The sequence below is a fragment of the Emydura macquarii genome, unplaced genomic scaffold (assembly GCF_026122565.2).
Source record: "Emydura macquarii macquarii isolate MOO-44397 ecotype Brisbane River unplaced genomic scaffold, CSIRO-AGI_Emac_v2 contig_2531, whole genome shotgun sequence".
In the NCBI taxonomy this organism is placed as follows: Eukaryota; Metazoa; Chordata; order Testudines; family Chelidae; genus Emydura; species Emydura macquarii.
In genome coordinates, this window is record NW_027132668.1 from 1880575 (window position 1) to 1937182 (window position 56608).

The 56608-nt window shown below is 45.0% G+C and overlaps 1 protein-coding gene across 2 annotated transcripts; it reads left to right on the forward strand.

Moving 5' to 3' along the window:
- The first annotated feature begins 613 nt into the window (after positions 1-613).
- On the forward strand, positions 614-18922 carry IL1R2 (interleukin 1 receptor type 2). 2 transcript variants are annotated; one of them, XM_067563521.1, is made up of 9 exons: positions 614-725; positions 7315-7445; positions 7570-7828; positions 10860-11034; positions 11673-11847; positions 13251-13316; positions 14615-14750; positions 16655-16800; positions 17924-18922. In XM_067563521.1, the coding sequence occupies exons 2-9, from the start codon at positions 7367-7369 to the stop codon at positions 18049-18051; spliced, it is 1164 nt and encodes a 387-aa protein (XP_067419622.1). In that variant the 5' UTR covers positions 614-725; positions 7315-7366; the 3' UTR covers positions 18052-18922. The 2 variants fall into 2 exon arrangements, with proteins under 2 accessions (XP_067419622.1, XP_067419621.1); XM_067563520.1 differs by lacking the exon at positions 614-725 and adding an exon at positions 2902-3677.
- The last annotated feature ends 37686 nt before the right edge of the window (positions 18923-56608 follow it).

Below are 56608 nucleotides of genomic sequence, written 5' to 3' on the forward strand. Positions count from 1 at the left end.
CATTACATGCACACTTTATAATTCACACAGAAAAGGCAAAGATTTAAAGTAGTGAGGGAGAGCAATGCCTGCCATTATTAAGCCATCACAACTTTAACAAAATAGGCTACACGTCTTAACAGAGAGTGTCTCATATTATTCATCTCTCTATTCATGATCACATGGAACAATGCTTCTCCTCAGTCATGATCACACACGGTCTGTGGCAATTACAGCAACTGCTGATGTTGCAAGGCCATGCTAGGCAAGGATTTCTGTATTTTTAGCCATCTTTGGTTCAGTACATCTAATCACATTGTCTACTTTTGCTTTTTATTTAATTTCTCCCTCCCATCTGTTCAGTTTCTCTTAGAGCTGGCTCTCCTCTTTTTTTTCCAGCCCTCTGTGGACCACTAGTGATGTAGTACTCTGCATTAATACACTATAAATAATTAAAATTAAACTAGGGTTGCCAAAATCAATAAACAAAGAACATTTTGTGATGCAAGAACCTTGATTTACTTTGTGGATATTTACTTAGTATCTTGCAAAATTCAGTAATTCACAATGGCTCTCCCAGTCAAGGAAATTCTGCTCTGTATTTGATCACGATGCTATCTCAGCCAAATGGATTGTATTTGACAATTGAATGGCATAATAAATAGAAATGTTTATCTGAATGGAGTTCCTTGTTGATTCATTCAGCACTAACCTCAGAGCCAGTAAGGAAGTCATGGGATTGCAAGGTAGGAGAAATGGATTCTGTCTCTGACTGCCACTTATTCAATAATTGCATAACCGCTTTGGTGCCTGTCCTTTAATTTCTCCATCTGTAAACTGGGGACAGTGCTACTTTTCCTACTTTATAAGCACTTTGAGAGCCTCAAACATAAAGAACTGCACAAATGCTATCTAGTATACAATGCTTCTGTTGCTGCTTGTTTGACTGTGATGTTCTAGTGAAGAAATAAACCTTCTTAATGTATCAGAATGATTGAAAGAGGCATAACACTGTACACTGACCAGAGAGGGGAAAATAGAAATCTTTGCTGAGAAGTGGAGTGAGACATATGGGGAATAAATTAACCCATATACTGTATGTGTAGCGGAACCAGGAATTGCACTGCTGTGTTCTGGCACATTGCTTTCTGTAAAACAAATTTCATGTATAACCAAACCACAAAATGACACTGGCTTCCTTAATGTGATCTATGAGTGTGAATCAGGATTGCATAAATTGCTGTTTTTAGATGGCGGTATTGGTAACAGTTCATCACAAAATGGCATAGCTTTCGGAGCACAAGGCTGCCAAGAAGACTTGGTTTATCTTTCATTTCCTCCTGAGCTATATTAAACAGGACTTTTAGCCTTATATACATCATATTTGAACTTAGTGGCTCATAATGAAAGCATGAGTTCAGCTAGTCATTTTCTACTGACCTTTAGGAAAAAAAGAATTATGAAAAGTGGAAAATAGTATTAACTCATAGTCCCAGTGCTTAATTTGCGCCAGGGCTTGCACCTGTAGGCTTGGCAGTGCATAGCCCTGGCACCTCTGGCTTGCTGCATAAGCGATGACTGTAAAAAAATGGCTCGAACCCCGGCACCTCTTTCATTACAAATTAAGCTCTGAGTCCATCCTTTGCACATAGGTCCTCTAACAAGGTGCGAAGAGAAAAAAATGATATGACTATTTTAGATTAGGTCAAAGTTTGAGTTTACAGTGGACTGTTTGTGAGGGAAGGCTGTCATATAAGTAGGAATTTCTTCTTGGAATCTTATAGAAGGATTTCATCCAGTTCAGAATGGGCCTGACTGAACCTGACGATCATCTTGAAAATGTGTGAAAGTAGCATATAGTTTTTGGGGCGCCCGAACTCCTCGGGGTGTGTGTGTGTGTGTGTGTGTGTGTGTGTGATTCACAAATTGAATGTCTTCACCATTTGGCAGTCTCACACTCTTACGTTCAAATCAAATACCTTTTTCTATTGATCTTGTTCTTGCTACTCTTGGTGAAAACTGAGTAAAATCCTCCTATAGGATTTCAAGAAGAGATTCCTACCTGTATTGTTTGTGAGGGAAGACCATCATATAATATAAACCCAAAATGTTGTATCATTTTTTCTAGCTAGAAGTACTATGTGCTACACTGGCAAAGACTGGATGATGATCTAACGCTCTTTTCCGCCTTTCATAATTCTATGATTTATGGGGTCGGATTCTCTGCTTTAAACAGTGGTGCAAAGGGTCCATAAAGCCAGTGGATATGCCTCCAGAATGAGGGATTCCTGCATCATGCAGGGTGGTTGTAGCACCACTAGGCTGTGGCTATTTTCATATGGCTACCTGGCCATTTGGTGATACAGCCAGCTTGGTATACTTTAGAGCAGTGGCTATATTAGCGCTGGAACTGGTGTGGAATCAGCCTCAAAGATCAGACAGCCTTACCTGACTGCTTTGCCATGTTCATTTGCTTCATAAATAATTAATAAATCTAGCCAATCTACATTTTGTAAAGTGCCCTTTTCTTTATAATTGTGTGCGGGGTTGGTTTGTTGGGTTTTTTTGGATCATTTCTTTTATTGTAAGTTGAATTAATGCTGGTAAGAGGTGCCTAGTTGTTAGCCCTGCAGATGTAAGTTCTCTCTCTATCCACAGAAGCAGTTTTCCCCAGTGATTAAAGTCAGCCAGTGGAGGAAAGCTTTCACTATGTATGTTTTTCCTACCCTGCTTACAAAATATCAGGGTGACCATAATATCAGTCAAATGCCTAGTTCTTAAGTGATACTTTAAGGTCCTGCATGTAAAAGTGTACAATACACAGATAAATAAAATAATCACACTTTATATTAAGGTTCAGTTTATAACTGGTTTATAAAGAGTTAATAAATGACTGCTGTTAATCAATTATTATACAATTTTTATTTATTATTTGTATTGTGGCATCATTGCCACCCCAATTTTGGAACAGAACTATATTGTTCTAGGCACTCCACACAGGTTAGATCAATAGTAACATAGCTTATAACCATTGATAACATCTGCTGATGTGCTTATTACATGTCTGTAATATGTATATCAGTTCATCATTTGTTAACCCTCTATATACCATTTATAAATAGAACTAGCAGAAAATGTGACAAATAAAATCCACTCGGAATGTTGTGGAATAAATAAACGAAGAAAAAATTATCCATTTTTTGGTTCACAAATAATTTCAAGCAGCACGAAAGGCAGAAAAACTCAGCGCTTACAGTAATGTCCATCTGGGTTCCGTAAGAAAACTTACTGAAGACAAAGAAGCAAAGATCATCAACTCTTTGGTTGTTAAGTATATTGTGTATTTTTGTGGTGAATTAGGAAGTAAAACTGTTGTTTGAACTCACCATCAACAGGACATAAGTAAATGTTAGGTCGTCACAAAAAGGGAAACGCAGTAACATATTGAGCCGCAGTCATTTCCCCTGTTTGGGAAATCTCCCTTATTTTCCCCACCCCTCTTTCTCTCTCAGTCTATGGAATGAAAAAGATGTGTCCAAAAAGTTTTTGTTTCTGACACAAAGCTGATTGGGCAATGTGAAAGCATATCCGCTGTGTGTAGAGTTGCATATAAAGCCATCTACTATGACTCTTCCAATGCAAGTCTTGCCTACTGCATCACAGGAGACGCTACTAGACCAAAGGATGCAGAGACAGAGGTAAGTAAATGGGAGGGAAATGTCATCTGGAAAAAACAAGTTTTCTAGTAGTTTGTGGAGACTGCTGGACAGCAAAATAGTGGGACTTTAAATCAGTGAACAAAACAACAAAGTATTGTCATCATGCAAATCATCAAAAAAAGAGAGAGAGAATTTTGCTGTAGGATGGCATGTGTATCTTGGGAACTGTTAATTCAATAACTCCCCTGCCCCCAAAAAAGCAGGGGATATATTAAGAGAGGGTTGCAATAAGACAGTATTTCTTAATGGAATTTTGTTTTTGTCAACCCTGTGGAGAAGGCAAATAGCCCTAGCTTCAAAACTCATTGTTATACTCAAACCAGCAGATGGAGCTAAACTGAGGTAGTAGAAAGTAGACAGTCTGAATAAACCCACTGGCAACATAAGTAGATGAAGCCTATTTATGTCTATGTTTGAATATGATGTGTGTACCAGGAAAAGTGTCTTTTTTTCCTTCTTCCCCTTTTGGAGAGAATTTAGTGTGATTCCCCTTGTTATCCAGAACGGTAATACTGTTAGATGACCTTAAGAGAGAGTGTGTGTGTGTGTGTGTGTAACAGCTACTTTGTATATAGCATGTATATATATGTGTATAGCACATTTCTATTTAAACACAGAATGGCTGTGAATTGTATACTGTATGTATCTATTCTATATCATGTGAACATAGAGTTAATCAGGAATCACCCTACTGAAATCAATGGAATTTACACCAGTTTAAAACTGTTTAAAAAGTTTCAAACTTGTGTGACATAAGAAACAGGCCCATAGCATATATGTACAGAGAGAATACACCAGGCCCTTGCTAAGTCAGCAGATATGGTGGTTAATGAATGATTGGCAGTGGAGCAGGTCCATTCTATTGTAAATTCCTTTTTCTTTGACTCTGGATTGGATTTTTAAAATAGTTTCTATTTGTGGGAGTGGAACTTTGTACATGGGCTTTGCTCACTATTATTTGGATGCACAAATACCGTAATGATTTTCATGCTGAAAACCCATTGGCACACAGATTGAACACCCAGCAGTTTGGGTATGCATGTGATTTGATGGCAAAGTTGTGTGTCCCAAATGAAGACTAGGATGAAGCCCTCTAAAATGTTGACTCATCATTTTAATGTTCGCTGTTATGCGGGGTAGTTCCACCACAGCTTTAGGGGCTGCAGCGTTCTGTAGCGTATTGTATGGATCTTATGAAATGAAAAGAATATGACAAAGCTGCTGCACCTATGTGCTATTTCAGCCAGACTTTATTGTGCCACAAGTCAGCAGAAGGGAGCAGTGAGGGGAAAAAAAACCTAACTTGTTTTAAGATTGAGCTTGGTAAACTTATGGAGGGATGATATGATGAGGTTGCCTGCAATGGTATAAGGCTCATCTGTGACTGCTATTAGTAAATATCACCAACAGCCGGAAATGGGACACTAGTTGGAGTGGGCTCTGAGTTACTACAGAGAATTTGTTCCCAGGTGTCTGTCTAGTGGGTCATGCCCAGGGTCTAACTGATCATTATATTTGGGGTTGGGAAGGAGTTTTCCCCCAGGTTGCACTGGCAGAGACCCTGAGGGTTTTTCGTCTTCCTCTGCAGTGTGAGGAGTGGGTCATTTGCTGATTTGAACTAGAGTAAATGGTGGATTTCTCTGCAACTTGAAGTCTTTAAATCAAGATTTGACTACTTCAGTAACGGAGCCAGTGGTTATAGGCCTACTATAGGAATAGGTGCATGGGTTTCTGTGGCCTGCAATATGATGATCCCTTTTGGCCTTAGTCACCTGCTGTAAGGTCATTGGATTATAGCTTGGTGGACTCTCTAGTTCACCCTTTCCAGAGTATCAAAGTGCGACCTGATTGAAGGGTCAAATTGCAGGAAGAGAGACCACAAGGAGGTGCACCTGCAGGGAGTGAGCTTTCATAGGCTGTGACCGAGATAATAGTAGGTTGTATGGGACAATAACAAGTCAAGGAAGCCTGTATTTGCATGGATGTGGGGCATAGATTGCCGCACTTTGTTCGAGTTGTAATAAAACTCATTCACCATATGGTATTTTTCTAGCAGTAACAAAAGCTCGTGCACAATTTTGACACAAGTATACGGGCCAGCCAGTTGGATTTATATTCTGAGTATTTGTCTCCTCAGACTTCCGTGTAACTGAGTTTTGTTTGCCTACTGTTGTTGCAGTTGTTTTCCACATTCTTACAGTATACACAGCATGTGACCTTTCCTCTTTCATATTGAAGGGACAATTTACCTTTTTTTTTTTAGTTGAACCAGTGTAGGTTAGAGGTCTCTGTTTACTTAGGGTGGACTGGATCAAAGCTAACCAAGTCCCAGATGTACCAAAATTTTAAGCACTCAGATGCTTTTTCTAATCTCTCAAGACAGTCTGTTGTTCATACTACACTTTCCCCTAGGAGACTTTTTTTTGCCTGTTCAGCTAATATCAAACTTTTTCTAAATGTGTTTTTGACCATTACTCCCCCCTGCCATCTGTCTGGCGCCAGTGATTGCCTCACTAATTCATGAGCTGTGTGTACTCACACAAATTATGTATAATTTACATACTTGCCTTTTGCCCACGTAGTTGCATGCCCAGCAGCAGGCCTGCAGCGGCCGTGCTGCGGGTCTTTTATCGCAGTGTCTAACTGTTCTCCTGAGATGCCACTTTTATTGCTACAGTGTGTTGAGATCCTCTAGCACTTTTCTATACCGAGGGTCCTCCCAAACAGTTAGGTCTAACGGATTAATGAGATGTTTTCCCATTCAAAAGATTATGAATGTCCACTCCCCATAATCTCAATGTACACAAAGTGGTTTGGTTTTTAGTATTTCCACTTTCTTCTCTGCAGCAGTATTACTTTTAATCAGGGTTTTTGTTTTGGAAATATTGTCTTTCTATTAATAGTATCTTATGGGAGATTAAAGTGATGGGAGCTATACAAGATTCTAAAAAGATAAACACAGCCATCATCCACCTGTACAGCATGGCACACAGTCCTGTCAACTCTCCCATTGGTGTTAGTCAGCTAGGAAGCCATATATCATCGTCCCAGTGCAGGCATGACAGAGGATCACAAAGCATCAGTTCCTGCCAGTTTTTGCTCAAAAGTCTCTTTCTTTCACTGTTTTGTCCCATGGGAGCCAATGAACAATATGTCACTTGAGTCTGCTGAAGTCCATGGCTTAAAACAATCTTATTTTGAGGCTTTTGCATTTTCAGATGCTACTCAGGATAGTTTGTGTGTTACTGTGGTGGGGCATTTATATCTGTTTGACAAGCGATTATAACTAGAGATATTTGAGAACCAGTCTGAATCCATCCTGGAGGCCAGGATTCAAAGCCAACTGGAATGTCTTTGCAGCATACCCTGCTACTGGTCTTGATTCCAAAAGAAATTAATGCAGAGAAAAGCTGCTGAGTTGTTGCTCTCATTAGTGCAGACTGGACTGTGCAGACTATCTCCAGAACCTACTGGCACAGATTTTATATAGGCGGTGCACTGCACGGGGGGCCAAGAGTGATAGGACAAGAGCAGTTCACCATTAAAATATATTATACAATGTGAGGTGATGCAGAGCACCTGTGTATTGTTATAAACGTGAGCTTCTCACCTACAGGTTTCAAGATGCTAGTCCCCATTTCCCACTTTCCTTTTTCCACTGGAAGAAGATGGCTGGGTTCCTGTTTGTTATCTGTATATACATAGTGGGTGCCTCTGCCTTCAGAATCCAGCGCGTGGAAAGCACGGGTAACGGCAAAACTTATATCAAAATTTTGAGCTACTGTATTTTTGTTTTCCTATTTATTTAAAGTGATTTTTAAAGTGAGACATTGGTGAATAATTGTGAAACAATTTTCTCTGGTTTATCTAGAAAACTGCCAGGATCACACCATGTATTTTAAGCACTACTTTGCACTGAAAGGGGAACCTGTGATCCTGAAATGCCCTTCCTTCAGATACAAACACTTGGACTTTTCCAGCCATGCTTGTAATCTGACTTGGTCTAAAAATGATTCAAAAGCGATGACCGCAGGAGGAGATGAGGAACCAAGAATTTGGGCACAAGGTGATGCTCTTTGGTTTTTACCATCATCATTAGAGGATTCAGGACAATATATCTGCACTCGAAGGTAGGTATTTAAATAAAAATCTGGTCCACTAAACTACTTAGCTGTGTTTAAAAGACATTATTGGCTTGATCCAAAGCTCAGCGAAATCAATGAAAGACTCCCACCATCTTCAGTGGGCTTCGGATCAAGCCATATCTTCACCAACCTGTAATAAAGTTTGTGAAGTAAGTAAGTAAATATATATTGTTTGTGTTCTTGATTGCACCATAGAGAGGGCTTCGAAATTATTTCCCCAATTTTTTTTTCTGCTCTGCTTTACATTAAAAATATTAAGTCTTGATCTCCTTGACTTTTTGCAGGACTGGACTGCTAGAGTAGAATAATTACATCTAACTAGGCTGAAACTTGAGCACAATTAATTCTGGAAGTGCTCTCCGGCCGACGCAGTAAATCCATCCCCCTAAAAAGAGTAACGCTGCGTCGACCGGAGGCCGTTTCCTGTTGACGCAGCGCAATGAAGATGCTGCGGTAAGTGAAAGTTAGTAAGTTGGCGGGAGATACACAAGTTTCAGTACGTAGCTTGCGTATCTCCTGTTGACGCTGCCAGCAGTGTAGACCAGGCCCAAGGCACAAAGGGACTTTGGACAGCTAACAGCTTCCTCCTCGCCCCAGGTCTTCTTGCAAGAGGCACACTATCTCCAAGAAATGGATCACACATGAGAATCCCAAGCAGAGATCAGTGCCTAAATCCGGGCTGGAGGAAGGCACCTAACTCCCTGAGGGGGGTGGGGCTTAGGACACACCCACCTCTCCTTGGCATCTCCCATTGGCTATTTTAGGCAGGGAGCTGCCTAGCATGCTGGTAGGTGCCCAAGAATGGGATTCATCTCCCTCCCTCCAGTTGAACTCAGGCTTTTGAATCCCAATGATTTTTCTAGGCACCTAAAATGTAGGTGTGGTGATGCTGAACGTCCCAATGCCTAAATCCCTTTGTGACTCTAGCCCCTTGTCCATAGTCACACCTGGAAGGTTTACAAATTTGAAATAAGTTTTCAGGTTCAAGGACAGATCCAGAATCTGGTGGTTTGCTTGAATGACTGGAGCAGAGAAGAGGGGATAATGACATCACAATAGTCTGAACTTTGATTCATCCTTACTGTTAAAGGCTACACCTGCCACTATCCTCACTCAGTTCTCCTATCCTCCATTCAGCCTTCCACTACAAAGCTAACATCAGATATTTCTGAGATTTATAATGTAAGAAACAGACAGAATTTTAAAATGTAAATATTTGAAGCTGTCTTTATAAAGGAACAGTAGAGCACAAACAAACAAACATAATTTTCCTCTTGCAAATCGTCTTTAAGGAATTTCCCATGTTTTTCAGTACACTGTGAAATGAGGGTATTTGCAGACTATTACAGATGTCCCCCCACCACCTGATTAACAATTATTTTGCTACTGATACTGATTGGCAATTTGATACTGATTAGTAATTATGAATTAGAGCTATATATGCAACACTATAATGACATTATAACAATATTAGCAGTTGTGCATGCAGCAGCAGACAGCAGTGGGTGAATGTACGAGCCTGAACATTGCAAAAGAATCATCCTAGGCTTCTGTTTTGTAATCTCACACACGCAGAATTTTTTTAAATCAATGGCACCAATCCCCATAAAGTTAAGCATGTGCCTTTAAGTGTTTGCAAGATCAGGGTCTCAGAGGTAAACTTTCTAGGGTTGTGGATTTACAGCACTTCTTGTCAGAGATATTATGCTTTAAAGCAATAATAGGCAAATTGCTCATTTGTTTAATGTTCTGGGTTGGAAGCAAAGTGCCGCTATGCAATTGTTACAAAGGATATAAGGCAGGAAACTACAGTGAACAAGTCCATCAGTGGATGGGCAGAGAGAACCCCAGTCTATCTTTCCAGTAGGTGTAGTCTGTCTGGAAAGTCCTGATTTGAAGCTTACATCAACTTACAAGAAACTTACAAGAGCCTCACTGGGTCCAATGGGATACTAAATACCGTAAACATTTCAAAGTAGAGAATGGGTCTTTTTCTATATTTTGCAAAGTACTGTGTACACCTGACTCTGTATAAATGCCTGTTGTTAACAATAAAACAGCAGCAGCCATGTGTTTAATAAGTGCTCTGACGCAGACTTCGTCTTAGTTTCTTGGATTGCTACTGATAGGCCCCACCACTTACACTGTACAATTCAGATCTTGTTGAAATGAATGGGTGCAGGAGTGCACAGTTCGCATTATAGCTGCTACTGCTGCTGTTCAGCAGGATACTTGCTTTGTTTTTCCTGCAAGGCAGGGTTAACACGGAAATATTAGCTCAGTGAATGCAACAAACTCAGTGTTCAAAAGGAAAAGTTTGAAACTTTAAAATAAACAACCCACCAGCAAAACTCTTTCATTCTGCCAAAAACAACACTGGCAACTTCCCAGAATACCTGCTTGTGACCTACTATTGACTCAGGTTGACTTGCTACAGAGAGAAAGCAAGGTACAAAAAGGTTAACTGACATGTCCAAGGTCACCGAGTAGAGATTAGAACCTACTAATCCGCTACTTTAAGCACTGACAATGCTGCCTTTGTACTGATTGAGGTATTCCCGGATGTAATCTTAATCTGTTGATGGCAAGAACGACATAACATTACATGCAGTCACTGTGCCACCAAAATTTAACACAATCTGTCTGGCCCAGTGGAAAGGAATAACAGGTAACGTCTGACCTAGGAGTTCTGGTTGAATTACTTCTGTTCGTTGTGAAGAGAAATGAGACTCTTTCCTGCATTTTGACAGGATTATTCATAACATTAGAATAGAATGGGTATGGAAGCTAGAGTGGCTCAAGTCCCTTAAGGTCCGAATTGAGTCACATCAGCAGGAAAGTATGAGGATGCTTGAATTGCTCATGCTGAGTTGGTTCTGTTGCTAAGCAGAGGATTTCAGTGACTAGGGTTGTCAATCAAGCACCTTGCATGCACATAGTGCTTGTGTTGTGAAATTCCCCCCCCCCTTCTGTGTGGGTACACACCTGTTAACACCTGTCCATCATATGCTTGCAGGAATTCCTCATACTGTGCTGATGTGTCCATTCATCTAACAATTATTGAGAAAACTGCTGTGCACGAGGCTTCCTATAATCAAATTCTCTTCACGTTTACTTCTGGAAAACTTGTTTGCCCTGATCTGGAGGATTTCATACAAAAGGAAACAGACCTGGAGCTAAAATGGTACAAGGTAGAACTTTCACTTCTTCTAAAGAGTTAGAGTCATAGAGTCTAAGGCCAGAAGAGACCACCAGATCATCTAGTCTGATCTGTGTAACACAGACCACCCACCCCTCTCAGCACCTGCCAAACAAACCCAACAATCGAAATCCCCCCCAAAGTATTATGGTCCACAGGAGACTAGATGATGATGTGCCACAGGCAAAGAATAGGAGGGAATGAGATGCACCAGTGCCCAAGACTCCTGCAGTGGCAAAGAATTGATCAAGTGTGAGAGACCCAGATAATCCTGGCAAGTGACCTGCCCCTCTCCCCATGCTGCGGAGGAGAGCAAAGAAGCCAAGGTCACTGCCAAATCTGACCTGGGGGAAAATTCCTTCCTGACTCTGATCAGTGAGAACCTGAGCATGTGAGCTCGAACCAGCCAGCTGAGCACCTGAGAGAGAGAGAGAATGCTTGATATGGCCTTAGAGCACCAACCCACCCTGTCCAGTGTCCCATCTCTAGCTGTGTCCATCTCTTCCTATGACACAATGTTATTTTCCGCTGCCAAGTCTCCCAAGATGTGACATGTTTCCAAATCCAGGTCTCCTCTCACACTGGCCTATTTTAACCACATGACCATTTTGTTGTTTGTTATTTCTCTAGGATTCTTTGCCTTTGGATGAAGACGATAAAAAATTCAAAAGCTGGAAAGGCACAAAATTTCTCTACATCAGCTCTGTTTCATCAAGAGATTCTGGCTATTACACCTGTGAAATGTCTTTTACGTATGGAGGCACACAGTATAACATCACCAGGACTATTGAGCTGCAGACTTTGGGTAAATATTCACCACTTGAGATGGCATAGTACTTAGACCATTCTGGGAAGATGTTTTGTTTTGTCAATGAAATGTACAAAAGGGAACTCTTGTTAAGTCTCTCAGTGTGACTGCTGGTTAGCTGCCAGGGAAACTGGGATCTCAGAGCAGCATGCCTGTGCTTACTTTTAATTATGGTCCAAAACAGTTTCACAGAGCACCACAGGCACTGTTGAGCTCAGCTCTTTGTTTGGCTAACAGATGAGCCATCACTGGGATTAAGCAGCAAATTTCTGGGAGGTAGAACCATATGTTGAAAGTGCCTGTGGTTATTAAACTGAATAATTTATGTCACAAGAGTCAATGCAAATATCTTCACAGGGCTTAGGAAATCTAATATTTAGTTTAACTAATAGGGAATGGTGGGAAAAGACATTCATCTCACTTTGCATTTTGTAAAATGGTACAAATTGCCTTGCCTGCTGCACCAATAACAAACATAAGGACAGTCTTTAATTTAGTGCTGTGTCAGTACATAGCACAAACAACAGAGGGCAGGAGTGGTACATCTACTTTGTTCAGAATTTTGCAAAGGCCAAGAAACATGGCTCTGTGTTTATTCTATTGACACTGCAAATGGCTCATATCCTTCAGCCTTTCCTTGCTTGAATAGCCCCTGTCAGACTGCAGTCTTTGAGTCAATGTCTCACTGATTGCAGAACGGACTGGGTAATCTGCAGAGAAGCAGTTCTTCAGTAAGTGCCTTCTTATTGCAGTGTTCAGCTAGTCTGTGATCAGGAGCTGATGCAGAGTGTGGTGCATATAAGCACAACCTTAAAAGGGACGAGCAGAACAAGTTGTGCAGAGGAAACAGTGCATTAATGAAAATGGTGCTTTGTGGCGACCAGATTACTGCTACCTAATAGCAGGGGCAAAGTTTAAAGAGGGAGTACCCTTATCCTGCTAAGGGTTTCATTTGAATGCTGTTGTTCTCTCCTTGACCTCATGTCTCCTCAACCGCTTACATCCTGTGCTCACAACTCATACATTTTTCACTCTGTGCTCTTGTGAGTCTGGGAGCAGATGTGCTGGGAGCTTGGGACATATTGCTCAGTAGAAAGGACTATATGCCTGGTGCCTAATCTTCCAGGTATCTCCCACTTGCTCACATCTACCTTAAGCTCCCCACAGTGCTCTGTTACTTTTGAGCTCAAGATCTGAGTCTAAGCACATCTGTAACCACGTTCCCTAACCTGTGTCCCTTTCCTTGAAACCATAATTCTGCTTTGTGAATGGTATCACAAAATACTTTATGGTGGAACAAAAGAAGCAATACAAAAGGGCAAATTTCTGTCTGTGATTCTTGTAAGTCTATTAAATTGTCTATTGCACTCCCATGACTTCTGTCCTCTCAATCCTGGCAGACCAAGAGAAGAGATACAGTCCAGTAATTGTATATCCAGATCAGAGGACTACGTTAGCGGCTGTTGGTAAGGCCAAAATGATTCATGTTTCCAAAAGCAAGAGAATACAGGGCAGATCCTCAGTGATGCAAATTGTTAAGGCTTCACTGACTTGGATTTACGTCAGCTGAGGATCTGCCCTATGGAGACTTTATTTTTGTTCTCTTGAAATTATCACAAGTTATTTTCCAGTAGAAGTTACTAAAGCAAAATTACAATGTGTTTTTTAATAATTAGTAAAGCCATTTCAGGATATTTAGAGTGTCGGATGAGTTTCTCCTTTCCTTCGGTTACCTTCCCTGCTCTGCATTCTGTAACAAGGATCTAGGGTATGTGGTAGCTTTTAGGGGCCTATATGGCATTTTGGTGGGAAGAAACTATTTCCTTGCCCATAAGGTTTGAACTGTAACTTCTCAGACACTCTGGTCATTAATTATGAATAGTCTATTATGAATAGAAATATTAATTATGTATGGTCTCAGTGTCATTTCTTTATGGAATATTTTATGACATGAACTTTAAACCCCCTTCCTTCTCCGTCCCCCACCAAATCCAGAATATATTTTAAGAGGCTATTTTACTCTATGTTGTACACGAAGTAGTGCTCTATGAGTTTGATTATTCATTGCCTTGCACATTTTGTTGCGCAGAACTAATACCAAATTGGAATTTTTCCCTTGTCTATCTCAGGGTTAGCATTTTACACCCACTTTGCACTCACTTTGCACAAGTATAAATGATTAAAGTAGGTGTTTTATTGGGCCCTATAGTTTCAACATAAAGTAGGTGCAACCTGGTGAAGGGACATTGTCATAAATCCATATTTCAATTATTCTTGCAAAGGTGCTAATTTCTGCACTGTGTGTTTGCCTATCTCTGGAGGCCCCTCTTTGTATTTGATGTCCATTTTTTAGCAGGCTTGCCTCGAGCAGACAGGTCAACTCTGAATGACGTTACACTGCTGGCTAGTCAGGTTCTTGAGCTGTAAATCATTCCCTTGACTCACAATAATGGCCATGTCTCAAATATTTGTGCCACTGGAATGCGGACCCGTCTTCTGAGTGGTAAATTTGCTCTAACCACATTAATGTGTGAAAACCCCCCAGAAAGTTAGTGTCTAAATAAGGGGGATAGCTGCCAAGAAGCAGAGGTGGACAAAAATTCTCTACTTTTAACCTTGTATGTAGCCTTGAAAAGATGAACCAGTGCTCAGTGTATGTAAGGAGTTATCCAATGCTTTCAGTAGAAGCTTTCAGTGTGGGGAAACAGTACGTGTTAATATGTCTGAGAGAGTTTTTTTTTTTTCATATTTCTTTTTAAAACAGGCTCCAAACTGATCCTTCCATGTAAAGTATTTATTGGATTGAGTAACCATTTTCACACGGATGTGGTGTGGCTAGCAAATGACACTTACATTGACATAGCTTACAAACAGGGCAGAGTTATGGAGGGAGAGCGTCTGTAAGTATTAAGGAAATGTCATGCTGTTTGTTTTTCTGTTCAGAAATATTTCAAGGACATTCCATGCTATTAAATATCACTGAGTGAAGTGGTAAATGTTCTACTGAAAATGGTAGAGCTGAAAAAAAATGGAAACAAGCAAATTAAACCAAACCAAAAACACCACAACCATTTGGTTCTGAATAAAATCCATGACTTTATTTAACTTCATCATTTAAGCTCTGATCTTACAAACACACAAGCAAGTGAGCAATGACATAAATAGTCCAATTGACTCCAATGAAATTATTTGCATGTATAAAGTTATTCACAGGCACAAATGGTCGGGCCTTATAACAATGGCTGTGTGACAGAAAATGTGCTGAGGGACAGGTACAATTTCTGTTGGCTTTAAAATAAAATTGTAGCTACAGTATCTTGTTAATATTGCATGGGTTTGAGATAGATTGACACCTTTTCCTGTCTAATTAACTGGGGGTGAAGTTCATTGCTGTGGAAAGGGCCAGCACAAGGCCCATGCACCACTAAAATCCTTCCTAATAAGCTCTCAAAATAGATTTAAGTGGGATTTTTAGTGGCACATAGACCTCTGCACAGGGGTAAATTTCTGTCAGGGACGGGTGTAGGCAGTCTTCTCTAGAAGTCATGGCCGGGCTGGTGTCCACAAGTTGATAACAAGCAGGGATCAGAGTAATTGCTGGGATCAATAGGCAAGAGTCGGGGTCAGAGACCAGGAGATCAGTGATGGTTACCAGGCTGGAATCAGATGGCGCAGCAGTCACAGCAGGCCAGAAGTCCGTGTGATCGCCCAAACAACTGCCCAGGGGACCCTCCAGAGTTAAATGGCCAGTATGGGTCAATCAGAAGGCTGCAGGAGGCTGTTGCTCTGGACCCTTGGGGTGGTATGTCCTGCAGTGCCTCATCTCCAGAGTGGTCCTTGGAGGCAGCTCTGCATAGCCACCCAGTGATGATGGGGGAATGTCAGCTGTCCCACACTCTACACACATGGGTTCTAGTCCTACCAATCCTTACAGTTTCACTGAAAAGTCAAAACTCAAACCAGAAGCCTCCAGCACAGCAGAATGACTGTAGCTCTCCTGCACAGAGGGAAGGCACCAGTGGAGTAGATGCACAGGGGGACTCTAGCCATTGAATCATTATTGAACTGATGGCAAACGATGTCACAATCCTAAAAAGAACTTTGAAGAAAATGTTTAATTTGAGATATTTATTTACCCCTTTTCCTCCTCCATTTAAGCCACTATTAAAGCAGGCTGGACATTTTTTGACAGTCTTTTCCAGTCAGCTCTCAATGTGGATACAAGCCTAATCCCCTAGTCCTAGTCCTCACTCAGGTGAGTGGCTTCAATGGCATGCTCATCTGAGTAAGCAAGAACAGGACTGGGCTCTCTTCAGTCATGATCCCAGCTGACATCAAGAACTAGTCTTAGAAAATTGGTCTGTCGTGTCAAATGGGAAGGTGACCTGCGGAAGAAAAACAGTTTGGCCTGTTTCTGTTTTGCTGCTTTATGATGCACAAAGAAGATCTGAAAGGCTTTTTAAAAATTCTGCTTGGTTTTTTTTTTGTTTTGGTTTTTTTAAATAAGAAATTCGGATCCTGTTTATCCTGTTTTTCCTCGAAGACTCTATGACTGAAAAAATGGACACAGAGTGCTGAAAAATCAGGCCATTTAAACAACCAGGCTAACCAAAATGGAGGCATGAATGCACTATAATGTGAGCAGTGTGGTTTAGAATGGATCCCGTGATGAGTTTGGAAATCAATATTCAGTAGATTTTCCAGTCATGCAGTGTTAGAAACTGAATGTATCAAAATCACAGAAATTATTATATTCTGGAAAAGTCAGGTATAAAAAAAGATAAATGCATTATTTTTGTTCCAGGGATATTGTAGAAAACAATGAGAACTACATTGAGGTGCCACTGATTTTTGATCCAGTCAGAGAAATGGATTTTTATACAGATTTTAAGTGTGAAGCCCAGAATAGTCAAGGACGTCATGTGCTGCCAACGTGGGTCAAACAAGGAGGTATTTATCTTGACTGCACACTGGGGGGAAAAAAGCACACCGTATTTGTTACTAGCTGTGAAATCCAACTAAGCCAAGTTCGAAAAGCTAGGGCTGGGTTTTAGCTATTGCTTGGCACATAATGGCTTCCTCATTTACCTGAATACTTATTGTTATGTATAGTGCTTTGGTGCATTTCAGGCAGGAAATGCATTGTCCACTGTCTATATAGAAACTGTCTGTAGATGACTGTAGTGACATTTGGCCCAGGTGTAAGGGTCTGCAGGAGAAGTATCCTGTTGCTGGATGGAGCCAAAGTTTAAAGATAATGGGTGAAATTCTGGCCCCAATGAAGTCAATGACAAACTCCCAGTGCCTCAGGTGACACGAACAAAAAAGTTTCCTGGTTTGTTACACACAGACTGGCCCCAAAATAACAAAAGGTGAGAATTACAACTGGCTTAATTATTTTGGTTCAAGTTTGTGTGGAGACAAGCCCATAGTCTAGTGCAACTGTGTTGTGGGGTAAAAGACCATGGGACACATGAACTGAGAAACAGCTATGAAAACAGTATAAAATAATACTGTTTTTTTTTTCATAGCATGATGTTGGTGAATGACTAAAGTTTGCTCACTTGGCACTGGAAAGGCACAGTAATATTTTACTGCCTTAATCATAGTCACAATTCACTCATGTATACTGTGATTTAGGTTTTTGGTGGTTTTGTTATATTGCTCAGCGCTTCTATGAATTGTTTAGGTACCTAGGTCTTATTAGGATGAAAGAAATGCCCTGGATGGAGACAGGTCTTTCTGCTAGTTTTAGTTCCTATGTGAAAGATAAATGGCATAATCCAAAATGAGCTGCATTATAGTTTTTCACTGGAAAATATTTACTCTTGGAAATCAGCTCGACTTATGTTTGTAAAAATTTCAGCTTCAGTCAGTTTTGTTCATCGTAATTTAAGGTTCTGATCCTGCAGTCCTCCTTCTACACTATTTTTCTTGCCCATGGGATTAAAACCAATGGGATTATTCGTGTGAGAAAGGGCTGTAGGATCAAATGCTGATTTTTGGGGGGAGGTCTTTCTGAATTTAGATTTAAAAAACCAAAATAACCACATTTTTCTCTGGATTTTTACAGCACCCAGTTTCCCCTGGTATCTAGCAGCAATTCCAGTAGCACTCACATGCCTGATTTTGGGGGGATTATTCATGCACAAATACTGGAAGCGGAGAGTTGGTAATGGCTATACTATAGCCAAGTCATAACTGGGAAATCCTGCTTTCGTCTTCAGCCATCAACTGAAAAGTTTTCATCCAGCCTATAGCTTAAATGGAACAAGAAGAAAATCTCAGCGCAGCCAGCTTATTTTCTAGGAGGGTGGCTGTTAGTTATTTTCTCTTATCTGAAGTTTTGTGACTTGGTTAAACTGTAAATACAGTGTTTTTTGTAGAAACGACTATGTACAGAAAAAAAGGCCATTATTCTGCAATGGGAGAGCAATATATGGGCTTTTTGTAGTGTCATGAATGTGTGCCCGTGGATCTCTGGTCTGTCTCCTGGTTATGCGAGGAGGCGGAAGAAAGGAGTTGTCCCTGGTCCTTGTAACTACTGTAATCTTATCATTAGGAAAATAATAAAAAAAGTGACCTAAGTGTGCTAGTTTCCCGAAGAACAATTCCACTGGGGTCAAAGGTATTGTTTGTTTGCATTGCCTATCCTTATCTTTTCTCAGACTTAAAAAGAACCATGCTCCTTTCCACTCCCAAATACAGTCATCATGGCAAAAGGTATTATTTTCATCCCTACTTACAGTGTGCTTTTTCACAGAAATCTCAACTTTTGTTTTATCATGTGCTACTTGGAACATAATTCACTTACATGTGCTTTCCAAAAGAGACAAACAACTCTACATCAGTAAAATAGATACATTAAAGATAATGGAGAATTATTTTAATTAGTCAGCAGAAGCCTGTTAGCTAGAAATTCATAGAAAATGTAACATGTTTTTATCTTTGCTATGAAAACAATTTGGAGAGACATTACTGTAGTCTTGGAACTGGAAATGCATTTTCCATAAATCATTTGGCTAATCCTTGCTTTGGATCCTGGAAGTGATTTGACAATCCACCAGTAAAAATACCCTAACCTTGTCTCAGAGTATCTACTTATTTTATGTAAGTCACAGTCACATCTGGTGGGTCTGATTCATCAGTACAAGTCAAGAATTACTTCACTAAAATCAATGAAATTATACAAGTGTAAAACTGCTGAGAGATCAGAATCAAGTTCAATGTGTTGTATTTTTAAATTGAAATACACAAAGGGTCTAATCAAATACACAAGGAACAAATCACAGCCCATTTGGACCAATTAGATTAATCTAATGATACTCCATGACACAGAGCAAAGAAAGACAAACATTCAATAAATATGCTATGTCCTGGCCTGATATAATCTCAGTGATTAAAATAGTGTCTTGATTATTCTTTCTCTTGCAAGCAATAATGTATGTGAGAGCAGAGGAACAATTACATGATATGCAGTGAGTATTATCTCCCTGTGCCTTGGAATGGAAGAGATCTAAAATTAAGGTTTCAGATTTGTATAGGTTCCCCAAATTAGCAGGTCTCCCAATCCCCCATATAACATTATATGTTCAGGTATTTCAGCTGAGAGGAATTCTAAACTGTCTGGGACAGAATCAAGATAAGGATGGGGGGAAAATTGTTCTCTTTAACCTCTGGGGATAGGACAAGAAAAAATGGGCTTAAATTGCAACAAGGATGGTTTAGGTTGGACATTAGGAAAAACTTCCTAACTGTGAGGGTAGTTAAGCACTGGAATGAATTGCCTAGGGAGGTTGTGGAATCTCTGTCACTGGAGATTTTTAAGAGCAGATTAGACAAACGCCTGTCAGGGATGGTCTAGATCAGTGGTTCCCAACCTGTGGCCTAAAAGACCGATGCAGCCAAGGGGATGGGAGATCAGTGCTTCCCTCCCCCGGGCTGTAGCGGAGAGCACGACAAAGCACTCTGCCTAAGTTCATAGGCGCTGGGGTCCCTGCTGGAGCTGCAGGAGGGGAGACTGATCTCCCCTCCCTCTGGCTGCAGAAGGGAACCACTGCCTAGGGACCCAGTTGGAACACACAGGACTACAGGATGTGTTCGGTTTCCCTGCTGTAGCCAGGGAGATGGGTGATCAGCGAGGAGGGAGGTAGCCTCCTTGCTGAACTCCTTCTGTCTGGCTGTGTTGGGAGGGGAATGGGGGGAGGGTCCTGCTGGTGGAGACTGGTGGCCCTTCAGGGTTGTAAAAATGATATCTGTGGCCCTTGAGCTAAAAAAGTTGGGAAGCACTGGTCTAGATAATACTTAGTGCTGCCATAAGTGCAGGGGACTGGACTAGATGACCTCTTGAGGTCCCTTCCTATCCCTTCCATGATTCTATCTAACTTCAAACAAACGACTTAATTTTTACCACCAATTGTAGGTAGCTCAGATTTCAACCCAAACAATGTTGGGAGGGTGAGGGGGGGAGGAGAATTTGACAGGGCAACATGCAGCTCCTGCTTTCTCTACACTAACAATAGAAAGTGTCTGAATAGTCTAACACCTGTAGTTTATTTACATTGCTCTTTCCACCACCAGACACCACATCATTTACACTATCAGTTCTTTCCCAGCCCTCTGCCAAGGAGGGACAAGATCTCTCCACCTAACAATCATCCTGGTTCTGCTAACCTGCAACCCCACCTCAGCACTTCCTTTCTATGGGTATGTCTACACTGCAGAGTGAAGTTGACTTACTTAAAATCGACTTTCACCTGCTGATTTTTAGAAGTCGCAGGAGCATGTCCACACCACTCTCCTTGTGCCGGGCTCGTGCATCCACACTCGCCACGCCTGTGTCAACATTTAACGCCATGCATTGTGGGTAGCTATCCCACAGTGCAACTAGCCACGGGGGCTGTTGGGAAGAATTTCATCGTCCCATGATGCAACACTCCTTCCCCTTCCCTTCTTGCCCCAAACAAACAGGAAACTAGTTTTTGCGCCGTTTGTTTATGCTATGCGCTCGCCATTGCTGCGGAGACATAGAGCCAGCTCAACTCTGCACTATTATTGTGAGCATGACAAATACATCATGCCTTATCTTGGATTATTTTCAAAGACAAGGAAGAACCTGAAGCACAGACAACAGTGATGTCACTGAGGCTGCCCTGCTACAAGCCATCGAATGGAACAATTCCCGAGTGCTGCAGGCCGTTACGCATCATCTGCAGTCGGTGGAGCACCAGTTCTGGTCCTGGGAAACAAGCACAGACTGGTGGGACCGCATCGTTATGCAACTGTGGGCTGCAAAACTTTCATATGTGAAAGGCCATCTTCCTCGAACTTTGCGCGGAGCTGTCCCCATCCCTGAAGCGTGTGAATACTCACTTGAGACAAGCTCTGATGGTGAAGAAACGAGTGGCCATTGCTCTGTGGAAGCTGGCAACCCCCAACTGTTACTGCTCGATTGGGAATCAGTTCGGAGTCGGGAAATCTACAGTGGGAGCTGCTGTGATTCAAGTGTGCAGGGCCATCAATAGACTTCTGCTATGAAGGGTAGTGACTTTGGGAAATGTGCAGGACATAGTGGATGGGTTTGCTGCAATGGGGTTCCCAAACTGTGGGGGGGTTATTGATGGTATGCACATCCCTATCTTAGCGCCTGACCTCCTTGAAACAGAGTACATAAACTGCAAGAGGTACTTTTCCCCGGTGTTGCAGGCCCTTGTGGATCACAGGGGTTGTTTCTCCAACATCTATGTGGGGTGGTCTGGAAAGGTGCATGATGTGCGCATATTTCGGAACTCAGGGCTGTTCTCAAACATGCAGGCGGGCACTTTCTTCCCAGATCGAAAAATTAACATTGGGGTGTGGAAATACCAATAGTGATCCTGGGGGATCCTGCTTACCCCTTGCTTCCTTAGCTCATGAAGCCATACACCGGGCACTCAACAGTGACAAGGAGCATTTTAATAACAGGCTCAGCACTTGCAGAATGGTGGTGGAATGTGTGTTTGGGCGTTTAAAGGCCAGATGGAGATGTCTCCTTATTAGGCTGGACATGAGTGAAAAAAAATCCCATCAGTTATATCTACGTGCTGTGTTCATCATAATGCGTGTGAAGCGAAGGGGGAAAGGTTCCCCCAGGATTGGACTGTGGCGGCAGAAAGACTGGCTGCCAATTTTGAACAGTCAGGTGGCAGCAATACACTCAGAACCAACCGAGGAGCACTTTGCCTTCGGGAAACATTGAAAAAACCGATTCTGCAATGACCCGCAGTAAAGTTTTCTGTATGTTTTGTGCCTTTCCTTACCATCCCCCCTACCATCAATATCAGTACCCTCCAAATCCCTCCCCAAACAAGCTATGAATTAATAAAGAGGCGTATTGAAATGCTGCAAAGTTTTATTTATGAACATTCTGGTCAGTGGGGGCGGGGACGAGTGTTCATTCATAGTTTCAAGGGGTAGTGTGGTTGCTTGCATGAAAGTTCTCAGCATGGCTGCCGCTTTCTGCTTGCCTCCACCAGAGTGGAGTGCATGACGTACTGCAGCCTGGGCAGTTTCCGCCGAAACCGCTTGGGGGTGGGGGAGGGCAGCAAAGTGATAGGCGGAGGAGCGTTCTGGAGGGGCGGCAGAGGGACTTTGTCCGGCCGCCGCTCCTCCTGTAGCTCCACAAGGTGCCGGAGCACGTCAGCCTGACCCCACATGATTCGCAGCATCTCCTGCTGTGTACTGCGATCCTGATCCCGCATTGACCTTCTATTCTCCATGTCCATATCCAGCTTCTGGGACAAGGACAACCTCCACGCTTGGAGCTCTGTTTCAGCAGCTGTGGAGACGTTCATGAGCTCGCCAAACGTCGTCCTGTGATTTTTTTTCCCCCCTCTTTCTGATCTGTGATAGTTTTTCTGCAGCACTTCTACAGGCCAAGGCCGAGGTATCTACAGAAAGAAAAGAAATGCACAATGTTGCCATTGTTAGCAGACCCAGAAAACTGAAGCAACTGCAACAATGCAAAAAATACTCCCCTTAGTGTGCACAAGGCTAAGCCAGACCCGCATTCCATTCCGAGCATCTCAGAAGGGTCGGCTCGCTGTGCCGTTACAGAGGTGGTAAGCCAGGGGCACTTTACTCTGGTATAGAGAGCCTTAATTATCTCTAAAAAGCTCAGTTCAAAAGTCCTGTATGAGAGGGGTGACTGGGCGCCATGGTTTAATTAAGATGACCGTTTTGTGGTGAGGTGGGCACACTGAGGGCACCGCAGGTTAATGGTATCGTCAGTTATCTTTGGACAATTACTGAACTGACTCAGTATGACAATAGAAAGGGGACTGGAGAAGCACAGGGTATCAGTCGTATCGCTCAGGTACTTTAAACATGCGTTGGCTTCTCTAGGTGACCATGAGCGATATCAGTCTCCTGAGGGTTACGCAGGAGGAAAGGGAAGATTTGCTGCACGCAGCAAGGCACTGGCCTGGCGCTTATGCCGCTATGCTGTGTTCCACCATGATTCTGGCTCGCTGGATTGCAGCATGGTGTGGCAAAGTATCCTAATGTGGCGGAAGAAACAAGGCTGCCCTTCCCCAAAACCTCGTGCGAAGGGTAACAGATTGCCTACATGAAAGTTTCCTTGAGATATCAACAGATGATTCTCGGAGCATGCACATAAATAATCTGTTCTGGGAGTAACCCTTCAGTAAAATCTGCTAAGACCCTGAAATTTCCCCCTTCCCCCCCATTTACATTTCGACATTGTATCAAGGACATAACTGCTAAGAAGAAAAAAACCTCACCAAATGTGCCTTCCCCGGGATCATTATAGCTGTCCTGTGTGTTGCCGGACTACTCTGGGGGTCAGGAATAGGTCCTGGCTGTCTGGGAGAATGGACACCCCGCTCTCCTGTACCCTGCTCTCCTTCTCCTTGTCCACAGAATCCTCATCATTCTCCCTGGACTGGGATCCAGCGGAGGTATCGATGTTGTGTGGTGGCACCATGGTGGGGTCGCCGCCGAGAACTGCATGCAGTGTCTCGTAGAAGCAGCATGTTTTGGGCGAGGAGCCAGAATGGCTGTTACCTTCCCTAGCTTTTTTATATGATCTTCATAAGGCACTGCTGCGCGTCCCTGTTGTGCCCCTTCTCCAACATGCCCTGGGATATCTTCCTGTAAATGTCAAATTTCTTTTTGCTGGCTCTGAGCTGAGCCATAATGGACTCCTTGCCCCACAGACCAATGAAATCCAAGACCTCTGGTCAACTCCATGCTGGGGCATGTTTGGGCCTTGCAGTTGCCATGATGAGTTCAGCTACAAAGCTCTCTCCACGCTGGCTGCACAGGAAATGAAAATTCAAATGTTCCTGGGGCATGAGGGGAGGGGCCATTTCCTGTTTGCACGACCACATACTAGCGGAGCGTGAATGTCCAAAGCGGTCACAACAGGGCATTATGGGATTGGTCCCAGAGGCCATTAACATCAAATTACATTACATTCTGTCTACACTGACACAAAATTGACCCATGAAATTCGAATTACGCGCTACGCCACTTGTGGAGATGGTTTTATTAGGTCGACTTTTGCTGCATTTTAAGTCAACAGAACTAACATGTCAGTGTAGACGCAGGCTTTAGGAGATCAACGTAAGTGATGTCACATCGACCTCCGTCGCCAGTGTAGACCAGACCTATGCCTTTTTCTACCTTTGCATTAGCGGGCTAAATAGCTCTTTAGTCCTCCCCAGCCATTCTAATCCACTAATTAGGTACAGTCAGGTACACCGGTGTTTAATTGGTGTTTAAGTAATCAGAGTTCTGGCTCAGCTGTTGATTCCTAGCTCTCTGTCATACACCTTCCTCCCCTTGTTTGATGGATGGATTTTTTTTCTTTCCCCGAGCTCTTCCTTCCTTGCTGGCGATGTTATTCTCCCTGAGTTTCTCTTTGCCCCAGTGGACATCTTGAGACCCTTGTCTCTTGACAAGGTGACAAGATGTTTCATGAGACCCTCAAACATAAGGCAGCTTATGTTGACCCCATTGTAAGTGTCTACACTACAATGGTGCATCCGCTGATGTAAGTCACCCACTATATTGACTTAATAACTCCACCTCCACAAGAGGTGTAGCACTTAAATCGATGTAGTTAGGATGACGTTGTGTTTGTGTAGACACTGCGTTACTTACGTCGCCTTGTTGGCTGTCAGCCCTGAGTGGGGCTCCCAGCTGGTGCCCCACTCTTGTGGCTGACAGCTTGTAGCTCTGCTGCTGCTGCCTCCTGGTGAGGGATTGGGTCTGGGAAGGAGAGCCTGAGCCTGAGCCTGGCCATGGGCTATCCTTTCCCCTCACCCCAATCCCTCACTGGGAGGTGGCAGCTGGCTCTGTGCCGTCAGTTTCACACAATGCCCCACGCTGTCAGTTACATCGGTGGAAGTGCTCCTGGTGAGGAGGAGAAAAACAGCAGTAATTATTGCAGTGGCTGTTCGTCAACCTAACTTAGGCTGACTTAATGTTGTAGTGTGGACAAGGCCTTCATCTTTAGGGTATAATATACTAACAATTAAAGGCTACCATTCTAGGCAGACTTGGTCACATGAACTATACAATGTAAATAGTACATATGTATCTGTATTGTTGTAAACAAACGTATCAAAAGCTGTACCAGTTGTTAATGTTATGGGGAAAAATGAAAAATAAATAGAAAAATAAACCTCTTGGACTGAGGTCTGTGTGGCGTATGTGCTGGTGGTTAAAGGGATGTGGTAGAGTCTCGCAATGCAATACCATTTGAAAATGGTCTGTAGCTGCTGGGATGGCAGGGGATGGTTGGGAGAAGTGAGGAAGAGAGAGTCTCAAACCTACTCCGAGGGAGAGCTTTGTATCTGATATTATAATGAGCAAGGTTGTTTTTCATATTCTAGGCAAACTAACCCAAACCTTCAGCTCTCCTTTGAACCCAACCCAATCCCATAGGTCTGGTCTACACTATAAAGTTTTGCTAGCATATCTGTGTTGGCTGGGAATGTGGAAAAATGTCACACACACCCAGTCAACATAGCTCATCATCATCATCATCATAGTTTGTTGCTCCAAAACCACAGCCAAGACCTGGTGTTGTCACTTATAATCAAACAGTTCATCAGGAGTGCAGGGTGTTGGCAGGGATGCTGCATTAGGCAATGTTCAAGTGTTTGATTAGGCTCTCCACATTCACATTTGGGGTCATTTCTGAGCTTCCACTTGGTCATATTGTCACCTTTCTTTACCACCCCAGCTCTCACTTGATTTAGAGTATACCAGTGCGTTTGTGTGAGGTCAATGTCTGGGAGATGTTCTGAAGGAACCAGGTTCTCCAAGATCATTGGCATTTTCTGCCATTTTGCTACTCTGTAGCCTTCCACAGTGATATTTTAGGGTAAGGGATTTTCATAGGCAAAGCTCTTTCTGGACTTCAGTCTCTTAGATGGAGGAATGGGTCCATACAGTGAATGTCTTGGATCATTCACCTGTTTTTCATCTGTCCTTTTTACTGAAGGCATCCCTCCTCACTGATGGCAGTGTAATCCTTGTGAGGCCGTATAGTGACAGAGTGGGAGTCGGTCCCTGTGATGATCCTACAAGATTGGTTGAGTTCATTATCAATTTTGAACATGCCCAGACTGAGGGCACAGTATTCCACATTTGAGAAACACAGGGTGAGAGTGGCTGCTTGGAGTATTTTGGGGTCAACGCCCCATTTTGTGTTAGTTTCTGGAGTACACAGTTTATGGAGTTCACTTTCTTTTTCAGCTTCTTAACATACTCTTTGAAAGTCAGTGTTCTGTCTAATGTATCCCCAAGGTACACCGACTGTTCATAGTGCTCAGTGATTGTACCATTCCACAATATCTGGAGTTTTTGCTTGAGCTGATGGTGTTTCAGATGGAAGGCACATACTTGTATCTTGCTAGGGCTGGTATTCAGGAACCATGATCAACAGTATTCTCCAGGTACACTCAGGGAGTCAGTTAGAATGTGCTCAATGTCCTCAAATCTTTTTGGTTGGGTGGCAATGCAAAGATCATCTGTAAAAATGAATCTTGGCACATCAGGGAATGTTGGTTGATCATTTGTGTAGGTATTAAACATTAAGGGTGATAGCACTGAAACTAGGGGCAATCCATTCTATTGAATACACCATTGACTTTTCTGACCATCCATCTCAACACAGAAATGTTGATTTTCAAGCGGGGAGGAGATGACCTGGACCATGTTGTTGTTTCTCACAATTCTTGCCCATTTCAATAGACGTGCACAATGTTTCACAGTGTCATAAGCAGCCAATAGATCAGCAAACATAGCCTCTGTAATTCTGAAGGTTTTGAAACCATCTATGATCTATTGAGTTAGATTTGTAACTTGGCCACAACATGAATGTCCTGGGTGAAAACCAGTTTGATCATCAGTCAGTTGCCTTGCTCTACTGGAATTATTCTACCCATTATCATCCACTTACATAGCTTGTAGGTTGAGCAGAGTAAGAATAATGGGTGGTAACTCTTTGCAGAGTTAGGGTCTTTATGTGGTTTTAGTAGTGCAATCACTTTGGCCTGTCTCCACAACCTAGGTATCTGTTGCAAGGGTTAAAGAACTCAAGTAGTCACTTCTGCACTTTCATCCTGAAGTGTAGTAACAGTTCATTAGCTATATGGTTGAGTCCAGCTTCCTTTCCACATTTCAGGGTTTTCATGGCTATTGTCACCTTGTCAATGTTGAGCTGCACAATGAGGACTTTGCCATCTCTGAGAAGTGAACACAGTTTCTGTTTAATTTGTTTTGTTTTTTGCTTTGCTTTGTGGGCTGGTTTACCAGAATGAGTTGGTATGTGACACATAAAGCTGTGCTGGCAAAACCCCTGGTGTAGCTGGAACTGTGTGGACAAAAGAGTGCTTCTGTCAGCATAGCTTGAATTGGAAGCCATTCTTTGAACTGAACCCTAGACTTGAACCGTGCCATTTTATCCCATGGAACGATCTGACCCTGAGGAGTCAAACAACTTGGCTAACTTTTTTTTCCCTTCATATCCTTACATTGCTCTGTTCCGCTTGTGGCTGGAAACAAATGTGCCAAAACACCACAAGAGAGGCTGTTTCCGTGGTATTGCTTACTCTCTCCCACGATAAGAAGCATTATCAGTCTTGTGGATCTCTGATTATGGAATTTCCAGCTCAGTTCTGCAGACCATATAAACCAATTCAGTGTTTCATGTGCATACTTTAACTGAAGCTTTGTATATTTTGCTGTTACTCACCATTAGTCTTAATGCACTTGGGGAAAAAAATTCCCCAACCCTGCATTATGGGAAAAACTAACCTATAGACTGATTTGTATTCCGACCTGAAGAGGAATAAAATATCAAAGAGAAGCGTTTTTACATTTCAACCTCAGACTTTGCGAGTTCTACTCTGCATTCTCTTGCCACTTTCCAGACCCTATGGTTGCTATAGAACCATAACTTGGAATTTCCTGATTTTTCTGTATTCAGAAAGTAATGAAGTTAAGGTGGCACGACCTTATTAAAGAGATCTGCTGCTTCTTTGCCATCCGATAACACTGGGCCACCATAGTTCACCTCTCTGTGACTCTTGAGCTTACTGAGATGCAGCATAGTGATTTTTCTTGTCTGGCATAATTCAGTGATAAGTTTTCAAAGCACTGAGTGCAAAGGACTTTGACTTCCTAGAAGGCTGTTGCAGGCCAAAGCAATTTTAAGGTACTCTAAGCTATGCCCTAGGACAAACTAGTCCCTGTAGCCCTTGGGATTTGAGGGTGTGGGTGGAAATATGGCAGAAAGCCATCCCTTCCCCTGGTGTGCTGAGTGCTGTTTCAGCACACCCCAAAATTTGGCCTGATATAGATGTTGCACTCTTAAATTAATGTACACCACTGCAAATATATTGATGAATGTCATACTATAAGAGGCTGTTGGATTTTTTAATATTTAATTGGCTTTTATGTCTCTCCCTCTGTTTAGGCTTCAATGACGTTCTAATTACCATAGAATCTAAACACAGTTCTATGCATTAATTAATAATCTCCTTTGCAATATGAACAACAAAGAACGTAAATATCTCAAAAGTGAGAGCACCTTTTTTATACATATGCAGCATAATGTATAGGGAATCATTCCTTGCGTTTCACTTATAATCTTTTAAATTCAACAGCAATAAAATACAAGCTGTGTAATTTATAACTGATGTATCTTTCAACTTGTTTTTCTATCCCATAGTATTTTCATTGTATATAACTTTTTTCATTTAAAACTTGAATGGGCCTATTCTGCCTTGGATACAGGACTCTGATGGTTGCATTCAGCTGAACTGGAGGTGTGGGATATAGATGTTGTCATGTGTTGGCTGTATGTGTGTGTTTTCCCAGTGTGCATGTTGTCCCAGCTCTGCACAGATAGCTGATATAGCTGACCATGATCGGATTACCCAGTAAGATCAGAGATCCATTTCAGTAACAAAGGCACCAGGCCAGGTTTATTGCCAACAAGGCATAGTAAAAAGCACCCTATATTGCTACAGGTACACTTAATACATGTATGCCCAGGACAATGGACCAGCTTAGTAAACAACGGGACTTTCCATTCCTCACTCGGCCAGACAAGGACACTACATTTGAGACCTTCTTTCATACACTGATACAAAGAAGTTGCCTATTGCCTCTCTGACATGTGTAGTTGCCACCCTCTGACATGGTAGGATACTACCCTTTAGCTTGTACAGGATGGTTTGATGAAAGCATCTCTGTCCATCATACTGTCATCCTGACATTATCTAAAAGAAGCATGTTCTTGTTATCTTTGGAATGTACTTCTATCAGGCATAGTATTGAGGTGTGCTCTTTCTGGAATGTGCTTTTATGAGTGTTCTGTGCCTAGTGCTTCTTTAGGAATGTGTGTTTTGCAATATCAGCGCTGTTCTTGCCAGTTACTGTGACTCTGCCAGCATTCACAGCCTGACTTTTCCTAACTTTGCTTTATAGCAGCAGGGCCCAACTACTACTTTAGCTCAGGCCTCAGGCCTGTTATACTATACTATATATGTCTCCGGCTTTCATATTCTACTACCAATGAGTCATCCTGTTTGTTGACATTGGCTTCTGAGGATTCTAAGGCTGCAATGCTGGGAATGGGCGACTGAGAGTGGGAATAGCTGATATTTGTTTATTTTTGTGCAAAAAGACATAAATTCTCAAATGATTTGGAACCATCAAGTTGTGCACACAGCTAACCGCAGCAATGGTGATTTTATTACAGTTATTCTCACCATACCTTCATCATACTTCCTTTCCATTCTTACTATTATTTCTTTGTATTACTGTAACCTGCAGGAGCCCTACTCCTGGACAAGGACCCCCGCCCTCCTCCCGTTGTGCTAGATTTAGGGTGCCCAATCCATGGCCTGTAGGCCCAAGTCCGGCCCACCAAAGGCTGCTATCTGGCCCACCCAGGCGCAGCAGCAGCCTCCCTCCCCCACCTCCAAGCCAGCTGAGCGGAGGAGCAGCCCCTCCCCTCCATCCCTGAGCTGGCCAGGTGCAACAGCAGCACCCTGAGGAGGCAGTGAGGGCAAAGATCACCACAGTGCCAGGGTGGAGGTGGGCATAGTATATTACAACTCCAGGGTAGCATTGGCTAGTGTATTGCTACACTAGCATCTCTTGGATATTTCTTTGTGTAGCTTTAGCTAGGATCTTGCTTTGCTGTTAAGCATCTTCAGTGGCTTTTCTCTGTTAACTTGCTCTCTGATACAGACTCTTGATACTTATCAAAACAAAGATGGCAGCTGCCATAATTAGAGGCAAGAAAAGAAAAATTGATACTGAATGTTGAGCCTTCAATGGGTCTTGGACTGATAATTTTTTGTTACTGTGCACAGCGGGGGCATATTTTGTCTGTTATGTCCAGACAAATTAGCTGTTTTCAAAGAATACAATATCAAGCGGCATTATTCTATGAAACACTCTAGCAAATTTGACAGCTTCACGGGTCAGGTGAGAACTGATCGAGTGAACGTGCTGAAACAACACATTATCGGGGAACAATTTTTCTTCAAAGCTGCAAACCAGAGTTCTGAAGCAAGATCAGTTTTTTGGTAGCTGAAGCAATAGCCAAGAGAGGGGAAACCGCTGTCTGATGGGGAATTTGGGAAAGACTGCTTGAGCATATTTACATATGTAGCATGTCCCGACAAAATGTCGATGGTAGAGAAATGCAGTCTTTCACATAAGACTGTTGCGAGAAGAGTAGATGACCTAGCATCCAACATTCAAAATTCTCTAATCAAAAGACTCAATGCCTGTCAGTTTTACAGTTTAGGGCTTGATGAAAGCACAGATGTGAGTAATACAGCTCAACTGGCAATCTTTGTACAAGGAGTCACCGAAACTTTTGAAGTCGTTGAGGAACTGCTTGACCTATGTCCAATAAAAGGCACAACAGCACATTTTTTGATTAAGTTAAAACGTGCCATGGTGAAATTCAATTTTCCAGTGGACAAACTCTGTGGCATAACAACTGATGGAGCCGCTGCGTTGACAGGCAAGTACAGTGGATTCATTAGTCATCACACATCTTCGCATCATTCACCAAGAACAGCTGTATGCAAAGACCCTGAAGATGAAACGTAATGGAAAATGTTGTTTCTACAGTTCATTTCATAAGGTCAAAGGGGCTCAATCACAGGCAGTTCCAAGTCCTTCTTATGGAGGTAAGATCAGACCATGATGATGTCATTTACGTCAGCCATGTTCGCTGGCTCAGCAGGGTGGCCAGACTAGCCAGTTTCTGGTCACTGCTTGACAAAATAAAAACCTTGATGACAAAGTGTAAATGTTCCCCTGTGTGGGCAGGGGATAGTGGCCCTTCCACACAGTCAGTCTCTGAGGGAGGCCACACTTCTCGGCCGCTATGTCTTGTGGGGAGGCTTGAGCTAACAGGAAGAAATTAGCAGTTTTGGCCTTGTGTCGGTCGAGTGGGTAGTTCACAGCCTTGACCCTCAGGTAGGGTGGGGCAGGAGCAACTGGCTCTAGCCTTGTGTAGGGGGAACAGGCAAGGCAAGGCCCTGGCCTTCAGGCAGGGCAAGGCAGGGCAGGAGCAGTCTCTTGCCCTGTATAGGGCAAACAAACAGCCTAAGGCCCAGCCCTTGAGTAGAGCGGGGCAGGCAAGGCAAATAGTCTATAGCCCCTGGCAGGGCAAGCAAAGACCATGCCCGGCGGGAGCTCCAGAGGCGACTGGGGTCAGTGGGGCCGGAAGTCAGTGGTGACTGCTTCCTGAGGGTGGGCAACGTTTGGTGGTGCTCCATTGGTGGGGCAGAGGCGCAGGTGCCATAGGGTTCCAGCTTGTTGTGGGGGCCCCTGGGCAAGGCGGCATCTTGGCCACTAAGAAAGCCTCCATGAGATGTACGGTATCACTCAACGTGACGGGGCGGTGGTGCCTGACCCATGTCCTCCCCCTAGGTGGCAGGATATGGAGGAACTGCTCAGTGACAACCTGGTTGACGAGGTCTGTTGTTGAGCGTAGTTCAGGCTGGAGCCATAGCTAGCACGTGTCCTTCAGCTCCTGGGCCACTGCATATGTCTTCTCCCAAAACTGATGTCGAAATGTTTCAGGGCTAATGTCCAATGCATCTAAGACCATGGACTTCATGGCCTTGTAGTTGCAGGCCTGCTCTTCGGAGAGGGCCTGCTAGGCTGCCTGTGAAAAAATGGTAGCAACTATACATTTTATCCTCTTTTTTTTTTTTTTTTTTTGTTTAAAAACAGGTTTTGCATGTGAGGGTCAGTGTTACATGCTGCAGGCTGTTTTGTTATTCAAAAAAATGAAAATGCTGTTAAATTGCTGATATACTACAGTGCAGGTACTACACTGTGCCGCTGTGAATCAAGTTTGGCTTGCAAACATTGTTAAGGAATTTATTATCATCCCTCTTTCCTTAATTAAATCTCCAACGCTCTTATTTTCAGCCCTTTCCTGAACTAAGAGATTTGGCAGATCAAGAGACATAAATATTGAACACAATTGCTGGATATGCCTGATAAATTGCAAAGTTTTGTAATCCTGTCCAAAAGCCCTAATGTATTGTAGCTGATGAAAACAGCTGCCAGGCAGATGTCCCAGGACAATAGTCCATAATGGGGTTTGGATCTCGATCTGGAGTATGTGTTCCAAACTGTAACTAAATCATATTGTAACAGACAAGTTATCTGTCCTTATAAACTGAGTGTCTTATGTTAAGTGGGATGGAGGAGGCTCTTCTCATACTGGTATTTCCTTTCCCACACTGCTTCATGAAATACCACTCTTGGTTTGTTTGTTTAGTTGCTTACCACACTTTCCTGCATAGAGAGGGCTAGAATTGTGGCTTCTGGCAGCTGCAGTCCCTCACTGGGGGTGTTGTGGAGCAATGCTGTCCTAGAGGGAGCACCAGTAGGCTTTGGGCCTCAGGCAAGAAAAATTCCTCTTAGAGACTAGAAGTGAGCAGAGAGAACGTGTCTACTGCTATGCCCCAGAAAGGTAATTTAGTTGCCAGTCAGCTCAGCAGTGATGATAAACTAAAAGCACGGTAGTGGTATGGCAAAGGACATGTATCCAGCTTATGCCTCTCCAGCACCTCTTAAACATGACCAAGTGGTTCTATGACTGTATGTGAGGTTTTGCTGGATTGCTGCACAGGTATCTGGACTCCAGGGTGTGATTTTTAGAGCACATCAGTGTGTTGCATTCTAGTTCCACTGTATAGGACTATATGGGGGGATGTAGATAGGGTGTGTTGCACTCTACAAATCTATTGTGAGGACTGTGGGGCAGACAAGCCCCAAAATTCATGGGAAATCCATGGGCTGGATGAAACTGCTGTGCAGGCTGGATTCAGCCCATGGATTGTACTTGTGACACACCTACATTTATAAAAGCACTCTGCAGAATTATTGCTGCTCTGTAGCCATGGCTTTCTACTTCAACTAGAAAAATAGAATGTTGATTTATGGGGATGTATAGCTACTTTTTCCTAAACCAGTGATCTAACCTTTCTCTCATCCTTCTATATAATAATAGAATCATAGAATATTAGAGTTGGAAGGGACCTCGGGAGGTCATCTAGTCCAACACCCTGCTCAAAGCAGGACTAACCTCAGCTAAATCATCCCAGCAAGGGCTTTGTCAAACTGCAGCTTAAAACCTCTAAAGGTGGAGATTCCACCACCTCCGTAGGTAACCCATTCCAGTGCTTCACCACCCTCCTAGTGAAAAACTTTTTCCTAATATTCAACCTAGACCTCCCCCACTGCAACTTGAGACCATTTCTCCTTGTTCTCTCATCTACTACCACCGAGAACAGCCTAGCTCCATCCTCCCTGGAACCCCCTTTCAGGTAGTAAAGGCTGCTATCAAATCCCCCCTCATTCTTCTCTTCTGCAGACTAAACAAACCCAGTTCCTTCAGCCTCTCCTCATAAGTCTTGTGCTCCAGCCCCCTAATCATTTTTGTTGCCCTCCGCTGGACTCTCTCCAACTTGTCCACATCCTTTTTGTAGTGGGAGGCCCAAAACTGGACACAATACTCCTCAGCAGTGCCAAATAGAAGGGAAGAATCACAAGGTCCAGTAGCAATCTGACGTATGTATATCAGTCACCAAATCCGTAATTTAATTTTTGTATTGTGAGCATTTAACTTTGCCATCAATTGTTTTTCCCTTCAGGTAAGGCCTTGTCTACACTAAAAAAGTAAGTTGACATATGTTATGTCGACTTACAGCCACTGCTATAGTTATAGCGGTGGCTGATGTCCACGTGGCTCTCCTTGGGTCCGTGGAGAGCGTTCTCATCAGGAGTGCTTCCACCGACCTAAGGGGTAATGTGGGGAGCTGGGAGCCCATCTCTCAGCTCTCTGCCAGGAGCCCACAGGCTGTCCCTGTGCCCACTCCCTGTTGGCTGCCTCCCCCACACCCTGGTTCCAGATGGTAGCCCGGGGCAGCTGAGCGGGGACTTCTCCCCTTCCTGATCCCAAGCGGGAGCTGGGGAAAGTCATTCCCAGGCCTTACCAGAAGGGCAGCCATATCAATTTCACGTTCAGCCGTGTAATTGACATGGCTGCCCGGGTAGGGAACTCCTAGACTTCTGGTCCTGGCTCCCAGGCGGGACCTGGAACCAGTAGCCCCAGCTTCTCAGCTGGGAGTGAGGCTAGAAGCATGGGGTGCTGCAAGCTGGGATGATTGGTTCCTGGTCCCGGCTGGGAGCAGGGCGAGAAATCAGGGAGCTTCTCTACCTGCTCCCCACCAGGCAGCCATATCTATTACATGGCTGAAACTGACACGTGATACAATATTACACGTGAAATTGACATGTCTGCCAGTTCCTGCCAAGACCAGCTGCTGGGGCATGCAGCAGCCCGCTGGTTGCCCGGTCGCAGCTCGCAGCCCCGCTCCAACTGTGTCATTGACAAGAATGACAGCCCCTCCACTGCTGTAAGGGGATGCAGTGTCTACACTGACACTGCATCACCCTAGCTATGCTGACAAAAGCCCTACATCTCTCGTTGAGGTGGTTTTATTTTGTCGAACAAACAGGGCAGATTTGTCGGCCGGTGGGTGATTGCAGTGTGTACACCAGCACTGTTTTGTCAACAAAAGCTGACTTTTGTCGACAAAACTCAGTAGTGTAGACCAAGGTAAGAAAGCACTGGGTCAGGGTGAAACCTTGTTATGGGTTGGGTTAAAACACTATTGAGGTTGATAAGGGTGAATTCACAACTCATAATTGTAAACATAAGCCCCACCCTAAGACAAAAGGTGTGTGTGACTCAGCCCAGGAGCTTTTGGGCTGGGTCTGGTTTTGAGTAGGTGTGCGTGGGAGTGTGAGAGAACACACAAATACTGAGGTCACAGATGGATCATGGGAACAGAGAGAGAGGCAGAGTAAAAGAGGCAAGAAAAGCCAGGCAGGGGCTTTAAGCACAGGGTGAGCCTGGAAAAAGCTAGAGATAGCACTTTGGGGTCTGGTGTTGGCTAAAGAGGTTTGGGGGCTGTAAGTTAAACAACTGCTCCCTTTGTTCTTGGTTCTTTCTGTGTTCAGAGACACAGCACTTAGTACATTCTTTGTTAATAAACAACACAGCATCAAAGAAATACCTGATTTTCACCCATTTGTACTTCCAAATGAAACATTCCTAGGGCCCCAGATTTGACTAGCTGCTTGATCAAAAGGGCTAAAATTCGTTCAGTTCTACTTTGGCAAAAATTAAAAACAACAACAACAAAAAGCTTATGGATTAGTCTTGGATGAATTTTAACCTTCTTGGCTGTCAAAAAAAGAAATCACGAAAGGAATGTTATGTATTGATGCTGTGATGAAATATGCATGTTACATCTTGTTTGCACAGAATATGTTTTGGTTCTATTTAATTCTGGGCAAATGGCCCAGCCATTCAGTTTCAGCAGTAACGTGTTTATGCCCTCTTAGCTTTCACCTGTAGTGTGTTTTTATAAAAGCACCAGTGAGGATGAAGAAATTGGCCCAGATGTGGAAGGGGGTTGCTGCAGGAGATGTTATATGCTCTTTTTCTTCAGCCTTAGACCTTTGGGGGAAGCTTAATAACAGTGGGGATGAGTGGGAAGGACAAAACCATGGTTCCACGTGAAAGATAAGTGAGATGAGCATGTGTTTAATGGATGTATGGGGTATATGGTGTCAAGAATGAGGGCCTGCAGCTGTGCCTGCCCAGTCATCAGGCAGCCAATGAGTGAAACTGGGTCAGAAGAGAACCACTTGATTGGCTAAGGCAGTCAGGTGCCTTGCTCTTAAGTCCAGAAGCCGCAGAGGATCAGTGGTTACTCAGCACATATGCCTGTGGATTCTTTGCCTTCCTGTACTTGCCTGATTCCAAGTCCTACTCCTGCACTGCTCCACTCTAGATATTGCCCCGCACCCAGCCTTGCTCCAGCCTAGACCCTGCCCTGTGCTTGGCCTTTTTCCAGTCCTGTCCTAGCCTTGGAACGAGCCCTGCTCCTATCTTCCCTGACTCCAGGTATTCTGGTTCTGACCTTTGGCTTTGATTCCTGGCTCCAGCATTTGTCTTGACCTTTGGCTTTGGCATTTTGTCTCTGACTACGATTCTGACATTTGGCCTGCTTGCTGGTTCTGACTCTGTCTCAACCCTTGGCTCTGGTGTTTGGACTCTGACTTTGGTTCTGTCCTTTGGCTCCCATCCTGGCTCTGACTCTGCTTTGATCTCGGGCACTAACGTTTGGACTTGAACTACTATACCTGACTCCTGCTCTGACCACTGGACCTGACTGCCTATGACCCAGTGTCCTGACACATGGATACTGGAGACTTTTGAGACCTTGAACTTGGCAGGGGCACACTGAGAGGAGCGGTCCAGGTCCTCGTGGCTCCTGTCCAAAGCTGGGTGGCATAATTGTGGAACAGCCATGAAGGAGGGGCAGCCAGGCCAAATTCGAATGAGTAGCTGTGCGACCTGGTGCTAGGGGAAGGGGGGGACACTTCTGCAGTTCTTCTGGCACCCCTTACAGAGTAGGAGAACTGCACCAGCTTGTTTCCCTGGGTCTCTCAACCCTTCCCTTTCCAGGGTGGATATGCAAACCTTTGCAAACAAAAAGCTGCTAGTCTATTTTACATACATTTGCATAAATTCAAACATGTTGCCCATTTGTCCTAATAATGCCCACTTCAGCCATCTCAGCTAGTGCTCATTCCACAACCACTTTCACGCCATCCTTTCTTCCACCCACACATTACACACGTTTCCCCAGACACAACTTACTCCACGATGTACCTCCAAGCCTTCCCGACTCACCTAGCCACACATTCAGCACACACACTGAACCCGTACAGCTGCTCACTTTGTGCACCCATCCACACACTCCACACCCACATGGGGAGGCAGAAGACACTAGATGGTCCATGGGTGGGGGCAGAGGACACATAGGGATGATGGGGAGGAATATGGGGATACTGTGCTTCGGGGGGTGCTGAGGTCAGAGACACGTGTGGGTGCAGGGCACATGGGCAGAGAGAGCAGGGAGCAACTGCTCCCCGACAGGGTCTGAGATCTAAGGGCAGAAGCTTCAGGAGCTCTCTCAGCCCTTTGTTTATGTAGCTGGGGGAGGTGGGACAGTGCTGCTGCCTGCTACAAAGGCTGATGGATTGATTTGTCACCAGCCTGTATAGCAACTTTCTTTGCTCTCCTGCCCCAGGAGATGGGCACATGGTAAAGACAGTCAGTCAGAAGGGGTTTCTCTGTAGACTAGGTTTTTTCCTCCTAGTCTCTGGAAGGGTCTGAAAACATGTACACCATGGGGGAAAACCTGTAGGGCTAGCAAGTCTGGATTCAACAATCCAGGCTCTTTCAGACTGAAAGAGGGGTGAATGCCTCAGAGCCCACACTTCTGTTACCTTATAGGCCCCTCTGGTTAGGGAGCCTCCATAAGTCTCTTCAGAGATGGGATGACCGGTGTGGATTTCCTGGCACTCAACCCTTTCCTTAAAAACAACATTTTGTATTTTGCAGTGGGGACAAAGCATTAGAAAACAATGATTTTAAATAGTTCCCGAGGGGTAGCTGTGTTAGTCTGTATACAGCAAAGACAACGAGAGTTCTGTGGCACTTTAAAGACTAACAAATTTAATATTTGTAGACATAAGCTTTCGAGAGACTTAGCTCTCTTCTTCAGATGCAGTAATACAGAAAATAGGTAACACAGAGGTATCCAGGTGCATTGAAAACAATGGGGGAGGTGGAGTCCGGTACTTAAGACCTAATGACAACCATTGAGTAGGCCTCCCCCATTGTTCTCAATGCGCCTGGATACCTATAAGATGCCTCTGTGTTACCTATCTTCTGTATTACTGCATCTGAAGAAGAGAGCTAAGTCTCTCGAAAGCTTATGTCTACAAATATTAAATTTGTTAGTCTTTAAAGTGCCACAGAACTCTCGTTTTTAATGATTTTAAAGCAACAAATAGCCAGCGTGCATATTTAGTCTCCTCTAGTCTTACACTTTACTATAAGCAAAGATAGACAGGCTTTCCTCTTAACTTACCGGAGCAGAGCTGAACCAACTCACCGTTTCTTGGAAAGCAAAGACTGTCCCATGACCCATTCTGGTCACCACTGACAACATGGCCTGCTGCCCTGCCCGTCTGCCTCTCCGGAAGGGTCTGTCTCGTAAGTAGAAGAGAGACTTTGCTGTTCCAGTAGGATTCATTACCATATTGCTCAGTAGTTGCCTTTGTTCCAGGATCCAGGCGTGAATTCCCCTGGTTCCACGGGCTGTTTGTTTGGGTTTTTTTCTGGCGGGCTGGAGCATTCAAGTGAGGTCTGGCCAGTAGTATACCCTAGTCTGGGCTGCACAATTGTTTGGGCAGTTGGACCCAGTTAATTTTAATGGATTGTAATCACTGGTCTGATGACTGTCTCCTTTGTGGGTGAGGGTGTTGAAATTGTCTGAGCACATTGGACCCCTTTGTAAGCATGACGCATAGAATCTTAGAAATCAAGCAGATAAATAATATTTTAGATACAGGTAAAAATATACAATTAACACAAGGCTTAAATTGTTAACACAGGGCTCAGCCTGACAGTTCTCTCATCCTGTCAGTGATGCAGGCTGGCCTCACATGTATCATGCATGCAAGGTCATCTTGGGTGGAGGATGCCATTTTCTAAGAACAAAATGGAGTCCTCCGTGTGGGTGACCTAGCATGTACGGTGCGTGCAAGGTCATGCTATGTGGAGGATGCCATTTTGAGCCTGGCACCTTCTTCTTTCCAAATTAAGCCCTGAATGAACACAGAATCTTGTGGTGTGCGTATATATGGTGTATATAGAAGGTGCTGGTGCTGGCGTGCCAGGTTTTTCAGGTGTTTTCTGTAGGTCACCCAAGTCTCTGCTTTGTAAATTCAAAGTCTAGTGTGTGTCCTGATGTCGTGATGGCCGAACACCTGGCGAGACAGTCTGCCAAAGGCAAGGCTGGCACAGTAGATCCTGTGCTGATTCTTGATGTCTGTTTGCCCTGCACCGTGTGAGTAGTTTAATGTGTGGGAGCCACTGCACCAGCAGCCACACAAATCTTGGTGGAAGAGGCAGTTGTGTCCGGTGGCAAGGAAGTCCAAGATGACCAGGGGTTTCTCTTCCATTGCAGCCTTCACCTGCCTTCGCAGCTGTTGAGAGGTAATCCTACTTCATCCATCTGCTTTGCTGTTGAGGTTGTGAGGTCTTGGGCTGCAGCTTTGTCTAACAACTCATCTTTAACCTTCCCACCATGGGTGCCCCTACCAGGAGTGCAAGACTCCCAACAGCATAGGTCTTAGGGTCTACACACAAGCTTCTCCACCATGTCAAGGTAGCAGCCAAAGGGGAAGAAATGATATCTACAGCAACAACAAAAACCTACAAAGCAGGAAACGTAAAATGATATGGGGTAAATGTTTCTAATATGAAGTTATCTAGGACTGTACATTCAAGATCTTGCATTTCTCGTGTCAATAATTAATACTAATAAACAATGAGAACACCAAGTTCATTTGGAGGAGAGTTAAATTTGGTTTAAAAAAAAATTACAAACATGGCAAAGCACAGGGTGTCTTCAGGTTTTGACCAGTGGAGTTGCTGCTGTTTACACGGTCTGAATTTGATCACGTAAGACTGTGTCGGTCCTGGCAAAGGAATTGTTTTCATTTTTATTGAAGGAAGCACTACTCTTTTTAAAATCACCAAAATAATTTTCTGTTACATGTGGCTTTTTTAATGCAGCTCAGAGATTTTTGACTTCCCCGTGCGCACAATAGCTATAATTCAATCTGTTTCATTAAAAAAATCACTGAGCTCTGCTTAAATGTCAATATCTGCACAGGGGAATTTTGCTAATCCCTGGTATTCTCCTCTCAATTATCTTAAAGGTTATGGATGACAATATTTTAGACTTTTTGGACCAGGTCCTCAAAGGTATTTAGGTGCCTCACTCTTAAGTTTGAGAATCTGGGCCTTTGAGACTTATTTGATATAGTCTAGCCCAAAAGTTTAACTGAACACTTGAAATGTTCAGTTAATTGTTTCCATTTTACACAGTTCATGTACATTCCAGCAGTGCTACAGTGCCTATGCTTCCTGTACACCTTTTGTGTAGAGTTGTTAGGCCTTCCTATGATTTAAAACTGGGTTTCAGACACTGCTGTGTATCGAATCAGTCTCTGTGTTCTGCTTTTGAAAACAGGATTACTTTTAATGTATTATTTTGGAGAAGACAAAGGAAAAACAAACAAACCTTAGAACAACTCTCAAGTTATTCAAAACCCAGCATTATTCACATTAATCATTATACAGGACATTAATGACCAGAGATCAGTTTGGTATTGAATACACCCAAACTTCCTACTTTTGAGTGCTCAACGTTGCAGCCCTAATGCTGTTTTTAAAACAGCAAATGGAGAAAACTCCCACGTGAGTCATCAGCTGGGTTGGAATCTTTATAGCCACTGCACAGACCTCTGCTACTTGAGCTAAGGGAGTAGCTGATGGCAGTATTGGTTGTAATCCTCCGTGTGGACCAGCACTAGAGGAGGATGAGACATACACTTTGCCAGTGGGTTTCACAGGTATTTCCTGATATCAGATGAATGGTGGGACCCAGGAATCCTAGTTTCATTCCAGGTTCTGTAGGGGAGTGTGTTTTAGTGGCCTCTTCCACTAAGCTTGACTCCTTCCGCCCCATCTCCTCCAACCTGTCCCTACCCTCACCCCCAGCTCCTTGTTCCAGTCCTGTTCTCCTTGCTTATCCAGTCCCATTCCTCAGGCTCATCTCTGATGTGTTCTCATCTTTCTCCTCCCTGTTCTCAGGCTATAGATCTCCTGCAATTTGGCGAGAAAAATCTTGTGTGAAACCATGTCATGTTTGCACACAGCATTGCTGTGCTGCTTGCTTAGCTCTACTTAAAAAGAGAAAGGTTTCCATGAACTTCTGTCAAATGATGACAACCTAAAGTGGAATCAAGCTTGTTGATTATAGTAAAAGGCTCGTGTGATTTCTGTCACCCAAGGATTTACAAACAGGGACATCTCCTCTACATTTTTGGAATGAACTAGTTTACTAGAAAAGTGTAATTGAATTCCAAAGATCAATCAGTTCCTAAAGATTTTGCTCAGTAGTCATGAGGTGAGACGCATATTGCATCTTAATTGACCTGCTTCATTTCTGATATTCAGTGGCAAGCTTCTGTCTGCCCCTGTGCAGCTCTCTTTCAGGATACAGAATAATTATATTGTCTTTGGCTTGGACATGAAGCTTATCGTATGAACCTCAGATATGTTTGTGTAATAAAGTTGCATTCTTTTTCTTTGCTATGTACTTTGACTTCTTGAACTTTGAGACAGTAATGCAGCTCCTAAAGGGCCACACCAATTTCCTCTCAGCAGGTGAAAACTTCTTGTTCTAAAAGTCTGAGGCACTGAGTCATAACAATTTGTGACTTACACCCTTGATTACAGTTCCTTGGTTATGCTGTTTAGCTAACATCTAAAATAGGATCTCTTCCAGCTCCTATTGAAGTCAGCGAAAAGCCTTCTTAGGAGACAGAGAGCCTCAGTCAATTTATCATTTCACAGAAAAATGGAAAGGGTTGCCACAGTGGAAGGAGAAATGGGAGAAGACTAGGAATGTGGAATGGGTTACCTAGGGAGGTGGTGGAATCCATCCTTAGAGGTTTTTAAGCTGCGGCTTGACAAAGCCCTGGCTGGAGTGATTTAGTTGAGATTGGTCCTGCTTTGAGCAGGGAGTTGGATTAGCTGATCTCCTGAGGTCCCTTCCAACCCTAATCTTCTATGATTCTATGTGGGCTGGGTAGAGCACAAGGTAACAGGGAGGAGGAAGGCGAGATGTGAGATTATTTTTCTCTCCCTAATCTTTTGTTTCTGCATAGGGTAAGAGTTAATCAAGAGTAAAGGAAAAATATAAGAGAAACAAAAGGACCTTTTGAGGTGACATTAGAGATACATTCCTTGTAAGGTGCCATCCCACAAATATGAGCTTCCTATAGTATATGCACCTGGTCCCCAAAGTTGAAATCTCTATTGGATGGGAAGGTCCTCAAGGAACATCAGTGTAAGTAGCTAAATGGTCCGTATGACGGCTAACTTATGTGCAAGGGTCCAACGTGTATATGTACCGGGGAGGGTGGATTCATGTAGGGAGCCTTCATCTAACGCTGAGCAAATAATTGATTTTGCAGTTCAACCACTGAACTGAAAATTATTTTGTTTATGATTGACCCAGAAGAGATTTCTTTTGTTTTTCTCGCAGAACCAAAACAACCAAAACAAATAAAACACTCCCTCCCCGCCAAAAAGTTTTGTTTCAGGTCAAACAAAATATTGCATTTGACCCAAAATGAAACATTTCATTTTGTTTTCAGGTGTTTTTACACACATCTTCCCCCCCCCCCCTTTTTTTTTTTTTGGTTAAAATAAATCTAGCTAAATTCTTGTTTACACAGGGCATTATTTCAGAATAGCTATTCCTGAGTAAGTCTTTGCGTGGACGTTCTTATTCTGGAATTAAAGTGCCTTATTCTGAATTAGCTTAATCTACTTCCATCTCCTCTCTGCTCTGCCTCCTTCCCCCCTACCCCACAGACAAGTCCCAGAAACCTTGCACACCCCACGAACATAAGGGTAGCATCCCTTCAGACATTATCTTCTCCAAAGGGGTCATGAAGGAGCAATGGGGAGAGGGTAACACACACTACATCCTCCAAAGGGGTGATGCAGTGGCTGTATTTACCAGCCTTAGAGGCACAATTTGGCCTTCAGAGGCAGATCACACTTTTGGATCAAAGATTTTCCTGGTCCTGTTGAACTTGCAATAGGTGGTTGTAATGTAATGCTCTCACGAATGATGAAGCACAATGGCAACATGACAGAAAAGCCAATATTTAGGAAATTCTTTTCAGATCAGTTGTTTTCCTGTTCACAGCTCTGTCCAGAAAACTAGTCCAGAATGCTGCAGCATGATTCCTCAGCAACACAGGCCACTATGAGCACACCAAACCTCCCCACTGCTCTCCACTCTGGCTTCCCATAGAGTTTTGAATCAAGTTCAAAGGCTCTGTCTTTGTCTTCAAAGTGCTCTATGGTCTGGGTCCAGTATATCTAAAAGACCGACTAACTCATCAGGATTCAGACCAGTCAATAGCTCCACTCCTCAGGCACCATAAAACTCCCAACAAGAAGGATAAAGCTTATCTGTACAGAAACCAGAACTACTTCTTCGAGTGCTTGCTCATGTCCATTCCACTCTAGGTGTGTGCACGCCTCCATGCACAGCTACCGGAACTCTTTTCCCCTTAACAGATCCTGTAGGGCCGGCTCCAGCGCCCCCTGGAATCCCACGCACATGCTGCGGTGTATGAGGCACTGCCGGCCCTATGCCCCCTCAGTTACTTCTTTTCGCCCGTGACAGTTACTGGAACTGCCTGCGCTTGCAGCGCTTAATTCCCCATGTTTTGAACTCTAAGCAATGATTTTTTTGTGTTGATTAGTTAGTTAGCTTAATAACTGTTGTTAGTGGTAGTTAGAGACTTTGAGAGAGTCTAGCTGAGACTTTACTGGGAGCAGGTATGCTCCGGTGTCATGGTTTCAAGCCGTGTGCTTCTGGCGGGGAGGATTTCCCGCTAAATGGCCCCCACTGCCTGAAGCGTGGGGGGGGAAGCCTTCGTAAGGAGAAGAATAGACCAGTAAGGCTTTCAGACCTCCAGAAAATCCACCTGAAAGCCTGGCTCATGGAACCCCCGAGCCAGTTCCAAGCCAACCCGCTCTGCTGTGGTACCCAGTGTCCTGTCAGTGCAGAGGGCACCGTCAGCACCGACCCGACTCGGCATCGCGAATAGACAGAATCAGTACTTGGACCGTGGATATTCCCCCGCACCGTCAAAGCAGGTGGGGTGGAGCAACGATCCGTACTGAGGTCAGATCATGGAGACCCGCTGCCTGAGCCATTGTCTCCAGCCAGGGAGCCTCCCCTAACTCGGGGAAGTAGGGGAGCCCCTCGGCACCTACTGGCACCGTCGACTTCTGTGGCCGTCGGGCAGCAAGAGCCTTGTTGGCCTTGCATACGCCACCACCGCCCATACCTCCATCAGAGAGAAGGGGCTGGCATTATGGGGGAAGCCCACATTGGGACCCCCTGAATGGCTCAGGAGATCCCCGGTATGGGGAGGAAGATATCCTGCAGACTGGTTTCCTAGGGTAGAGCAAGAACGCTCCCCTAGACGTTATCCAGGTCGTGCTCGCCGGACCGAACTGCATCGAGGCAGAGAGCAAAGTTACCCGCCCGACAACGGTCTTAACCCCCTGGCACCGGATGAGGTCCATCCCACTGCTCCAGCCACGGCACCCACAACGAACCTGGTAGTTGAGGTTGTCGATGTCGCGGGGACCCTCTCTGGAGTGACAGTACTGCACAGTGAGAGCCTTTGGGGCAGCCCCAGCCGTGGTCTTTTGATGGTGCCTCAGTGTCCCTTTGGGGAAATAGTACCTTGGGGAGCCACCATCAACGAAAGGTGCCAGAGCTCCAGGCGGATGGCCCCAGAGGCAATGGTCACCCCAATGGCTGTATGGAGGCCTAAGGGGTTTCCCAGGGGGAACGGGACCACGGTCCGTCAACCCCTTGGGGATGCAGTCAGTGCCTCAGGTACCGGGAAAGGGCCACCATTTGCCCTTGGACAACGACTTGGCTCCACGGGCAGGGACTCCTGTGGGGACCGCCTGTTGGTGGGAAGAGGTGCTGCGGCCTGCAGAGCCGTTTCCCCCCTTCCTCCCCGCCAGATGAAGCACGCTCCCCAGCCCTGGTTGTTTCTAGGGCACACTGGGAACTGCTCAAGAGGTGGCCTCCGCCTTGGGGCTGGAGGCGAAGGAGCAAAAGGGGGGTCAGGCAATCTTTAATGTGATATCAGTGGGCTCCACAGTGTGGTAGTCCTCCTGGTCTACAGAGGGGCGCTCAACATAGTGAGGGTCTCGTGGCAAACCCCCTCCTCCGTAGCCCAATGCCTAAATGAGCCGAGAAGAATATTACACCCCAGCCAAGGAGTTTGAATACTGTTCACCACCCCGCCCCAGGTCCCTGGTGGTGGTTGCCGCCCACCTCAGGGATAGGCAGGGCAGCTGGGCTCTACTCCAGAGAACAAAGGCGATTGCAAGCCAGATTTGTTTGGAGAAAAATTTTATTCAATAGCATTACCAGCAGGTGGAGAGGGAGCCCTTGGGGGACTCAGTGAGCCACTTTGCGGAGGCTCTGCCAAGCAGCAGGCACTGAACCTGTGTACCATTGCAGAAGAAGATATCACGGGAGCTAGAGCAGCGCTCCAGGCATCCTCAGTTGCTGCTGATTTGATGGGCAGAGCCATACCCCCCCGCCATCGGCATGCTCAGAGGTTAGTGGTTGCAATCCTGGGCTGTCCCAAAAGGTCCAGCAGCCCATCCGGGGCTCTCCCTTGGACGAGTCAGCCTTCTCCTTGACTCGGATAAAGGCGAAGCTGCATGGTCTCAGGGCCTCCTAGACCACGCTCTGTTCCCTGGGCTGCTACGCGCCACAGACGTTTAGGTGTCAGGCAGGTCCCCAGGGACAGCAGCAGCAGCAGCAGAGGTGTTAGCCACGGCCGTCTCGCAACCTACGGGCAATGAGATTGAGTCAGGGGGTCTGGGAGACACCATTCACCCTGCGTGACTCCTTAGGCCCTCAGTAGGGGTCCTCTTGGCGATAGGGCAATCGGAAAAAGCCCTTTCTGATGGTGCATGCGGGGGCAGCGCCCTAGCCTTACCCTCTTTCAGGTTTGTGTGAGCCAGAAGGCCTTCGGACCACTGGGTCCTTGATATAGTTCGGTGAGTTGGGGTCCCTGGTCGTCTCCTTCCCCCCACCCCTCTGACATCTCCCCCTCAGTGGCAATTCCACATCCAAGAGGTTGAGGCCGCCTCAGTCTGGAGCAGTGGGAAAGGTCCCACAGGGCACGGCGGAAGAGCTCCTACTCGAGGTATTTCCTTGTCCCCTAAAGAAAGGGGGGGATTTAGGAACAGTGGCAGACCTACATCATCTCACAAATACTGAACAAGGGACTCAAGTCTTGCATGGTCTCCCCAGCCTGGTATGCTACCCTGGATGTCAGGAACGCATATCTTCAAAGCTTCCTTCCCTTCGTAAAGGTTGGCTCCCTCTAATGCTTTACGGCTTTACCCCGTGGCTTGTTACTCGGCCCCGAGAGTGTTCACTGAAGGCCTGGCAGTGGTGGTTGTGCGCTTGAGGGTGCAAGATTCGCCCAGGCAGGTCCAGGTCCCAAGTCCAGAGCAGTGTGAGCTGGTCAGGCACCACTTGTGGCTGGTGGGTCCTGCTGGTAAACACACAAAAGTTCATGTTACCTCAGGGCAGCCTACAGAATGCATTGGCGTGACCGGTTGCTTCCCGGACCAGACCTTCTTGCTCCAGCAGTGCTGTGAGACAGCGTCCCTCAGGATGGCCCACCTGTACAAATGCCCTACGACAACAGCCAAGCATTGCTGACAGCTGATAGGTCACAGGGTGGCCTTCACCTGTGTGGTGAGGCTAGCTAGCCTGACGCTTAGGCTGCTTCAGTCACAGCCCCGGGATACAGTCCGAGCAGGTAGCTCCTGCACCAGGAAGCTACGATCCCCTCTCCTCCCCTCCCCCCCGCCCCCCCCCCAAAAAGACCCAAAAACCAACAGCAGCAAGCCTTAGCTTTCCTAGACTGGTGGATGACCCCTCGGAATGGGTGAGGGGGCATTCAGTTCATGGAGATGACTCCCTCAGTTACCCTGATATCGGATGCCTCGGTCAGAGGGTGAAATGCTGTATCAGTGCTGACCTCGGCTCACAAGGCGTCTGGGAGGAGAGGCGTCGGCACACCAATGTAAAGATCCGTGAAACACTCGCAGGGCTTGCGGAATGTCCCTCCGCGTTATCGAGGGCAGGGCGGTACAGGTGCTGACAGACAGTGCAGCAACCATGTACTATATCGACAGGCGGGGGGAGCCCATTCGTCAGCCTTATGAAGGGAAGCTATTGGTCTTTAGGACCTGGCAATGATCACCTCCCGGGGGTGATGAGTGACGAGGCAAACCACACCAAGGGGTCGCTCTTCCCCACCACGATGGGTTGCTGCGCCCATGAAGGGCATCTACAACTGTCTGGGGGGGGGGGTTCCCCAAAGGGAATCCATCCATATCGGACTGGAGCACGAGGTGTACACAGTGCTGCTTTCTCTGTGGTCAAGGGGCGGGAGGTGATCACCAACGCTGTCCGTCTGTAGCGGTCAGAGAGCTTCATATTAACTTTAACCCTTCCTCATCTTTAGCAGGACTGTATGCAGGGGGGGGAGGGAAGGTGGGAAACAGATGCCATCTCAATTGTTCCGGCCTGGCCATGCCAGCATGGATTCAGCATACTGCTGGGTTTCTCGATCACTGCCTCGGGAGCCTCCGAGACAGCGTGATCCGAACTCCCAGGATCATGGTCACCTGCGGTGTCCAGACCTGGACCCTTGACACCTCAGGGAGTGATGGATTGGTGGCCGAGAGAAGATGAGTGAGCCACTCAGAGCAAGTCCAGTGAGTCCTCCTGGGTAGCAGGAAGCCCTCCACCCAGGTTGTGTACTGGATTAAGTGGAAGTGGCTGTTGCCTGCCGGGAGGAGTCCCAGGATATTCCGCCCAGCCTCTCACCAGTGCAGGTGATCCGGGAAATATTCACCACTGTTAAAGCTCCAGGGACTGACTGTGGCCTCCCTAAAGGCCCACCTAGCAGCCATATCAGCCTTCCATCAGTCGCTGGAGGGGGGATTGCGGTTCTCCCGTCTGATGTCAGTTCGGTCCTGAAGGGGGTGGGAGGCTCTATCCATAGGTCTGCGACCTGGTGCCTCCCTGGGATCTTGACCTGGTCCTTTCCCAGCTCACAGGCCCCCCCTCCGCCCCCTCGGAACCCACGGCGTCATGCCCGCTACTCTGGACTTCCGGGAAGATGGTCTTCCTGGGGGTATTTACCTCAGCAAGGAAGGTCTTCAGGATCAGGGCTCTGACCTCGGAGCCCCCCCCATACTGTATTCTATAAGATAAGGTTCAGTTGAGACCGCACCAGGCCTTCCGGCCCAAGGTGGTTTCCCAGTTTCATTGTGACCAACATATATTCTCCCTATGTTTTCCCCACAAACCACACAGTTTGGAGGAAAAGAGAAGGCGGTACTCGTTAAATGTGAGAGGGGCTCTGGCTTCAACATCAGGTGTACAAGGCTGTTCCGGACAGCAATGCAGCTCTTTGTCGCAGCAGCCCACTGGATGAAAGATTCACCGGTCTCCACCCGGCGCATTTTCCTTGTGAATAACTTCCTGCATCGAGTTCGGCTACGAGCAGGTGAAGGTGCCGCTTCCGGCTGCCACCACAGCTCACCCAACAGAGCTCAAGCTCCATCCACAGGCTTCCTAGTGGAAATGCTAGGGCAGGACATCTGCAGAGCAGCTGCCAGGCTGGTGGTACATACCTTCACGTCCCACCACGCCTCTGTCCAACGGGCGCGGGAAGACGCGGGCTTCAGCAGAGCCGTGCTGCAGGCAGCTCACCGGTAACTCCTATCCACCTCCAAAGTACTGCTTGTTAGTCACCTATAGTGGAATGGACATGAGCAAGCACTCAAAGAAGAAAACAAAGTTACTTACCAGTAACTGATGTTCTTCAAGATGTGTTGCTCATGTCCATTCCACAACCCACCCCCTGTCCCCATTGCCAGAGTTGGTGGAAAGAAGGGACTGAGGGGGCATAGAGCTGGCAGCGCCTCATCTATCGCAGCATGTGTGCGGGACTCCAGGGGGCGCCGGAGCCAGCCCTACAGGATCTGCTAAGGGGAAAAAAGTTCTGGTAACTGTGCACGGCGGACAGGCGGCGTGCACTCACCTATCGTGAAATGGACATTAGCAACACATCTCGAAGAACAACAGTTACTGGTAAGTAACCTTGTTTTTCTCATGGGCAAGTTTGAGCATGGGCAATGAAATTCCTCAGGAACTATGGACCATCACAAACCTCACTATCTTCCTCTCCAAGTGCAAAGCCCATTTCTTTGCCCTTCCCTTTTTCCAGAATAAATACATAGCACGCTGTATACTAAAAACCAAACCAAAACCCTACCAAAATAACACACACCACTGCATATGCGTCTCCCCCTGGGAAAGGCTGAGAGAACAGATACATGACAGATGCTAGTCACATTGCTTAATACACTACGATGATGAGCACAGTATAAGAACCTGTTTGGAATAGGCTGGAATAAAAATGTTATGAATAAGATTTGTAAGAAACTGTGTAGCCCAATATTCTTTGTGTCCTGATGCTGAATTTATTCTCAGACAACATTTTGTGTTGTTTTTCTTATTTACATTGTAGAATCATTGATTGTAATTTGTTTAGTTAATAATATAAGTAGCTGATAAGAGGAGATTTTGGTTCTTTACTCCCAGTATAGGGGCTTTATGAACCATCCCTTTTCTCCAGGCTGCGGTGCAGCCACTTAACCTTAGGCATTTCCATAGTTTTGGGTGCTTCACTTTGTAGCCTGAGCATCTTTATCAGAGTTTCTGTAGATACATGAAGAGTTAATCTTTTTATTTTTTTCTTCTTGATTTTATTGAGGGAGGCGTTGGATTCTTTGCTAAAGCACCAACACCTTAAGGCTTGTGTTGAAAACCGAGACACGCTGAAACTTCCGTTTTAAAGAAAAGTTTAAATGACAGAGAATGCAGCACAATCTGTAGGGAAGTCTTGAAGTACATTCTGGCATCCTGAACTTTCCCTTTAGTTTTAGCTAGGAAGTTATTTTTGACTTAGTCTGTGTACTGTTACTGGTTCAGAATGACTGTCTGCATTTCATTGTTGGATAAATGATCCAGACACTGTATGCCATCTGCAAAGTACTTTGGGATCCTTCAGAATGAATGGTGTTATATCCACGTAAAATTAACATTTAAATACATGGAGTTTGAAGCCCCTGTATAGTTTGTGTGTGCCCTGGGACAAAAATCTGTTGCTCTAGTGAGGTCATTGTAACTATGAGAATAAATTCAAATAAAGTAATCAGAATCTAGAGATGTTTTCTTGGATTTATTTCATGGACCACAAAAGATTTTACCAGACCGAAACACTTTCTCTCTAGGTTAATCAATTCCCTTTTATTGCAGGTTCACGTGTAAAATAATAGCATGGTTACATAATAAAGATGTCACACATCACATTTTAAAAAGTTATATAAAACTTTCCTTTTTTGTATTTTTGTCCTAAGTTTCTGTCTGTCTTGCCTTCTGTAAGTTTCCATTATGAGTTATTTGCCCTCACTGTTTGTTTTTCAAGTGACTTACGCAATGGCTATTTTGGCTGCTGGGAATTGGACGTCAGAAGCAAGCCAGCAAACAGTTCACTTTAATTTTTTAAGTTCACAACCCTACTGATTATAATGCTATAAAAATTGTTTGAGGATATTCTTATATTGGACTTGGCTTCTGATTTGGCTCCCATAATTTTGTACCTGCAGATAACTGTGCCCTCAGATTGGTGCAGCAACATTTTATTGTACTTACAAATGTAGCTACCTGATGTGGGGGTGCTATAAAATGCACTAAAAATTACTTGCATACCTAAAAATGTGGGTGCCAATTTGAAGGTTGCTTCTGAAAAAAATATTCCAGAGATCATAGTTCAGGATTATAATGTCACAGCCAACATATTTAGCCTTCTGATCATGACAGCCATGAGAAATAACTTTTTTTAGAAGGGTGCAGGGATTTTTTCATAATCATTCCATTTAAAATGAGAGAAGCAAAACATGTTAATTGTTGTTTCTCCCTTCCCCATTAGATAAAGTGCCTGTTTACACCTGCAACTGATTCACAGAACACTTAGAATGCCAGCTCTACAACTCTCAAAATGTCTAACGGGTATGTCTACACTGCAGGGTGAAGTCGACTTTCTTACAGTCGCCTTTCACCTGCCAATTTTTAGAAGTCACTGGATCATGTCCGCACCACACTCCTTGTGCCGGGCTCCTGCATCCACACTCAGCACGATCATGTCGGCAGTCAAAGCAGAGCACTGTGGGTGGCTATCCCACAGTGCAACTAGCTGCAGTGGCTGTTGGGATGGGATTCATCGTCCCATGATGCAATGCTCCTTCCCCCTCCCTTCTTCTCCCAAACAAACAGGAAACCGATTTTCACGCCGTTTGTTTATGCCGCGCGCTCACCGTTGCTGCGGAGACATGGAGCCAGCTCAACTCTGCACTATTATTGTGAGCATCACAAATACATCTCAACTTATCACTGAGTATTTTCAAAGAAGAGCGAGAAGCTGAAACACAGGCAACCACTATGCCACCGAGGCTGCCCTCCTACAAGCCATCGAGCGGAACAATTCCCAATTGCTGCAGGCCGTAATGCATCATCTGCAGTCTGTGGAGCACCGGTTCTGGTCCCGGGAAACAAGCACAGATTGGTGGGACCACATCGTTATGCAGCTGTGGGATGACGACCAGTGGCTGCAAAACTTTCGATGCAAAAGGCCAATTTCCTTGAACTTTGCTCAGTGCTGGCCCCGTCCCTAAAGCACGTGAATACTCACTTGAGATAAGCTCTGACGGTGGAGAAGAGAGTCGCCATCGCTCTCTGGAAGCTGGCAACCCCTGACTGTTACCACTTGGTTGGGAATCACTTTGGAGTCGGTAAATTGATGGTGGGTGCTGCCGTGATTCAAGTGTGCAAGGCCATTAATAGACTTCTTCTATGAAGGCTAGTGACTCGGAAATGTGCAGGACATAGTGGACAGGTTTGCTGCGATGGGGTTCCCAAACTATGGGGGGGCCACTGATGGCACACACATCCCTATCTTAGTGCCTGCCCACCTCTTGACCGAGTACGTAAGCCACAAGGGGTGTTTTCCATGGTCCTGTAGGCCCTTGTGGATCACAGGGGTAATTTTATAGATATCTATGTGGGGTGGTCTGGAAACGTGCATGACGCGTGCGTATTTCGGAACTCGGGTCTGTTCTCTAACATGCAGGTGGTCACTTTCTTCCCAGATCAAAAAATTCACATTGGGGGTGTTGAAATGCCAATAGTGATCCTAGGGGATCCTGCTTACCCCTTGCTCCCTTGGCTAATGAAGCCGTACACTGGCCACCTTGACAGTGACAAGGAGCATTTTAATAACAGGCTAAGCCCTTGCAGAATGGTTGTGGAATGTGCGTTTAGGTGTTTAAAGGCCAGATGGAGAAGTCTCCTCACTAGGCTGGACATGAGTGAAAAGAACATCCTCTCAGTGATATTTGCGTGCTGTGTTCTTCATAATGTGTGTGAAGCGAAAGTGGAAAGGCTCCCACGGGGTTGGGCTGTGGAGGCAGAATGACTGGCCACCAAATATGAGCAGCCAGATGCCAGCAATACGCTGAGAGCTAACCGTGTAGCGCTTTGCATTAGGGAAGCATTGAAAAGCAGGTTCTGCAATGAGATGCAGTAATGATTTCTGTTCCTGTATGTCATGTGCCTTTGCTTTAAATTCCCCCTACCATGGAAGTCAGTACCCTCCAAATCCCTCCCAAGCAAGATATGAATTAATAAAGAAATGTGTTTTGAAACGATGCAAACTTTTATTTATGAACATTTAAGTCGGTGGGGCCGGGGGGCTAGTGTTCATTCACAGTCTCTATTGGTAGTGTGATTGCTTGCAGGCCAGCTGTTAGCGTGTCTGCCGCTGCTTTCTGCTCGCTTCCACCGGGGTGGAGCACACCACATACTGTAGCCTGGCCATTCTCCTCTGAGACTGCTTGGGGAGTGAGGGAGGGGGAGGGCATCAAAGCCATAGGCAGAGGAGCATCACAGAGGGGCTGCATTGGGATTCTGTTCGGCTGCCACTCCTCCTGAAGTTCCACAAGCTGCCGGAGCATGTCTGATTGGCAGCATCTCATGCATGGTACTGCGATCATGCTCCAGCATCGCTCTTCGACTCTCCCTGTCCATGTCCACGTTCCAGGACAAGGTCATCCGCCACGCTTGAAGATCTGTCTCTGTGGCCATGGAGGTGTTCATGAGCTTGCCAAACATGTCGTCTCTTGTTCGTTCTTTTTCCTCTTCCTAATCAGCGAAAGTCTTTCCGCAGCAGTTTGAGCGGGCTGGGCCAAGGCCAAGGTGTCTACAGAACAAAAAGAAATGCACAACGCTGCCACTGTTAGCATAGGCAGGGAAATGAACAAAATGAAACAATGTATAAAAAACTCCCCTTGCTGTGCACAAGGGTAAGACAGACCCTCATTCCACTCCGCACATCCCAGAAGGGTCGGCTCACTGTGCCATTGCAGAGATGGTAAGCTGGGGCAATGTACTATGCTTTAGAGAGGATTAAAAAAGCTCATTTCAAATGCCCTGTATGAGAGGGATGCCTGGGCGCCATGGTTTAAGTAAGATGACCATTTTGTCATGAGGTGGACACAGGGGATCTGGGGGCAGCATGGCAGGGGATTAATAGTGCTGTTTGAAACCATAGCCAAATTATTTAAGTGACTTTAGTGGGAAAAAACAATGAGGAATAAACATGCGACATCTTCCTTAGGTGACCTTGAACGATATCAGTCTCCTGAGGGTAACGCATGAGGAAAGGGAAGGTTTGCTGCACGCAGCGGGGTACCAGCCTGGCCTTTATGCCGTGTTCTGCCATGATTCCGGCTCCCTTGATTGCAGTGTGGCATGGCAAAGTATCCTACTGGGGAGGAAGGAAAAAGGTGCCCTGCCCCAAAACCTTTTGAAAAGAATAACAGATTATCTAAATGAAAGTTTCCATGAGATATCAACTCATGATTCTTGGAGCATATCTCTGCACATAAATAATCCGTTCTGGGAGTAGCCACCCAAGACTGTACGCTAAACCCCTGAAATCCCCCTTTTCCGCCCCCGCCTTAAAAAACAACATAACTGCTAAGAAGAAAAAAAAACCTCCCCAGATGTGCCTTCCCCAGGATTATTAGTGCTGTCCTGCATGCTGCTGGACTGCTCTAGGGTCAGGAATAGGTCCTGACTGGGAGAAGGGACACCCCGGTCTCCTGCACCCTGCTCTCCTCAGCCTCCTCCTCCTCGTCCACCGAGTCCTCATCACTGTCCCTGGAGTGGGATGGAGCAGAGGTATTGATGATGTGCGGCGGCACCGTGGTGGGGTCCCCACTGAGAATGGCATGCAGCTCCTTGTAGAAGTGGCATTTTGGGGGCAAGAAGCCAGAATGGCTGTTAGCTTCCCTGGCCTTTTGATATGTCTGCCGCAGCTCCTTGATCTTCATGCGTCACTGCTGCACGTCCCTGTTCTGCCCCTTCGCCAACATGCCCTGGGATATCTTCCTGTAAATGTCCAAATTTCTTTTGCTGGCTCTGAGCTGAGCCATAACGGACTCCTCGCCCCACAGACCGATGAGATCTAAGACCTCTGGTTGACTCCATGCTGGAGCATGTTTAGGCCTTGCAGTAGCCATGAGGAGATCAGCTACAAAGCTCTCTCCATGCTGGCAGCACAGGAAATGAAAATTCAAATGTTCCTGGTGCATGTGTGTGTGGGGGGCCATTTCTGGTGAGCGTGACCATGTAACAGCAGCGCACAAATGTCCAAAGTGGTCACAAGGGGGCATTCTGGGATACCTCCCGGAGGCCAGGAACTTTGAATTACATTACGCTCTGTCTAAACTGACGAAAAATCGACCCAATAAAATCGAATTAGGCACTACGCCACTTGCGGAGGTGGTTTTATTACGTCGACTTTTGATGTGTGTTAAGTCGATGGCACTGTCATGCCAGTGTAGATGCAGGCTTTCAGAGATCGACGTAAGTGACGTTACGTCGACCTCTGTTGCCAGTGTAGACCAGGCCTAAAGAAACTCAAGGTGTAGTACTACTGTAGGTATGTTGTATGCAAGTGCAGTACCTTGGCAGCAAGATGGCATAAATTATCACAGCTGAACTACCTCAAAAGACATGACAATCTCTAGGTGAGTTTCACAATTACTAATTGCTTAACCAAACTTGAGCTTGGTGTAAAAGGCTTCCTGTCAGCAACTGTAGGTTAGGACATAGGGTAGCTTCTGACCACTTTGTACTGGACAGCATTGCTGCTAGTGAAATGACATCCTGAAGGAAGACTGGAGTTTGCATCAACCAGTGCCTTAGAAAACTGAAACATGACATAGCACGAAGTGCTCAGTGGTACTGGAGATGTAATATTCTAGCTAATATTTTTTAAAAGTCACTAAATAGTTACTTCTGTGCCTCATTTTATATGGTTTAGACCCTGTGCCATGCAGACAATAACATTAGTTCTCAAGGCCTTGATCCTGCCATTCCTACTCTCACTGAATTCAGTGGGAATTCTGCATGAGTAAGGATTGTTGGCCCTGGCCCAAAATGTGCATTGAGCTCTGATTTCTTATCTCAGACAGCTTGCATCCATTCCTTTGAAGTACAAGCAAATGCCCTAAAATTCACCACAGTCACAGGATGACACTGGCCTTTTAAGAGGGAGCAGGGCCAGTCCACCTGTGCCTTATCAGCTGACCCAATTAAGCTTAAAAGAGGGCACCTGGAGAACCCCAGGGAGTGAGGGTTTCCTTAGAGTACAGAGTGAGTCAGTTGGAAAGGGGCAAATAAGAGCTGCTAAA

What these genes read in the sequence shown, in the direction of transcription:
- IL1R2 (XM_067563520.1), top strand. Translation starts at nt 3,604, where the DNA reads ATGACTCTTCCAATGCAAGTCTTGCCTACTGCATCACAGGAGACGCTA. An exon ending in TGGAGCTAAAATGGTACAAG is followed by an intron (nt 11,035 to 11,672) that starts GTAGAACTTTCA and finishes TTATTTCTCTAG; the next exon opens with GATTCTTTGCCTTTGGATGA. An exon ending in TATTGAGCTGCAGACTTTGG is followed by an intron (nt 11,848 to 13,250) that starts GTAAATATTCAC and finishes CAATCCTGGCAG; the next exon opens with ACCAAGAGAAGAGATACAGT.